The sequence below is a fragment of the Tamandua tetradactyla genome, chromosome Y, assembly GCF_023851605.1.
Source record: "Tamandua tetradactyla isolate mTamTet1 chromosome Y, mTamTet1.pri, whole genome shotgun sequence".
Classification (NCBI taxonomy): Eukaryota; Metazoa; Chordata; class Mammalia; order Pilosa; family Myrmecophagidae; genus Tamandua; species Tamandua tetradactyla.
This window is the reverse complement of record NC_135354.1, coordinates 339,476-411,564: the sequence shown is the minus strand read 5'-3', so window position 1 is coordinate 411,564 and position 72,089 is coordinate 339,476. Positions and strand designations below refer to the sequence as shown.

Sequence of the window (72,089 nt, the reverse complement as noted above, 5' to 3'; positions counted from 1 at the left end):
GGATGGCCAAGAGGCACATGAAGAGATGCTCAATGTCCCTGGCCATTAGAGAAATGCAAATCAAAACCACAATGAGATATCATATCACACCCACCAGAATGGCCATTATTAACAAAACAGAAAATGACAAGTGCTGGAGAGGATGCGGAGAAAGAGGCACACTTATCCACTGTTGGTGGGAATGTCAAACGGTGCAACCACTGTGGAAGGCAGTTTGGCGGTTCCTCAAAAAGCTGAATATAGAATTGCCATACGACCCAGCAATACCATTGCCAGGTATCTACTCAAAGGACTTAAGGGCAAAGACACAAACAGACATTTGCACACCAATGTTTATAGCAGCGTTATTTACAATTGCAAAGAGATGGAAACAGCCAAAATCTCCATCAACAGAAGAGTGGCTAAACAAACTGTGGTATATACATATGATGGAATATTATGCAGCTTTAAGACAAGATAAACTTATGAACCATGTAATAACATGGATGGACCTAGAGAATATTATGCTGAGTGAGTCTAGCCAAAAACTAAAGGACAAATACTGTATGGTCCCACTGATGTGAACGACATTCGAGAATAAACTTGGAATATGTCATTGGTAACAGAGTCAGCAGGAGTTAGAAACAGGGTAAGACAATGGGTAATTGAAGCTGAAGGGATACAGACTGTCCAACAGGACTAGATACAAAAACTCAAAAATGGACAGCACAATAATACCTAATTGTAAAGTAATCATGTTAAAATACTGAATGAAGCTGCATCTGAGCTATAGGGGTTTTTTTTTGTTTTTGTTTGCTTGTTGGTTTGTTTGTTGTTGTTGTTTTTTACTATTACTACTACTTTTATTTCTTTTCTTTATATTAACATTTTATATTTTTTTCTGTTGTCTTGCTAGTTCCTATAAACTGATGCAAATGTACTAAGAAACAATGATCATGCATCTATGTGATGATGTTAAGAATTACTGAGTGCATATGTAGAATGGTATGATTTCTAAATGTTGTGTTAATTTCTTTTTTTTTTTCTTTTCTTTCCATTAATAAAAAAAAAAGTTCACATTCTACATTTTAAAATAATCTTAAATCTTAATTCACAAAATGTTTATAATTTTTCAGATTAATTTTGCAACTATTAAACAAAAACACCTTTGAATATCTTTTAATTTTATATATCAATGATTACTGAAGGAGAATTTTATGGCATCACTAAAAGTGAAAAATTACTGCCAATCCAACAAACTAATCAAAAAACCATACAATATTTAGTAATAGTATATTTAAAGGACAAAAGAGGTGCAAAAGAGCAGACTTCAAATTCTTATACTTAACAGAATTAGAAGATACAGATGTTCTGGGTTTTTTCTTCAAATACAAAGACCTTTTACTTCAACAAAATACACCCATGATCCTTTTTCATTTTTCCTATCACCTCAATTTTTTAAAAAGTAAACATATTCAGATTTCTGTGTAAAATGCACATGAACTGTTTTTACAGTTTTAAATGAGAAATTTTAAATGTTACTATTCTTTTTTCACCTGAATTTTTTAAAAAAATTACTTCAAAGCCAAAATTAAGTCCCAATTTCCAAAGTAATTTAGAATCATTATATATCCAAAGGGGGAAAAGTCCTATGTGCTTTCAAAAGTATTGCTGCCAGCAAGTCATTTTACTGGTGTGATGATTTCTAAAGCTACATTAACAGCATATCTCATGAATCTTTCATTGTAAACTTTTACAGTTGACAGACTTGGAAATATTAACATTCAGTACTTATATCATAGGAAACCTTATTTCAGGATATAAGAAATAATTCAAACATCCAGCTCACTCAGGATAACACAGGGATTTCTCTCCTCTTCTTCCCAGAACTGATTTAAAGTAGATAGTAAAGAAGGAATATTATGTTTAGCTTCATAGTGGCAAAAAACAAATCTAAGGAGGGGAGGAGGAGATTATAAGAAACTTCATTAAAAGTAAGGAGAAGGGGAGCCACTCAGCACAGAAGAAACCCAGGAAGGTCAGGACTCAGAAACGTGAAAAGCATGCAGGAAGAGACTGAGAAACAGAGCCAACACATTTTATAATTCCAAATAACTTCCTATGGCCTCAATACATCTATACCCCATCACTGTGGAAAATGCTCAAACAGACAAACATCTCACCTAGGGAAAATATTCAGAGAACTCCCCACTAAATAAACTGACAAACCCAAATGAATCTGCTTTCTGGGATTTAAAGTCCTTTAGAAAAAAAGTCAGTTCTCAATCCCATCATCTTGAGACTAAGCCACTTTCTCCCATGTATAGCCTCAGAGTCCACTTTTTGCTGACTTTTTTATTGCTAAAGTCTAAGGCCAGAGCTCCACAGAGTAAAGGGAAAATCTTCTCCCTGCTGTGACAGTTTGTGCTCACTACAGTACAGGGTGTAACAGAAAGAGCAAGCACCTAGTAGTAGAAGTGCTGGATTTCATCAAGTTCAAGGTACTGCCAGGCAAGTGTGGCAAATTAAAGAAGGAGCAAAAAAGTTAACAGTATATATGAGCTGATCATGGAATATAAGAATAATGTACTCATTCCTCTTCACTGGATCATTTTCATCATCATATAATCATGCTGTTATTTCCTATCTCTTAGAAGAAGAAAAAAAATTCTTGCTCCACCTCCCCAATATAGCTACTGCCTCATTTCTCTCCTTAAAGAGTTGTTAATACTCACTGTCAAGAATTCCTCTCTTCTGAGCAGAGAATAAACAAATATTTGCATAGTCCCCTTGGGGGGCTGACGAGAAAGGAGGAGATATTCAACTTCCCCATCTGGGGATTTTCTGATATTCTCACAAGCAGTGAGAAATATATCCACAATCTGATCACTTCACCACACCTACTACTATCACTTGGTCCAAGTCATTGTTGTCACTAGTCTCCCCCTGGGCTGGTTATAATCTGTTCTGTACCCCAGAAAAGCCATTTTCTATTAATTCTAATCTTACTGTGTGGGGGCAGACCTACTGTTTGGGTAGAACATTTTGATTCGGTTGTTTCCATGGTGATGGGGTCTACTCAATTGTGGGTGTGACCTTTTGATTAGATTATTTCCATGGAGGTTTGGATACACCTATTTAAGCTGGGTCTTAATTTACTAGAGTACTTAAAAGAGCCGGCACAGGGAAATATTTGAGTAAAAACTCAGACACAAATACTTGGAGATGCATGGAATGTCAACAGAGATGCTTAGAGTGCCAACAGAGATGCTTGGAGAGATGTTAGAAACCACAACCCAGCAAGGTTTGCCCTGCACCTTTCCATGAGATGCTAAGCAAGCCAGAACCTGGATAAAGCTGATACAGAGTAGCTAAGTGAGGGCCCACAGATGCTCAGAGAGGAAGCCACTAGAATCAGAAACAAAGAAACAAACCAGAGCAAGAACCTCAGGTGCCAGCCATAGGCCTTCCCAGCTGACAAGAAATCTCAGATGCCATTTGGCCATTCTTTGGAATCAAAATATCTTTCCTGAGTATTTGCAAAGTCCCCTTCAGGAAATGGTGACAACCAGGGAAAATTCAACCTCCCTAAGGTGAATTCTTGATATTTTCCCAAGCAGTGGGGACAACCAAAGCTATAGGTTGAGCCACCAGTCTTGGGGTTTGTTCATATGAAACTTAACCCCATGATAGGTCAAGCCTACCTAAAATTAGGCCTAACAGTCACCCCCAAGACAACCTCTTCTGCTACTCAGATGTGGCCCCTCTCTCCAGCCAATGCAACAAGAAAACTCACCACCCTCCCCCTGTCTACATGGGACTTGACTCCCAGGGGTGTGGACCTTCCTGGCAATGTGGGACAGAAATCCTAGAATGAGATGAGACTCAGCATCAAGGGATTGAGAAAACCTTCTCCACCAAAAGGGGGAAGAGTGAAATGAGACAGAGTGTCAATGGCTGAGAGATTCCAAACAGAGTCAGATGGTTATCCTGGAGGTTATTCGTATGCATTAAGTAGATAACACCTTGTTATTTCAGATGTAATGGAGAGGTTGGGAACTGCCTGAAAATGTAGAGCTGTGTTCCAGTAGCCATGTTTCTTGATGATGATTGCATAATGATACAGCTTTCACAATGTGACTGTGTGACTGTGAAAACCTTGTCTGATGCTCCTTTATTTACCTTGTCAGTAGATGAGTAGACAATATAGAATAAAAATAAATAATAGGGGGAACAAATGTTAAAATAAATTTAGTTTGAAATGCTAGTGATCAATGAAAGGGGGGAAGGGGTATGGTATATATAATTTTTTTCTGTTTTTGTTTTATTTCTTTTTCTGTTGTCTTTTTAATTTTTCTGAATTGATACAATATGTTCTAAGAAATGATCATGATGATGAATGTGCAACTATGTGATGATATTGTGAATTACTGATTATAAATGTAGAACAGAGTGATCATGAATTAAGAATGTTTCTTTCTTGTCATATATTTTTAATTTAAAAATAATAAAAAAATTTTTTAAATATCTTTCTTGGATGCCTTAGTTGCAACATTTTTATGGTCTTAGAACTTCCAGTTTGCTAGCTTCCAGAATACAATACACCATAAACGAAATGGCTTTTAAAAGGGGGAACTTAATCAGATGCTAGTTTACAGTTCCAAGGCCGAGAAAATGTCCCAATTAAAACAAGTCTATAGAAATGTACAGTCTAAGGCATCCAGGGAAAGATACCTTGGTTCAAGAAGGCTGATGAAATTCACGGTTTCTCTCTCAAGTGAGAAGGTACATGGTGAACACTGTCAGAGTTTCTCTCTTATCTAGAAAGGCACATGTTGAACACGGTGCTCGTTCCTCTCTCATCTGGAAGGGCAAATGGCAAACACGGCATCATCTGCTAGCTTCTTCTCCTGGCTTCTTGTTTCATGAAGACATTTTCTATCTTCATCTCCAAAGGTTGCTGGCTGGTGGACTCTGCTTCTCATGGCTATGTCGTTCTGCTCTGCTCTCTCTGAATCTCCCACTCTCTAAAATGTTTCCTCTTCTGTAGGACTTCAGAAACTAATCAAAACTCACCCAAATGGGTGGAGACATGCCTCTACCTAATCCACTCTAACAACCACTCTTCATTAAATCACATCTCCAGGGAGATGATCTCATTACATTCCAAACACATAATACTGAATAGGGATTAGAAGAAGAGGCTGCCTTTACAAAATAGGATTAGGATTAAAACATGGCTTTTCTAGGGTACATATATTATTTCAAACCAGCACAGAATAAACTTGTGACTTAATTAATCCCCTTTATTAAACCCAATCCATTTCTGGAATATTGCATTCCAGCAGCTTGAACAAACCAAAACAGATTTAAACATATTTTGGTACCAGAGAAGTGGGATGCTGTGATTTGCAAAAACCAAACTTGTTGGAAAGGCTTTTGAAATGGATAAGGGGAAAAATCTAGAAGAGTTCTGAGGAGCTTGACAAAGAAGGCCTAGAATGCTTTTAAGAGACTGTTGATAGAAATATGGACATTAAAGATACTTCAGATGAGGGCTTAGAAATGAGCAATGCATCATTGCAAACTGGAAGAAAGGCAATCCTTGTTTTAAACTTGCAGAGAATTTGGAAAAATTGAGTCCTGGTGCTAGATGGAAGGGAGAATTTGAAAGCAACCAGCTAGGGTATCTAGTTGAGGAAATCTTCAAACTAAATATGGAAATGCAGCTTGGCTTCTTCTTGTAGCTTAGATTAAAATCCAACAGAAAAGAGATAAGTTGAGAACTGAAATCTTGGGTACAAACTAGCCAGAAATTGATGGTCTGAAAAGTTCTGAGTTTTCAGAAACAGGGACCCCAGCAGCAGTAGCAATTGCACACATGAGGATTGAACCAAACATGGAACCAGTTAGCCATGTCAGGACAAACCAGGATTGGAGATGGGAGTTATCCATAAAAGATCTGTGTTAAGTCCTATTGTCTGATGGCTTTAAACCCTGTATAGTGCATTCTAAACCAAGATATTTTTTGTGAGATCTGTATAAATGGAACCACTGCCAATCTGGACTAAAAGAGACAAACTGAAGGAAAAAAAAATGTTCACAGTAAAACCATGGAGCTAAGGTCTGAAGCCAAGAAATCTCGGACCAGGAGAAAGGACCTGCACATCCACATGGAAAGGGTGAGTTTACCCTGGAGGCAGGGGACAGGCAGAAGAGTTTCATCTCCTTGAGCCTCAGAGAAAGTAGAGCACATTCCCAGAGCACTGGGCAGAGCCTCACTGCCACTCCAGTGATCTGAGATGGTTGAGCATGTGCCTCAGAGACAGAAGAGAGTCAGAGTGCTGCACCAATACTTGGGGGGGGGTGCTGAAAAAAGGTGGTCTCCCCAATGTTCCCCTAGATTGCAAGCATCATTCCCCCATGGGAGAGAACAGGGCCACTGCAGAAACCCTTGTAAAGAGTAGGACTGCTCCTCTTCCAAGCCCTGAGGATGATAAAGGGCCCACAGACTGAAATCTAAGGGAGTCTGCCCTGCAGTTTTTTGGAAATGTTTGGCTCCAATGACCTGTTTTCCTTCCAATTTCTCCCTATGGCAATGGGAATGTTCATCCTATGATTGTCCTTCCATTGTGTACTGGAAGCAGACAACTTGTTCTAAGCTTCACAGGTCCACAGCCAGAAGAGAATTTTGCCTTAGGACATATCATGCCTGTGGCTTATTTTGATGAGATTCTGTACTATTTCTGACTTTCTATTATTACTGAAATAGTTGAAGGCTTTTGTGATATTGCGATACAATAAATATATTTTGTATATGAAAAGAACATGCCCTTTGGGGGTTCAGAGGGTGTAATGTGCTGGTTTGAAACTGAGGGTGTAATGTACTGGTTTTCTGTTCTGTTAAAAAAAAAACAGGAAAGTCATGCTCTTTTACTCCTAATCCAATCTTGTGGGGTAGACCTACCTTCAGAGGTAGAACCATGGAGACTAGAGGCTGAAGTCAAAAAGCCTTAGGCCAGGAGATTGGGCCCACCCAAGTACTTGGAAAGGGTGAGTTTGCCCTGCAGGGAAAGGGTGGGCCTTCCACCTCATTGCAGTGGAAGAGCTGTGTCACCTCAGGCCTTGAAGGAGGTGGAACACATTCCTTGGGGATTGGGTAGAGCCTGGCTGCCACCTCACGGAGAGGCTGAGCGTGTGCCCCAGAGATGGCAGAGAGCAGGTACAACCCCAATACTTGGAGAGGGTGGATCCAAGAAAAAAGTGGGTCTCCCCAGTGTCCCCCAAGGAGAGAGGCAGGTGGCTATACAGACCCTTAGAAAGGGTGGGACTGCCTCTTTCTAAAGCCCTGAAGATAAATGACTCTCAGACTTTGAAATCTAATTGACTTTATCCTGCAGGTTTCCAAAACCGCTTGGGTCCAGTTCCTTCCAATTTCTCCCTATGGAAATATTAATAGGTATCCTTTGACTGTCTCTCCTTTGTATGTTGACAGGAACTGACTTATTCTGACTTTTACAGACCTAGAGCTATAAGAGAATGCTGCCTTAGAACAGACCATGCCTGTAGCTGACTTTGATGAGATTTTGCACCATGTCTGACTTTGTGTTGCATTAGTATTCAGTACTGAGATGTTTTAAGGCTTTCTGATATTGTGATGGAATGAATGTATTTTGTATATGGGAAAAACACATCATTTTTAGGGGCCAGAGAATGGAATATGCTGGTTTGAAAGGATTATGTACCCTAGAAAAGCCATGCTTTAATCCTGAAATATCTTGTAGAGGAAGTTATTTCTTTTAATACCTATACAGTACTATAGGTTGGAAACTTGATTAGATTATCTCCCACTGAGATGGGGCACATCCAACTGTGGGTATTAACCTTTGATTAAGGGAGATGTGACTCTACCCATTCCAATTGGGTCTTAATTAATTTACTGGAATCCTTTAAAGAGGAAACATTTTGGGAGATCCATGAGAACCACAAGAGGCCATGGCACCATGTTCACCATGTGCCTTTCCAGTTGAGAGAGAAACCCTGAACTTCATCAGCCTTCTTGAGTGAAGGTACTTTAATTTGGACATTTTTATAGACTTGCTTTAATTGGAATATTTTCACAGCCTTAGAACTGTAAATTTGCAACTTAATAAATGCCCCTTTTTAAAAGCCATTCTGTTTCTGGGATATCACATCCCAGCAGCTAGCAAATTAGAACAAACATATATACAAAAAAAGCAATACATTTCAAAGCAAAGCACAACAATTAATTGAAGAACAGATTTCAGAGTTTCGTATGAGTTACAATTTCACAATTTTATGTTTTACTACTAGCTGTTCCAAGACACTGGAGACTAAAAGAAGTATCAATATAATAACTCAGTAATCATATTCATTTGCTAAACCCTGTCTTCTCTGTGGAATTAACTGCACAATCTCCTTTGATCTTTCTCCCAGTCTTTAGGGTTATTTGGGCTATGCTCATTTCAACTTTCTCATGTTGGAAGTCATGTCAATAATATGGGGTTTAGAGGATGGAACTAATTGATGTTCTGGAGAGGCTGGCCTCTCAGTGTTTCAGGATCTATCTGGCCTAGGAAGCCATCTGAAAGTTGTAGGTTTCTTGAAAGTAACTAGATTCCTAGTGCATGGAATCTTCGTAGAATCTGGTTGAGAACATTTGATTAGATTATTTCTGCAGAGGTTTGGCTCTGTACATTTCAGGTGGGTCTTAATGAACTTAATGAACACCTCATGATAAAAGGAGCTAAGAAAGTTCTCTTGGGGGCAATGGGAACCATTGTTGTCCATTCAGGTTTGTCAATACTACCAACAACTATAGATATCAACACTGAGCCTAATTCTTCTATATCTGCTGCCACTAATAACCTTCTTCCAGCTAAGCCAGTTTCCATAAAACCGGTAGTAACCCATACATTTCTTCAAACCCATGGGCCACCTCCTGCCTCAAGTTAAACAAAATACCATATTAGTAATACCACCAAAGAAAAAGAGCAATCTACCTATCAAGTCTTACTTAAGGAATGCCAAAGGATAATTAATGTGCACTCAATATTATACTCAAGCTGCCCATAATTGGTGCATGTAAATCAAGACTGTGATCATATAGAGTGAATACTAAAAAGCCTTTAGGATTACAGAGATGAAATTATAGCTCTTATTGATTGGTAGGATAACAAACATAAACCCTTCCAATAATACCTGCCTTTACAAATAAAGGTCTCTTTCCCTATCAATTACAATGATGCCCTCCCTTCTCCAATACAAACTTCACTTACTACAGGAGAAAGGAACTGCACCAAATGGTCAATGATACATTGCCATAGATGTTCTCTTTACCTACTATTCTAGTCTGCTAGCTGCCAGAATGTGATATACCAGAAACAGAATGGCTTTTTAAAAAAAGGCAATTTAATAAGTTGCTAGTTGACAGTTCTAACGGTGAGAAAATGTCCCAATTAAAGCAGTCTATAAAAATGTCCACTCTAAGGCATCAGGGAAAGATACCTTGGTTCAAGAAGACCGATGAAGTTCAGGGTTTCTCTCTCAACTGGAAAGGCACATAGCAAACATGGCGACATCTCCTTGCTTTCACTCCAGGCTTATGTCATGAAGCTCTCCTGGGGGCGGATTTCTTCTTTATCTCCAAAGGTCTCTGGTGGTGTGGGCTGTTTGTTTCATGGTTCTCTTGTCATTCTCAAAAAGAGACTCTCTCCAAAATGCTTTCTCTTTTAAAGGATTCCAGTAAACTAATCAAGACCCTCATGGAATGGGTAGAGTCACATCTTCCTCTGTTCAAAAGTTCACACCCACCATTGGGTGAGTCAAACCTCTGTGGAGACAATCTAATCAAGTTTCTGACATACAGTACTGACTAGGGATTAAAAGAAACAGTTTTTCTCACAAGACTGATTAGGATTAAAACACGGCTTTCCTAGGATACATAAATCCTTTCAAACCGGGACACCCACTAAACAATGTTTTCAGGAATTGTCACACATACAACATGATAACACCAGCACTAAAACATGCCGAAAGACTCAGGACCTACAACCAGCTTGGGAATTCTTCCCTGATATGTCAAAAATTTCATTTTTCCCAGTATCAATCACAGACTTCACAAAACACTCAAGAGAAATGGCTCTGAAACAATTAAAATACTGCCAGCCCACAATTAATAATCATAGCTCTTGGATGGTCCAACAAAGGCAATTCTTATGAAATGCAAATTAAAAGGGAAACTTAACTTCACTTTCCATAGATGAATCACCTCCCAATCTGATACCAACATACTTACCATTACAACAAAATCTGCCAAGTTTACCCAGAAGTAAACTAAGTAAGTTTGAAGTTCCCAAGTTCTGGCTAGACCTTAGGAAATATTTGAAGGGGATTGCCCTCCTTCAAGGGTTTCCTTAAAAAACACTTATACACCTTACAGAAGATAGAAGCAATAATGAGAAACCTAATAGCAAAATTAACCTGGGAAGAAATATATTGGTTTTATCATACCGCCCTCTCCCAGGGCCACCCAAAGTCCATCAAGGCTAGATAGTCACCTCAGGAAAAAAATTCCCCAAGAATAAAGATGATGGAATAAATATTGCCTAGGGTAGGTCAAGGGGAAGACTGATTGGGGAAGTCATTTGATTCCCAAACAGGACCACCTTATAGGCCCAATTGGCTCCCAGTGCTCCTTGCATATTCTGTGTTCCTATGAAAGTAAGTTTGTGTGGCATAGTGCAATTCCAGGTGGTGTTAGTTGGGCCATATAATGTTAGAAATCCAAGTTGTCCAGTTCCATTTTGTGTTATTTGTGGTAAGCACTTTTACAAAAGCAACAATGGTTCAAACAACATTCAAAAGATATAAGTACAAATTACAGTCATTTGACAAATAAAGGCGATGTTTTAAATGACTACTAGAATCTCAAAATAAACAGAATAAAACCCTTCCACTAAAAAATGAAATACAAGGCAGTGTGATGGTGGTTCAGTGGCAGAATTCTTGCCTACCATGCCACAGATACAGGTACGATTTCCAGTGCCTGTATTCACACACACACACACACAAAAGGAATAGAGTGTAGAAACTCAGGCAGCAAGTTACTTAGTAGCAGAACTTACTGCTCAGAAAATAGAGTCACACCATTGATGAGACTCTAATAAAGCCAATGTGAAATTACACAGAATAAAATGTTTACACAATATGTAGTAGGAGAAATTGAAAGAGATTCTACAGTACAATACCAGTAAGATGAGTCAACATATTGACATCACTTGATGCTAAAGACCTATGAGTAAAGGAAAAAAACAATAGTTTTTCTGTCTAGACTGATGCATCAACAGACCTCACCAACATTATTCTATAATATTTAAAAATTTTTTAAAATGATGGTAAAGTCAATAAAACTTTTTCTGCTGACCTAAGCAAGCAAAGGACAGGATATTTAATGTATGTTTTCCTATCTGGAAACAAAAAAGGTCTATCTTGTAGGAATCACATTGGCATTTGGTGCTAAGAGTGACCCATGGTTCCATTTGAATGGTGCTCTTGTTTAAAACAAAACAAAACAAACAAACAAACAAAAAAATCTGACTTCACAATGGCCTGTTTTCTTCACAGAAAAGTACCCAAAGCTTGGAGAGATGAAATGAAAAAAAAAAGTTTTGTTTAAAGCTACAAAAAAAAGAAAACAATAAATTTTATTTAACTAAGATCTGGTACACTAAAATTTGTTTAAAGAACTGTGTAAAAACCTGAACAAAGAGCCAAAAAATCTCCTGTGACATAGAGAAAATCAGTGCTTGGCAGAGGAAGAATTCTCTGAGATGAAGGTGAATTTCAGGAGCACTTTCAAAGCAACTGTAGGCCAGATTTCTGCTAAGGACTTTGAAAATGAACAGCTACTGAAACCAGCCAACTTAAAAAATATCTCTCATCACATGAAACAGCTGAACAAGACTCTGCTCTACAAGGCCACAGAGAAAATATTTCAGATTTTAAGTGACAAGATTCTTGGTAAAATATCAAGAAGTCATGTGGTAAAAAGTAATCTTCAAATGTTTCCACTGCTGTTTGAACTTAAGTGAGGAAGGGGCATTGCAAATCTCAAAGACTTGCTGACCAGGAAGAACAAAATTGAACAAAATAGTACAGTATTTTCCCTGTCTTTGCAAACAGGTGCAAAACTGGGTAAGAAAACTTCTCTCTGACTCTTCTACTCAGGCAAAGAAGATGACGTCAAGAAGGAAAAATATACACTCAAGATGAGATTTAACGATCTCCTCCTGAAAAAGTTCTGGATTTCTGTGAAACACTACTGTCCTATGCCAATCATAGGAGAGTAATGGAATTTTGTTGCAGGTTTTTAACTTACCATGTGCACAACCAAGCATCAAGAACTTTTTTTAGGAAGCATCAAGAACCTTGATGCTTCCTAAAACAGCATCAAGAACAAGTTAGAAATCATCTTGTGTCAGCTTAATATGAAATCTATACATAGTTATCTACAAATTCAGCACAGCAAAAACAGGTTAACTGGAGATTATTCTTACACATTTTACAGATATCCCCCTTTTAGTTTTGGTGTATTAGAGAGGCTAGAGGGAAGTGCTTGTGTTCCACTCACGTTTCATGAAGATGATTGTATAACGATATAGCTTTTGCAATGTGACTGTGTAATTGTGAAAATCTTGTGGCTGATGCTCATTTTATATACAGCATGGACAGATGAGTAAAAAATATGGATTAAAAATAAATAATAGGGGGAACAAATGTTAAAATAAATTGGTAGATGGAAATACTAGTGGTCGATGAGAGGAAGGGGTAAGGGGTATGATATGTATAAGTTTTTTTTCTTTTTTCTTTTTATTTCTTTTTCTGGAGTGATGCAAATGTTCTAAGAAATGATCAGTGGGGTGGATGACGGTGGCTTAGCAGGCACAGCTCTGGCCTGCCATGCCAGAGACCAGGTTCGATTCCCATTGCCTGCCCTTGCCAAAAAAAAAAAAAAGATCAATGATGACTACACAACTATGTGATGATGTGATGATATTGTGAGCCACTGATTGTATACCATGTATGGAATGTTTGCATGCTAAGAATGCTTGTGTATGCATGTTGATTATCAATAAAAATAGTAAAAATAAATAAAAAAACAAATAAAAAATAAAAGTAACTATAATTGTTTTCATTTTAGTTTAACTGCTGTCATTTAATTGATGCTACATTTGATGTTTTTATTGAACTTTGTTATTTTTATAATGTCTAGGAAAGTATTTTATATATACATATGTTTAGTATAGACAAACTGAACAATACCATTTCATTGAATCCTCTGGAATTAGATACTGTCCTACTATTGTGTTTTAGTTGAAAAAAGGTCTACCAGTTGTTTTGTTTATGGTAGTCTTAGTCTGTTTGGTGTTTGGATTTTGTTTCGATTTGGTTTGCTTTTGGAAAATAAAGCTCTTATAAATCATCACTTTAAATATTTTAAATTTAAAAAAAAGAACACCTAGGGCATTATATAAGATTTTACAAAGATTCCATGCACTATGGTACCTTTCCAGAACCTACAATCTCCAGATGGGTCCCTGGACCAGATAAGTCCTGAAATGCAGAGGGCCCAGCCTCTCCAGAACATCAACAAGTTCCATCCTCCTATCCCATATTATATACAGCCCCCTATAACATGAAAATGTTAGAATGGGCATAGCCCAAATACCACTAAAGAGTGGGACAGAAGGATCAACGTAGATGGTGAAGTTATACAGAGAAAGTCAGGTTTAACAAACTAGTATGATTGCTGAATCAGTATACTGCTATTTCTTTAAGTTTCTAGTATCTTAGAGCAGTTAAAAGTAAATACGTAAAATTGTGGAATTGTAACCCATACCAAATTCTAAAACCTGCTCTACAAGTAATTGTTGTGGCATATTTTGAAATTTATTGGTTTTTTGTATATATGTTATTTTTCACAAAAAAGTTGATTGTGATGATAAATTTCACGTAACATCTATATGGTGATATGTGAACGACTGTATACTACTGACGATTACATAGTATGTGAATATATAATATATAAAAAAGTAATTAATTAAAAAAAAACAATAAAATCAAGGAAATGAAAACACCTAAATTCAAAACTTAACTGAAAATAACAAAAATGAACTATTTTTCTTACATTTTGTTAACATGTATATAAACACAAAATTTCTCATTTGAACCATTTTCATGTGTACAAGTCAGAGATAATACATTCACATTACTGTTCTACTATTGCCACTATCCATTACCAAAACTTTTTCACCACCCCCAACAGAAATTCTGTACTCATGAAGCAATGACTCCTCTTCTCCCCACAATTGTACAGTACCCTGTAATATACTTTCTGTCTCTATGAACTTACTTTTTTCTAGGTATAGTTGATATTAAAAAAATTATACAACATTAAGGAGAAGAAAGAAGTATTTGCAATATATCCCAGAAAAATGTGGGCAGTGAATAAAAAAGCATTTGCAAAGTCCCTTTGAGAGAATGGGAAGAAAGTTGATAGTCAACTTTCCCACTTGAGGAATTCCTGATATTCTCATAAGCAGTGTAAACTCACTGCCCTTCCCTCTTGGGACCTGATTCACAGGGGTATAAGGTTCTCTGACAATGTGGGACAGAATCCCGGGATGAGCTAGGGCCTGGCATCAAGGAATTGAGAAAGCCTTCTTGACCAAAAGAGGGAAGAGAGAAATGAGACAAAATAAAGTTTCAATGGCTGAGAAATTTCAGAGTTACAAGGTTATCCTGGAGGTTATTCTTATGCATTATATAGACATCCCTTCCTTAAAACTCCAGAGAACAGTTAATGGGTTGCAGTACATAAGCAAGTGATGAATTATAAAATGTAGCTTAAAAAAGGGTAGATCATGGTGTCATTCCTGGCTCTTACCCAGCATGTTGTAGAGCCAGTGGTTGCTCCCAATGTGGGTCTGTGACCCTGTTCCAGAGAGGGCAGAGTAATCCCTATGCATATACTAAGTTGCCTGTGTTTGGTGCCAATACATCAGGTGGCAGTCTGATACACTAAACTAGGAAACTATTCTATGGCTCACAACTCCAAAATGTGCCCTGCAAGCAAAAAAGCAGTTTGCAGACAGCTAAAGTAGCACAAGATCAATTACATCACAGTGGCCTGCAGGAAAGAATTACCTACTTTAAGTCCTATAACAAAGCACCCAGGGAGAAAGTCTATTTCACAAAGAATAGAGGGGGCATTTGATTTCCTGTAAATGGGGGGACACCTAAGGCCAAGAGCAAACATAAGCCCAGAACAAGACATCAGAAAAGACGGAGAGGAACCTGCACTTCACACTCACCTCAAGTTGATCTCACGCGGCACGGGACAGCGGAGGGGCTGCCGAGCCGGCGGGAAAGCGGAGGAGGCGGAGGGGCTCTCACCAGTACGATGGGGCGTTGACAGGAACGGGCCGAGCTGCACCACCCGGCTCGGCGCCTGTGAAGCCGGCAGCTCCTCTCTGGGCGTACGGCGTATCCCTCGCCGCCAGCCGCTGGGGTGTTTTCAAGCAAACTCCGGTGGCGGGCCAGGTGGCGGGCCAGGCGGCGGCGGTGGCGGCACCTGTCCGCATCCCGGACAACGTCTGCACTGCACCGCTCCCACCGCACGCCCAGGCCGCCGGCTTGCGCGCGCCATGAAGTGGGGCGGGGCGCACGCGCGGCTGAGAGGAAGGTTGGGCGGGGCGCACGCGCGGCCGAGAGGGAGGTTGGGCGGGGCGCACGCGCGGCCGAGAGGGAGGTTGGGCGGGGCGCACGCGCGGCCGAGCGGGAGGATGGGCGGGGCGCACGCGCGGCCGAGAGGGAGGTTGGGCGGGGCGCACGCGCGGCCGAGAGGGAGGATGGGCGGGGCGCACGCGCAGCCGAGAGAGAGGGAGGACGCGGTGCTCGCCCAGCCAAGAGGGAGAGAGGATGGAGCTCACGCACTGCTGTGCAGGACTCGCCCAAAGCCGCTAGCGGGGGGAGGCCGTGCTCACCTTGGTCCATGGACGCCGGTGCGGCCGCAGCATAAACAAGCCAGGTCAGTGGGTGTTCGGCTGTTCACGTAAGTCCCTCCCGTACACCCCAGCTAGTGTTCTCGCCTCCTCCTGAGACTGAGCCGGTGCTCACCCCCACCGCCATATTAAGAGGATTCAGCCACAGCGGACTAGCGGTTCTTCTCTCTCCCCACGTGGTTTCAGGGGTCTCCTCAGACCCTGGGGACCATGGTAATGTCTATAGCTTCCCTGACCTCAAGGAGAACCGACCTTACGAGGCTGAAAGGGAAGTGCTGTTACCACAGCTGGGCTCCTAGAAAATACAAGCCCCATGCAGAGTACTCCAGTATACCCCACCTTCTTTATCCTTAGATCCACTATTTTAGCATTTTGCCTTCATCTGTCATCTGTTTTCTGAACATTTGAGAGCAAGTTGTATACATAATACTTCTATGTAATTTCCTATGAACAAGGTTATTAATTTATGTAATCACCTTATGTGCAGTTATCGAATTCAAGAAATTTAACAATTTTTCCTTAGGCTGCGACAGTGTCCTTGAGCCCTTTCTCCTCCGTTCTTAGTTCCCACCCAGTATCTGTATTACATTTGTCATTTTCTCTTTCTTTTTTTAATTGTATAAAGATGTATATAACATAAATCTTCCCATCCCAACCCCTCCCAAGTATACCATTCATTGGAATTAGTCATAGTATTAGGTATCCTCACCACCAGGCTGTTAGAACTTTATCTTCACACCAATCAGAAACCCTATACTCATTTTGCATGAACTCCCCATTACCCCTGCTCCCCACTTCTAGTAACCTGCACTCCTACTTTGTGTCTCTGTGAATTTGTGTATTCTTGAATAATCGTTTTTTGGTTACCATGAGCTTAAATCCTAAATCTGTAACAATCTAGTTTGCTTTGATACCATGTTAAATTCAAGAGTAGCTGGGTGGGCGATGGTGGCGCAGTGGTTCTCGCCTGCCATGCTGGAAACCTGGGTTCATTCCCAGTGCCTGCCCATGTGAAAAAAAAAAAAAAAGGAGTAGACACAAACTGTATACCTATACCCCTTTTTCCCTCCACCTTGATGTAGTTCGTGTCACAAATTACGTTTCCATATAATGAGTCAAACCACTGATATATCATTACGTTTTGTGAATTTGCCTTTTATTAGATCCTATAGCAAGTGAGAAGTGGGCTTACAGACCAAGAATGCAATCATTTGTGTTTAAATTTATATTTATTCATGCTATTATCTTTACCAGAGATCTTTGTTTCCTTGTGTGGCTTCAATCGTCTGTTGGGAGATTTCCCTTCAATTTGGAAAATTCTAATTAGCATTTCTTTCAGGGCAAGCCTAGTAGTGGCAGAGTCTGCAGCTTTTGTTATCTGGTTATGTCTTAATCTCACATTTTTGAAAGGCTTAATTTTGTTGGATATAGAATTCTTGGTTGGCAGTTTCTTTTGCTTTCAGCACTTATCTTTGCACTGCCTTGCCTCTATGGTTTTGGAAGAGAAGTTGGCATTTAATCTTATTCAGGTGCCCTTGTATGTGTTTTATTCCTTCTCTATTGTGGCTTTCGGAAATCTTTATCTTTGCCATTCAACAGTTTGCTTATAACATGGTATGGTACATATCTTTTTGAATTTATCCTGTTTGGAGTTCATTTTATATATTGGATGTGTTAGATTGTTAGTTTTAAATGAATTAACATTTTAAGGATTTCTCAGTTTTAGTTTCTAATACTATAAATATCTATAGATATAACTTACATAAGCAAAAGCTTTTGGAGGTTCACAGTTTGGAAAAGAGTGAAGTTATCCTGGAACCAAAAAGTTTGAGAACTGCTTTGCTAGTCTAGTGGATAGTAGCTTACTGGTTGATATCTCCACTTTTCTGTTATTCTCGCCCCAATTCCTTCCTGGACTAATCTCTGAAAAATGTTAAATCAAGCAGGACACCTTCTATGTGAAACTCTAATGGCTTCCCCACTGCTCTTAGAATAATATTAACATGGACTGAGAGGTTTTGCATGATGATAAGCCTTCTGCCTACCTCTCCATTCCCTGCTGATGCATTCCTTCCTCTTGCTCCCTTGGTTCTTGCCACATTGACTTTTTTGGGGGGTACATGGCCTGGAATCGAACCCAGGTATTCTTCCACATTGCCTTTTTATTTTTATTTTAAATATTTTTACTGAGAAATCTTCACATACATACATTCCATACATGGTATACAATCAAAAGCCACAGTGACTTTTTTAAAAAATATATTTTATTGAGGTGTTTTCACACACATGGATTTCACCCGAAGTATACAATCAGTGGCTCACAATTTCTTCACATAATTGTGTATTCATTACCATGATCATTTTTAGAACGTTTGCATCACTGTAGAAAAAGGAATAAAAGGAAAAAAAGAAGAAATTCATACATCCCATACACCTTAACCCTCCCTCTCATTGACCACTAGTATTTCAATCTCCCCCCTTTTTTTGCCCCTTGTCCTCCCTATTATTTATTTACTTTTTGCTCTTATTTCTTTACTCATCTGTCCATACCCTAGATAAAGGGAGCTTCAGACACAAGGTTTCACAAACACACTGTCACATAGTAAAAGGTGTATAGTTACACAATTATCTTCAAGAAGCAGGGCTACTGGAATACAGTTCAACACTTTCAGGTACTTCCCTCTTCTGTTGTTGTTGTTTTTAAATTGATGAAACTTAACAGATATCTCATACATAGTGTACAGTCAGTGGCTCACAATATCATTACATGGTTGTGTATTCATTACCATGACAACTTTTTTGAACATTTGCATCACTCCAGAAAAAGAAATAAAAAGGAGAAATAGAAAAAGCTCATATATATCATACCCTTTACCCCCCCTCTCATTCACAACTAGTATTTCTGTCTACCCAATTTCTTTTAATAAATAATTTATTTATTGTTTCCCCTATTGTTTGCTTATTTTTTACCCATATTTTTTACTCATCTGTCCATACCCTAGATAAAAAGAGCATCAGACACAAGTTTTTCACAGTCACACAGTTACACTGTAAAAGTTGTATCATTATACAGTCATCTTCAAGAAACAGAGCTATTGAAACACAGCTCTACAGTTTCAGGTACTCCCCTCTAGCCACTTCAATAAACCATAAACTAAAAATGGGTATCTATATAATGCATGAGAATAATCTCCAGGATAACCTTTCAACTCTGTTGGAAATCTCTCAGCCACTGACACTTATTCTCATTTCTCTCTCCCTGTTTTTGGTCAGGAATGTTTTCTCAGTCACTTGATGCTGGGTCCCAGCTCATCCTGGGATTTCTGTCCCACATTGCTAGGGAGATTTATACTCTTGGTAGTCATGTCCCATGACAGGGTGAGAACAGGGAGTTCACTTGCTATGTGGCTTAGAGCAACAAAATAGGTTATCTGGGGGTAACTCTTAGGCCTGATTTTAAGTAGGTTTAGCATATCTTTTGCAGGAATAAGTTTCATAGAGGTGAATCCCAAGATTGAGGGCTCAGCCTGATAATTTGGTCATGCCCAGTCACATTGACTTTTTAGTTCCTTTACCTGTTAGAAATTTTGTCCTGCCTCAGAACTTTTGTACAGTTTGTTCTTGCTACCTGAGCTGCCTCCCGTGCTTTCCATTCCTCCTCATCCTCAAATTCAGTGCAAAGGTCAGTTTCTTATGGAAATTGTCCCTGACTGTCGAGGGTAGTTTGGGATTCCCTATTGCATTTTCTCAGAGATCCTTGTTTTTTTGTCATAACATTCATTAGTTTTAAATTTTATATATTTATATGATTATTTGATTACTGCTTTCTGTAAAGATGGGACTGTAGCTGTTAACTGTTGTGTCACCAGAGCCGAATACTTGGTAATATTTGCTTACAAATGAATCTAGGTAATCATGCATAATAATATGTATTTAACAGTAACTACTTATTGTTGAGTCCTTACTGGGTGCTATTAGGCCTTATGTACATATAATTTCATGGCTCTTGCCATGTCATCTTAAACTGCTCTCCCTTTTGCTCACTCTCCAACCACAACTCTTGACTGCCTCAGGATGTTTGTCTTCTCTCTGCTTATGGTTCTTTTACAACTTTTCTTAGCCATTGATCCTCATATGAAGCACAGAACACAGAAAATGATTTGAATGACTTGCCAGTTTTTCCTCAAGGATGGTACACAACTAACATAAATTTAATTATATAGGAGAACTGAATTTTTTACATACTGTGTGCAGTTTGCTAGTGAATGTTTTTCAACTAGCTTTCCAGGAAGAAAAGCCTTGACTCATAGCGTTTTCTAATTTCCATGGTGTAAATACTCTCACGATGGTAGATTTCAAGCTATCAAAATGAAAATGCCTCACAAAATTCCTGAAAATTTGATAGTCTGAGCTGGTAGGAGCCATTACTTACAGTAGATTATCTTAGGGCAGGGGTTGGGCAAAGTGTGGCAGACCTTCCATTTATTTATGTGCTGATGGCTGCTTTCAGAATAGGCCAGTATGGCACACACAGTAGAAAATATTTTGTCTATCCCTTGTAAAAGGGAAAAATTGCTGACCGCTGTCTTTATGGCATTAGGGCTTTGTGTTCTAGAGCTTGTTAGGCTGTCCCTCAAATTCCTCATTGCAAAGTTTAGCAAGACTTCTAGAACAGTGCTGTCCAATAGAAATATTATGAGTCACATTTGTAATTTAAAAATTTGTTTTTCCCTTCAGACCCTCAAGGGACTTCCCAATATTTTTAAAGTATCAGCTGACTATAGTCTGAGATGTAACCTGTTATTATATTAAGTTATACAAAATTACAAAGTCTCTTTCCTGTTCTGGACTCCTGGAGTTTGGGTTGCTAAAATGAGCTATCTAGACAGATCTCATATACTCTGCCTTGGTCTCATACAGTAAATGGAGGTCTAGAGTGCATACACTATCATCTTTTACCCTGTATTCCAATTTACCTTAGACCCAGCCAGATTGGCTTAGTTTTCCCCATACCCCTCTACTGTTGACTATTTGTCCAGTAACGAACCTTTGAAATAGTTCATGTGAGAACTTATTTATGATTGTAGGTTTAATTGTTGATATACATGGTACTACGATACATCCTCTTTAAATCATATTCACCTTCACTATGACAGTGTTACTTATAAACCCACTAATTAGCTCATCATTTCTATTTGCTTGCATTGAATTCAGCCTCTTTGGGTATCCTTTCCCCATCTCCAGCTTTGGAGTGGCTCTAGGTCTGTGTGATAGTTAGGTTCTGGTATCATCTTGGTCAGGTGATGTGTCCACTTGTCTGGTCCTGAAAGTGCTGGCTTGACTGTTGCTACAAGGCTATTTCATGTCTGGTTGATAAACCAGAAGGCTAGTTTATTAAATCATCAGTCAGTTGATTGCAGCTGTGGCTGATTACATCTACCATCAACTAAAGGACATCTCCCACCAACAGGATAATCTAATCAGATAAACTATTAATCAAGGAGAGAGACATTTTCACTGTTTTTTTTTCAGCCAGTGAACCTCTCCTGTGGAGTTCCTTAAAACCTTTCATTAGACCCAGTCTTGGGGTTTGTTCATATGAAACTCAACCCCACGAAGGCCTTAAAAAAATTTTAAGGCCTACTTAAAATTAGGCCCAAGAGTCACCCCCAGGAGAACCTCTTTTGTTGCTCAGATGTGGCCTCTCTCTCTCAGCCAACATGACAAGCAAACTCACTGCCCTCCCCCTCTGTACGTGGGACATGACTCCCAGGGGTGTGGACCTCCTTGGCAACGTGGGACAGAAATCCTAGAATGAGCTGGGACTCAGCACCAAGGGATTGAGAAAACCTTCTTGACTGAAAGGGGGAAGAGAGAAATGAGACAAAATAAAGTGTCAATGGCTGAGAGATTCCAAATGGAGTTGAGAGGTTATCCTGGAGGTTTTTTTAATGCATTAAATAGTTATCCTCTTGTTAGTCAAGATGTAATGGAAAGGCTGGAGGGAAGTGCCTGAAAATGTAGAGCAGTGTTCCAGTGGCCATGTTTCTTGAAGATGATTATATAACGATATAGCTTTAGCAGTGTGACTGATTGTGAATACCTTGTGTCTGATGCTTCTTTTATCTACAGTATGGATGGATGAATAAAACAAATGGATTAAAAATAAATAAATAATAGGGGGAACAAATGTTTAAATAAATTTAGTAGATTGAAATGCTAGTGATCAGTAAAAGGGAGGGGTAAGGGGTATGGTATGTATGATTTTTTTCTATTTTCTTTTTATTTCTTATTCTGAATTGATGCAGATGTTCTAAGTAATGATCATGATGAATATACAACTATGTGATGAAAAAATGTTCATATTGTATGTTGATTGGTGTGCTGGTTTGAAAGGAAGTATGCCCCCTAAGAAAAGCCATGTTTTGATATAAATCCTATTTCTTAAAGGTAGAATAATCCATATTCAGTACTGTATATTTGAAACTGTAATGAGATCATCTCCCTGGTTGATGTGATTTAGTTAAGAATGGTTGTTAAACTGGATTAGGGGATGACATGTCTCCACCCATTTGAGTGGGTCTTGGTTAGTTTCTGAAGTCCTATAAAAGAGGAAATATTTTGGAGAATGAGAGACTCAGAGAGTGCAGAGAATGCTGCAGCACCACGAAGCAGAGAGTCCACCAGCCAGCGACCTTTGGAGATGAAGAAGGAAAACGCCTCCTGGGGAGCGTCATGAAACAGGAAGCCAGGAGACAAAGCTAGCAGATGACACCATATTTGCCATGTGCCCTTCCAGCCAAGAGAGAAGCCCTGACTGTGTTCGCCGTGTGCCATCTCACTTGAGAGAGAAACCCTGAACTTCATCAGCCTTCTTGAACCAAGGTATCTTTCCCTGGATGCCTTTGATTGGAAATTTCTATAGACTTGTTTTTAATTGGGACATTTTCTCATCCTTAGAACTGTAAACTAGCAACTCATTAAATTCCCCTTTTTAAAAGCCATTCCATTTCTAGTATATTGCATTCCAGCAGCTAGCAAACTAGAACAATTGGTTTTATTAATAAAAATTTAAAAGAAAAAAGTAGCATACAGTAAAGCAAACAAAAAACCTTCACTGGAGCTGCAGCTTGACAGCCTGTCCTACAGATTTTGGACTTCTGTTTCCACAGTCATAAGACCAACCTTTGTAAATCTCATATTTACAGATATTTTCTTTGGTTCTATTTCTTTAAAGAACCCTGACCAATACAGTCTGCTATATTCTATAATGTAACGTGAGACTACTTTTACCGAAGTCATAATACTGAAATCATACAGTATCTGTCATTTTCTGTCTTTCTTAGTTCACTCAGCATTATGTCCTGAAGGTTCATTCACGTTGTCATATGCTTTGAGACCTCATTTGGTCTTAACTGCTGCATAATATTCCATCATAGGTACATACCATATTTTTGTTTATCCACTTGTCTATTGATGGGCACTTGGATTGTTTCTGTAATTTTAATTATTGTAAATAATGCTTCCATGAACATTGGGTGCATGTGTCTGTTCATGTCACTGCTTTCAGCTCTTCTGGGTGTATACTAAGTATTGGTACTGCTGGGTTATGGGTTATCTCAATATTTAGTTTTCCAAGGAATTGCCAGACTGTCTTCCATAGCAGTTGCACCATTATACATTCCCGCCAACAGTGAATAAGTATTCCAATTTCTCCATATCCTCTATTTTTCTGTTTAATTGCAGCCATTGTTATTATTTTTATATAGGGGGTAAGATAGGGGTCTTTTTTCATTCTTTTAGCTATTGATATCCAATTCTACCATGCATGTTTATTGAGAAGACTGTTCAGTCCAAGTTCATTGGATTTCGGGGCCTTACTGAAGATCAGTTGTCCATAGATTTGGTGGTCTATCTTCGCAGTCTTGGTTCGATTCCACTGGGAGGTAACTTCTGTCTTTGTGTTTTCACCACTGTGACTTTATAGTAAGCTTTAAAGGCAGGAAGTGTTAGCTCTTACTTTGCTCTTCTTTTTAAAGATATTTTTAGCTATTTAAGGCCTCTTTCCCTTCTAAATAAATTTGATAACTAGCTTATCCAAGTCTTCAAAGTAGGTTGTTGGAATTTTGATTGATATTGCATTGATCAATTTGGGTAGAATTGACATCAGCCTTCTTAAAATCATGAGTGTGGAATGTCTTTTCATCTTTTCTTTTAGCAATGTTTTGTAATTTTCTGTGTACATTTCTAGATATTTGATTCTTTTGGTCACTATAGTGAATGGGATTTTTTCCTTAATTGTCTCCTCAACTGGGTCATTGTGTATTGAGGTATTCCTGATTTTTGTACACTGATCTTGTTGTATCTTGTCACTTGGCTGAATTTGTTTCTTAACTCCATTAGCTTTGCTGTAGATTACTCTGGGGTGTCTAAGAAAAGGATCATGTCATCTGCAAATAATGAAAATTTTACTTCTTCCTTTCCTGTTTGGATACCTTTTATATTTCTTTCTCCTGACTAATCTCTCCAGCTAAGAATTCTTGTACAACATTGAATAATAATGGTGGCAGTTGGCATCCTTGTCTTGTTACTGATCTTAGGGGGAATGGTTTCAGTCTCTTATCATTAAGTATGATGCTGGCTGTGGGTTTTTCATATTTGCCCTTTATAATAATTGAGAAAGTTTCCTTTCATTCCTATCATTTCAAGTGTTTTTATCAGGAAAGGATGCTGAATTTTGTCAGTTTTTTTATCATCAGTTGATATGATTGTGTGATTTTTCCCTTTCAATTTGTTAATGTGCTGTATTACATTGATTGATTTTCTTCTCTTGAACCACCCTTGCATTCTTGGTGTAAACCCCATTTGGTCATGTGATACAATTCTTATAATGTGTCTTTGGATCTGATTTGCTATTATTTTGTTGAGAATTTTCACATCTATATTCATTAGGGAGATTGGTTTGTAGTTTTCCTTTCTTGTATTGTCTGTATCTGATTTTGGTATTAGAGTGATGTTAGCTTCATAAAATGAATTAGTGTTCTTTTTCTATTATTTTTTAGAAGGGTTTGGGCAGGATTGGTGTTCGTTCTTTCCTGAATGTTTGATAAAATTCCCTTGTGGAGCCATCTGGTCCTGGACTTTTCTTTGTGGGAAGATTTTTTTTTAAAATATTCATCATCATGATCATTTCTTAGAACATCTGCATCAATTCAGGAAAAGCAATAAAAAGAAAACAGAAAAAAATTCATAGATATCATACCCCTTACTGTGGGAAGATTTTTGACAACTAATTGGATCTCTTTACTTGTAAATGGTTTATCGAGCCCTTCTGTTTCTTCTCTAGTCAGTATAGGTAGTTCTTGTATTTTTAGGAATTTTTCCATTTCACCCAAGTTGTCTAGTTCATGGTGTTCTCTTATGATTTTTAAAAATTTCTTCAGGGTCCATGGTAGTGATTTGCTTCTCATTTCTGATTTTATTTGCATCTTCTTTTCTTCTTTGTTAGTCTAGGCATTCATCAATTTTATTGATTTTCTTGAAGAACCAGCTTTTTGATTTTGTTGATTCTTTCTGTTGTTTTATTGTTCCCCAGTTTATTTATTTCTGCTTTAATTTTTGTTATTTCTCTTCTTTTATTTGCTTTGGGAGTAGTTTGCTGTTTTTTTCTCTCAATTCTCCAGGTGAGCATTTAAGCACTCAAGTGTTGATCATTGTTTTTTTTAATATAGGCATTTATTGCAGTAAATTTCCCTTTCAGCACTGTCTTTGCCACATCCCATAAGTTTTGATGTGTTGTAGTCTCATTATCATTCGTTCCAGATATTAACCAATTTCTCTAGCAATTTCTTCTTTGACCCACTGATTATTTAAGAGTGTGTTGTTTAATCCCCATATATTTGTGAAAGCTTTGGTTCTTTGGTGACTATTAATTTCTGCTTTCATTCCATTGTTGTCAGAGAAAGTACCTTGGATAATTTCAATCTTATTAAATTTATAAAGACCCAGTTTGTGTCCCAGCATATGATCTGTCCTGGAGAATGTTCCATGTGTGCTAGAAAAGAGGGTATAGGGCAGACCGTGGTGGCTCAGTAGGCAAGAACGCTTCCCTGCCATGCCAGAGGACCTGGGTTCGATTACCGGTGCCTGCCCATGTATTAAAAAAAAAAAGAAAAGAGCGTATATCCTGGTGTTTTGGGGTGTAATAATATATTTATGTCTATTAGATCTAATTCAGTCTCCCATTTTTTAGGTTCTCTGTTTCTTTGTTGATTCTCTGGTTGTCCTATATATATAGTGTAGAGTGATGTATTGAAGTCTCCTACTGTTATTTTTGAAATGTCTACAGGTCCCTTCAGTTTTGCCAGTGTTTGCCTCCTGTACTTTGGATTTCCTTGATTGGGAGCATAAATATTTATGATTGTTATTTCCTCTTGGTGAATTGTCCCTTTTTAATTAATATGTACTGTCCTTTGTCTCTTATGACATCTTTACGTTTAAGGTCTATTTTATATGATACTACTGTAGCTACTACTGCTTTCTTTTGGTTACAGCTTGCACAGAACATCTTTTTCCATCCTTTCACTGTCAATCTAATTGTGTCCTTGGGTCTAACATGCATCTCTTGTAAACAGCATATGGCAGATCCTCCCCACTCTGCACCCCCCGGGGATGGCTGTTTCTAGCACCTGACCAGAGACTGCTCCCAAAGTCTGGGAGGCACGGCTCTTGTAGTGGACAGCCAAGGCCATCTTTGGGCCCCCCACGGATGCTGCTAGCTGTTGGGCTGTTCAGAGAGGTCTCTTCAGCAGCTAGGGCAGGTTGGAGTGGAAGGATGGTCAGTGCCCTCCAGTATGCACTGCACTCCACCCCCAGTAGGGGGATCATGGTCTGTCTGACCCACCCTGCTTTCCTCATCCTGAACCCCCCTTCTCTGTCTTCCCCCAAACACTGTGGAGACCCTTTTTGATTACTCATGCCCTGGGACCACAGTCCTGGTCTTTCTTTACCCTCCCCCATCCTATCTTGTGAATTCAAGATATGGAGCAGGGGTGAATTCAGTCCACTCCACTCTGCCATCTTTGATGGCTATGTTTTATATTTTTTGCATGGGCAGGCACCGGTAATCAAACCCAGGTCTCTGGCACTGCATGCAAGAACTGCCACTGAGAGGTGGCTACGTTTTTAACATGTGATATAATACCTGGGTATTAGTGGGTCATTTGGAGGATTTTGTGACATAGTATGTGCAAAGTTTATATGCTGTACTTCTATTGGTTTCTTTCCTCCTTTACCTTTTTGTTTGCCAGTGAATTATGTTTTAAGTTTCTGGAGTAGAAGGAAGCATAGCATATGCATAGTGAGACATTTTTAGTTTGTTGATCTTTGTTAGATTTAGATCATAGAAACTCTTTTGGAAAATAGATTTTTATATATAATATGCACTAACATTTGTGGCTATGTGTTCAATTTTATGTTTATAAAAAGATGCCTTCCTCATATACCTGTTCCTCAGTGTAGTTGCTTTTCATACTTGACGTCTTTTGTTAGATTTATGTAATATTTTAAATAAGGTAATCAAATGTCAGGCATTTGGATACCTATTGCATATGGGTAATTTATCTTTCATGAACATGTTTTTATATGACATTAGCAATTTTAAATAAAGAACTGATTGAAAAATAGAACAGATCCTTGAAGGAATTTTGAGTTAAAATAATGGCAAATGTTGAATGTTGTATATTGTTCATATATCTGTTCAAAAAATTCTTGTTGTTTGTGTTTGGTTCTACAGGAAATGAAGTTAATGTTTGTGTTTTATCTCCAGAGCTTAATTAAGGTTTATTCTTTTGATAGATTGCAAGGTTTTTCTATTTAATAAGTTTTTTTATTTAATGAAAGTGTTCTGGTTTGCTAGCTGCCAGAATGCAATATACCATGAACAGAATGGCTTTTTAAAAGGAAAATTTAATAAATTGCTAGTTTACAGTTCTAAAGCTGATAAAATGTCCCAATTAAAAAAAGTCCATAGAAATGTCCAATCAAAGGCATCCAGGGAAAGATACCTTGGTTCAAGAAGGCCAATGAAGTTCAGGGTCTCTGTCTCTCAAGTGAGAAGGCACATGGTGAACACAGGGTTTCTCTCTCATCTGGAAAGGCACATGGTGAACACAGCATCATCTACTAGCTTTCTGTCCTGGCTTCCTGTTTTGTGAAGCTCCCCAGGAGGCATTTTCCTTCATCTCCAGAGGTCACTGGCTGGTGGACTCTCTGTTTTGTGTTGCTGCAGCATACTCTGCTCTCTCTGAATCTCTTATAGGATTGTAGTAAACTAATCAAGACCCACCCAAATGGGTGGAGACATGCCTCCACCTAATTCAATTTAATGACCACTCTTGATTAAATCACATCTCCAGGGAGATGGTCTAATTGCAGTTTCAAGCATACAATACTGAATAGGGATGAGAAGAAATGGCTGCCTTTACAAAATGGAATTTAGATTAAAACATGGCTTTTCTGGGGTACATACATCCTTTCAAACTGGCACAGAAAGAAAGAGGCAGAGACTGTTTATATGCAGGTTTGGATTGTGGGAATGTAAGGGGTGACAATGTTTCTTTAACCATTTTAAAATCAGATTAACTCCATTTTTAAAATGTTTCTAGTTCACAGTTTATGTTAACAATATTTGATCATTACATGTGTGTGAATGCTGTAACTAAGCGTTTTTCACATATTTCTTAATTCTCCCATCAGTTGTACAGGAAAAATGTATCAATTTTACAATTGAGGAAACAAGCTCAGTGGCAAGGTCACAACAGCTAAGTTAAGTGACAGAATCAAGAATTGATTTCAGGTCTGTGTCTCCAAAACATTCTTTTCTAATGTAGTTATACTTTTATTCTCCCCATCTCACACCATTTTTGTGTTTCATTTTCTTCTCCCAAACAGTCAAGAACAGGAAGTAAGCAAAGTGGGCCCTGAACAGCTGATATTGGTATCATAAAAAGTTATTACTTTATTAAATCTTACATGTTTCATTTCAGGACAGAAAATTCTTTCTGTGTTCTATTTTTTTTATCATTTTCTAACTCTTGGTTATTTATTTGCCATTTCTTCCATAGATTAAAAACAGCAAAATTTAAATTTAATTTAGTTTTAAGACAAGAACTGACAGTCTGGTAGAAAAGCAGATATGAATACCTTGAGAGTCTGAAACCTAATCACTAAATTGCAGAATAGCAATTGCTATTCATACCGGTAACTCAGTATTATCAAAAGTAAGTTATAGTCAATAGAATTGAAAACAGTTTTGGTGCTCATAGTGGATAAACTTCAACTAGTTGGAGAACCCACTGATGTGAAATCTGATGTTTAGACAATGTTGAGTAATGGAGGGGCTCCTGATTATTGTTTTCTACATGCTGGATTGATTTCAAATCAGCAGATTCTTTGAGGTGCATGAAAATATTTGATATTGTGGTTGGTGAGAAAGTATCTCAGTTTTCAACTCCTGGCCTGTTGGTTACATCATAGGTTGTGCAAAACCAGAATAGGAACCACATGTATTTGTAGAAATTGTGGATCCTTAGAGATCCATTCTGTCATGTATTTTTCAATTTGAGTTGGTGGCCACATGAAGTTAAGGAAAAAGTTAAGTGTATGTGTGTGTGTGTGTGTGTACATATATATACTTAAATACTAAAGTTGGAAATAATAAAAATTACAAGTTCCTTCCTGGTTTCCATTCTTCTCTAGATATGAGATGAAAACACGTTGTGTCATTTGTTGCAATGAATTTTGTGTGTCTGCAGAGGGATAGTGTCTGGGTTGTCTTTGTTTAAAGCAGGTTTGAGATTTTCCAAGATTGTTAATTAAAAATTTTTTCCACGTAAATACTTAGCTTAAACGATTTTGTGTTGTTGTTTAATAAAAGCCCCGTAGATAAAGATCAGACATGAAAGTAAAGTTCAAATGTTAGATAAAAAAATTCTAGAAATTTTGAAGCCAGTGTAAACAATTTCCTGCTGCTTTTTTTTTTGTTTGAGGGGAGGGGAGCAAAATAGAAGTTTTAAAGACACCTGAAATATGTGCAGAATTTTTACCCCTTCTACAAGTCATTTAGATGAAACAGCAGTGTTTTAAATTGATCATATTTGGATTTTAAAAGATCTATATAGTTTATTTGGAAAATTACATCATATCTATTTGCTATGGTCCAATTAAAATTAAGATGTCTTTGATTTTGTTTCAGATGGAGTGACAGCTGAATTTATAAAGAGTTATTTATCTCCTGTTTTTTTTTTACTGGTTTGGTTTAAGCTTTGGATACTTTATAGAGAACAAATCAGTAACACATTGGTCTTCTACTGGGTAGTTAAAATCCCTGAATTGTTTGGCAGTGCTTGTTTATGATTTCAAATTTAATTTTTATACAAACTGAATGTTTTATAAAGACTGGTGGTCACTATGCAGTTCACTTTTGAACATATAGTACTAGAATTATAGCTGTGCCTTATTACCATTTGTAAAATAATGTTTTCCTGGGAAAATGTTTTCTGATTTTCAGCATGAAGTACCATAAACTAATACTAATTACCTTTGGTAGCATTCAGAACCAAGAGTTCCATGAGTTTGGAAGATTCTAGTATCAATGCCATTAATTGTTAACAGCTCTGTAGTTCTGTAAGAGAAGATGGTTTCTCATGGGTCTGTCGGTACTTTGGTTACCTCAGGTTTTGTGGTGAGAATTGAAAGAGATAGGTGTCAGATGCAGTGTAGCTGCCTAATAAAATAGGGATGTAAAATAGGGATGTAAATGATTTTTTGTATGTGTGCCATAGGATTATACTCTTCCGCATCTAGAACATGTTAGAGAATCCCTTAGTCTCTCCAGAAAGTCCTGATTATCCTTAAAATCCTGACATTTGTAACCATGCTTAAAGAGAAGGATGCTCTAGTTCTTAAATATTACAAAGGGCTCAAGTGAACTGTTGCTGTTCTGTGAACTTCAGAGATTGCTGCTCTTTTGTCTATCAGGTTTTAACTGTCCCCACCAGATAAGATGCTCTTGTCAGACCTGCTTATAGGTGATCATCTCTTATTCTTGGGTGATTACTTCTGTTACTGTTTCTCCTACTCAAAACAAGGGTTTCTTCATCCCAATTCCTTTCAGATGATCTACCAAGACAAGGCATATTTAGCTTTCTAGTGAATCACTTGAATTTGGAATGCTCAGGAAAGTTGGCTACCTGAATTTTGACTTCCTGTTGTTTCTTATGTACAGGACATTCTCAAGTCAACTTTTAAAAGCTGTTTTCATTGAAGTATGGCACAGAAGGATGCACACATCATAAATGTACATCTCCATGTATTAGTACAAAGGTCAAGAGGTAGAACATTGCCCATACCTCAGAAGTCCCTTTGTGATTGTTTACTGTCGCTACCTTTCCCAAAGGTATACACTATTTTCACTTTGACACATGGATTTGGTTCTTTTTTTAAAAAAAGAACACTTTATATAAATGAAATCAAAGATTATGTTCATTTGTTATTGACTTCTTTTGCTATACATTGAGGAATCCATGATGACATGTGGTTGTCAGTTCGATTTCTGTCATTGTACATAACATTCAATAAAATCAATATATCACAATTTAGTCTGCAATTGATGAACATTTGATTGGTTCAAGTTTTTTGCTAATATAAGTAATTTTTGTGAACTTCCTTGAATGTGTCTTTTGGTGCACCTTTGGACACATAATTTGTTAGATGAAACCCCAGGTGTGAATTGTTGGGCCCTAGGGTATGCATATGTTCAGCTTCTCCTGGGAAATATTTTTCCAAAATGCATCGGTTTGTACTTCTATTGCTAGTGAATGTGGGTTCTGATTGATTTACATCAATATTGGCAGTATTTGGGTATTATTAGTTTTTAAATTGGACCATTAAATATATGTATCTCTGATTTTAATTTGAAGTTATCTGATTATTCATTCAGAGAGCACTTTTTCCTGAATTTTATTAGCTATTTTGATGTCATTTTTGTGAAGTTCCTTTTTAAGTTTTTGACCAGTTTTTATTGGACTGTATCTTTTTCTTGTTGATTTGTAGGTGTTTGTTCTAAAATCTGGGTTTGAGTTTCTTATTACTAACATATTTTACTAAAGCTAAAATATGCCTTGTCTTGGTAGATCATCTGAAAGAAATTGGGATGAAGAAACCCTTGTTTTGAGTAGGAGAAACAGTAACAGAAGTGATCACTCAAGAATAAGAGATGATCACCTATAAGCAGGTCTGACAAGACATCTTATCTGGTGGGGACAGTTAAGACCTGATAGACAAAAGAGCAGCAATCTCTGAAGTTCATAGAACAGCAGTTACTCCTGTTGCAATAAATAAAGCAGCACTTTATTTATTTCTGGTTATATTTTTGGAACTGTTTAATAGCATGTAGTCAGAGTACATACTCTATAAGATTTTAGTTTTTTGAATCATGTTGACTTGCTTTATACTTAGCATATGGTCTAATTTTGTAAGTGTATTTCAAAAGAATGCTTATTCTCTTGTTCAGTACAGTATTTACATGTCATTTGAGCTGTTTATTTAATTATGTTTTACAAATCATCTTTTACATTTTTAGTAATTGTTTTATATGCCAGTTTCTATCATTACTTAGAGAAATGTGTTAAATTCTGCTGAATTTATGGATTTGTCTATTCTTTTTTTATTTATGTATTGTAAAGATATCTTACATACATGTACAGTTGAAGTTTTATTTTCCTAGAAATTGAACATTTTATAATGTTGAAATGTCCTAGTCCAGTACTGTTTCAGCATTATAATCTTTGTCAACTAGAATAGCTTCACTGGCTTTCTTTGGTTAGTTAGGTTTTACATGGACTGTTTTTACTTTCAAACTTTCTTTTCCTTTATATTTTAATCATGTCTCAAGTTGGGCTTTTAAAATTCATTCTGAGAATTTTTGTCTTTTACCATAGAGTCTGTTAAATAATCATTGAAATATTTTGTTTAAGTTTACCATTGTATATTTGATTTCTATTTTTCCTGCCTGTTCTGTGCTCTTATTTTCTCTTCTTCTTTTCAGTTGTTTTGTATGGTCCATTTGCTTCCATAGTAGCTTAGTAGATACATGCTGTTTTTACTATTAGTAGTTATCCTAGCAATTAATTATCAAATGCGCCTCAACTTACACAATGTCTAAATAAGTACTTTGACTTATTTCCATATAATGCGAGAACCTTCAGTGATTGAATTCCGTCTACCTGCCCGCCCTGCAGCCTGCACTGGACTTATCTTATTGTAGCTAGCTAGCTTAGCTTACTTTCTTACTTTCTCTCTGATCTATCTACCCCATCTCTCCTCTACATAACTGCTATTATTGTAGCAACCTAGCTATCTTTCTTCTTTTTTCCTTCTCTTTCTTTCTATTAAATGGCATGACATTATTATTTATGTTTCCTTAATCAGTTCTTATTTAGATTTACCCTCAAATACACCCTTTTTGTAGTTTTTTATTCCTTTGCTTGGGTCATTTTTATGTCTGAAGGAGCATTCTTTTTGTGTGTGTGTGTGTTTTACATACTTTATTGTATACATATTGTATCATGATTTTAAAAAAAGTGTTGTCTACCAACCTTAATGTGTGGAGAGGGAGAACAGGAAATTCAAAGCTGTTCACCCAGATATCAATTTATTTATTATTATTTTTTATTTTTAACATTTGTTCCCCCTATTATTTATTTGTATTCCGTATGTTCTACTCGTCTGTTGACAAGGTAGATAAAAGGAGCATCAGACACAAGGTTTTCACAATCACACAGTCACATTGTGAAAGCTATATCATTATGCAGTCATCTTCAAGAAACATGGCTACTGGAACACAGCTCTACATTTTCAGGCAGTTCACTCCAGCCTCTCCATTACATCTTGAATAACAAGGTGATATCTACTTAATGCATAAGAATAACCTCCAGGATAACCTCCCTACTCTGTTTCGAATCTCTCAGCCATCAACACTTAGTCTCATTTCACTCTTTCCCCTTTTGGTCGAGAAGGTTTTCTCAATCTGTGAATGCTGAGTCTCAGCTCATTCTAGGGTTTTTCTCAATCCCTTGATGCTGAGTCTCAGTTCATTCTAGGATTTCTGTCCCACGTTGCCAGGAAGGTCCACACCCCTGGGAATCATGTCCTATGTATGAAGGAGCATTCGTTAATATTTCCTTTAGTGTATGTCTTCTGGGTAACAAGTTCTCTGTTTTGTTTTGTTTTTTTATTTTTCCTTTCTGTAAGTTCTCTGTTTTTTGTATGTCACAAATGTCTACTTCAATTTAATTTGAAGGATACTTTTCACTGGACATAAAATTTAAAATCGCCAGTTATTCCACCTCTTTAATTTCTTAACTTTTTATTATGTGTAATTTTACACATATAAAATAGAGATAATAATAAATTATCTAAGTATCCTTCACTCAGCTTTGACAATTAACAAGCCAGTCTTGTTTCAGCTACACTTTTTGCTATTATCTAAAAAGGATTTCTTTTTAATTTGGGATGAAAATAAGCATCATACATTCAAGTGGTTGATGAATTTCTTGTTTCTTTTTCCTTATTTTCCAACATGTATGTCTTTATTTCCTTTTTCTGCCTTATTGCATTAGTTAGGACTTTCAGTATGGTGTTAAATAGAAGTGGTAAATATGGATATCCTTGCTTTGTTCCTGATTTTAGAAGAAAACGTTTAGCTAAGGATGACATCATATGTAGATCATTTTGTAGATGCCCTTTAACAAGTCTAGGGAGTTCCCTTTCATTCCTCATTTGCCGAGAGTTTTGTCATGAATTAAAACTGTCAAATGCTTTTCTAGTAACATCTGTTGATGACCATAGTGTGGTTTTTCTTCTTTTGTCTATTAAAATAATTTATAGAGATTGATTTTTTCTATGACATTCACATTTTATTATGTAGACAGTAGGAATCCCTATTGATGCTTATTTTAATTCTAAAGACAATATTTTCAGTTAATTTGAAGTTAAAAAATACAAATATAAAATCACAGGGATTAGTTTTTGATTGTTGAATCAACTTCACATTTTTGAGTCATGAAGAGTTATTGGATTTGACTTGCTAATATTTTGTTGAGGATTTCTGCATCTCTGTTTGTGAGAGATGCTGGTTTGTAGTTTTCTTACACTGTCTCTTGGTTTTTGTATCAGGGTAATGTTGGCCACATGAAATGAATTAAGAAGTATTCCCTCTTACGTTTTCAGGAAAGATTGGATAAGTTTTGGTGGTTTACATCTTTTGGGGAATTGGTCCATTTCATCTAAGTTATTGCATATTTATTTGTGTGTGAGCATCCCCTTATTATCCTTTTAATGTCTCAAGTCTGGATTCAGTCCCTTCATTTGTTCCTGATTGTGGTAATTTATGTCTTCTCTTTGTTTTTTCTTGGTCAGTCTAGCTGAAAGTTTATAGATTTTATTGATACTTTAAGTTTTCTCTTGTTGCTCTGATTCAGTTTTGTTGATTTCTGTTCTCATTTTTATTAATTCCTTGTTTGGGTTTAGTTTGCTTTTTCCTAGTTTCTTAAGGTTAAAACTTAAATTATTGATTTGAGACCTTTTATTTTGAAAATGCTTTAAATTTCCCCCTAAGTAATTCTTTAAGTGCATCCTATACATTTTGATAAAATGATTTTTATTTGTGTTCATTTTTAAATGTTTTATAATTTCTCCTTGAAACTTCCTCTTTGGCTTAAGAATTTACTCAAAAGTGTATTGCTTAATTTCTAAGTATGTGGGGATTTACTAGATAACTTTTCTGTTATTGATCTGTAGATAATTTTAATTATTTTAAGTTTGTTATGATTTGTTTCCTGCCGTCTGCTTTTTTCCTCTTAGCACTTTACTTGTTGAAGTCACTTTTTTGGTGTGTTTTGTTGATTTTAGAGTTTGCTTCCTTTTGATGTCATTTAACAGATTCTTTTATTTCCTGCATTTTTTTGTAGGTTTGTAGTTACCTGGAATAGGCCTTTTTATCAGGTTCTTAGAGAGAGAATTAAACTGTAATACCCAAAAACAGTGGTTCTCAAGCTTTAGTGCCTCAGAATCAGCTGGGAGACCTTTTAAACCATAGATTACTGGGGCCCATCCCAGAGTTTCTGATTTACTTATCTGGGGTGGGGCCTGAGAATTTGTGTCTCTAACAAGTTCCCTGTTTATTCTGATGTTGTTCATTTGGGAACCACACTTTGAGAAGTACAGCTGTAGAGCAGGGTTTCTCGACCTCTGCACTATTGACATTTTGAATGGACTAATTCCTTGTTTTGGGGGAGGATATTTAGCAGCATCCCTGGTCTCTACCCACCAAATGCCAGTGGTGCCCCCACCTCCACCCTCAGTATGATAAACAGAAATGTCTCCAGACATTGCCATATGTGCAGGGGTGTGTGTGGAGAGCTCCCCCCTTGAGAACTAGTGCTCTAGGATGATCATCTAGTACAGTATCTTTAGGTTCTTGTCTCTTAGGCTGGTTAGAGTCTCCTTGAAGACACTGTGCGTATTAATCGTACTCCTGGGAGTTAAAGGCCCAGCTGTCAGCATTACTTGGTGGGCGAAAGGGCACAGCATCTGGTTTGTCTGTGTAGTCTTTCTGTTTTTAGCATTGAACTTCTGTAACTGTACTTGGTGTGTTCCTTAGTCCAGGGGCTGTGAGGGGCTCAGTCTTTTGTTGGGTTTGATGAGGGGCAGTTGACCATTTTGAGTATAATGAAGATGTATCTGCTTCTTAGACTTAACAATAATCCTTTTTATTTTAGCCCTGAGCACCCTTCTCCATCCTCCCATCCTCATTCACATTAAGGCTCTGGTGGGATCAATGTAGAGCCTTACAGGGATTCTGCAGAGTAAGTTGAGTTGATAGTTTTCTGCATTGCCATCTTAGGGATTCATTGCTTGGGTCTACTAAATTCATTGAGCTTATGTCCATCTGAGTTCCACTTCAAAATTTTGTTCCAGTTGACAACTTTTCCATTCTTCTATCCTTCTGAGTTTCTGCTTTAAAAAAATTTTTTTAAGTCAGACACAAAGGGACTGATTTTGGATGATTCCACTTATGTGAAATAACTAGAACATACAAATTCATAGAGACAGAAAGAGTTTAGGTTATGTGGAAAGGAGAGAGACTGAAGAGTTAATGCATAATGCGTGCAGTGTTTTTGAATGGGGTGATGGGAAAGTTCAGTAATGGAAGGTGGGTAAGGTTGCACAACCTTGTGAGTGTGATTAATCCCACTGAATTGTATGTTTGGGAGTGATTGAGATGGGGTGTTCATGTTGTATATATGTTTACATGATTTAAAATATGTATATATATATAGAGAGAGAGAGTAGAGAGATAACAACTAAAGGCAATACATGATCTTGGACTGTACCTAATAATGGAGGAGAAAATGCCCAAAATAACATTATTTGGACATATGAAAAAATTGGATTACAGACTGTTAAGTGTTACCTCAAGGTTAAATTTCTTCACATGATACTTGTACTTAAGGTGGGTGGTTACATAAGTGAATATCCTTGTTCTTTCTTTTTTTTTATTTAAACAAATTAACAAAAACATACTTAACATATGATAATTCCATTCTACATGTATAATCAGTAATTCACAATATCATCACATAGGTGTATATTCATCATGATCATTTCTTAGAACATTTGTATCAATTTAGAAAAAGACAACAGAAAAAGAAATAAAACAACAGGAAAAAAAAAGATTTTGCATGCCATACCCCTTACCCCTCCCTTTCATTGATCACTAGCATTTCAAACTAAATTTATTTTAACATTTGTTCCCCCTATTATTTATTTTTATTCTGTATGTCCTACTCATCTGTTGACAAGGTAGATAAAAGGATCATCAGACACAAGGTTTTCACAACCACACAGTCACATTGTGAAAGCTGTATCATTATTCAGTCATCATCAAGAAACATGGCTACTGGAACACAGCTCTACATTTTCAGGCAGTTCTCTCCATCCTCTCCATTACATTGTGAGTAACAAGGTGATATTTACTTAATGCATAAGAATAACCTCCAGGATAACCTCTCGACTCTGTTTTGAATCTCTCAGCCATTGACACTTTGTCTCATTTCACTCTTAACCCTTTTGGTCGAAGTTTTCTCAATCCCTTGATGCTGAGTCTCAGCTCATTCTAGGATTTCTGTCCCATGTTGCCAGGAAGGTCCAAACCACTGGGGAGTCATGTCCCACATAGACAGGGGGAGGGTGATGAGTTTGCTTGTATGTTGGCTGGAGAGAGAGGCCACAAGTGAGCAACAAAAGAGGCTCTCTTGGGGGTGACTCTTAGGCCTAAATTTTAAGTAGATTTGACCTATCCTTTGTGGGGTTACGTTTCATATGAACAAACGCCAAGACTGGAGGCTCAGCCTATAACTTTGGTTGTCCACACTGTTTGTGAGAATATCAAGAATTCAACTTAGGGGGGCGGGCCGCGGTGGCTCAGCGGGCAAAGTGCTTGCCTGCCATGCCGGAGGACCTCGGTTCGATTCCCGGCCCCAGCCCATGTAAAAAACAAACAAACAAACAAAATACAATAAAACAAGAAAATGTTTAAAGATGTTTCCCTTTCTTCCTTCCTTCCTTCCTTCTCTCTGTCTTTCCTTCCCTTCCTCCCTCTTTAAAAAAAAAAAAAAAAAAGAATTCAACTTAGGGAAGTTGAATTTTTCCCCGTTCTCACCATTCCCCAAAGGAGACTTTGCAAATACTTTTCCACTCACTGATCAAATCCCTCTGGGATTCATTGGGGCATCACTCTGGACAAACCAACAAAATCTCATCTCCTAACCATGGTTCCATGAACTTATGGTGCTCAACCAAGCTATCTACATAAGTTATATTAGGAAATGCACTAGTCAAAATATAAATTTTGTACCAAATAAACACTTTTTGCTTTAGTCTCACACATAAGGTAAAATTTTAAAATATTAATTACCATCTATTTTCAATACCTTGCAGTAATGACATTCCTTTGTTCTATGTCATGCAAATACTTTTTAAAAATTTGTACATTTAGTCAGTATCATTATATACTCTAGGCATTCCTAAATTATATCATCTCAATCTTTATCGTATATCTTTCCTTGTCATTTCATTTGTACCCCCAGCCCTTCTCTCTCTATCATTCTCAAATTCAGCTTCATTCAGTATTTTAACATAATTGAATTACAATTAGGTAATATTGTGCTGTCCATTTCTTAGTTTTTATGTTCAGTCCTGTTGCACAATCTGTATCCCTTCAGCTCCAGTTACCCAATATCTTACACTATTTCTATCTCCTGCTGGTCTCTGTTACCAATGAAATATTCCAAGTTTATTCACTAATGTCAGTTCATATCAGTGAGACCATACAGTATTTGTCCTTTTGTTTCTAGCTAATCTCACTCAGCATAATGTCCTTAAGGTCCATCCATGTTGTTACATACTTCATAATTTTATTCTGTCTTGCAGCTGCATAATATTCCATCATATGTATATACCACAGTTTGTTTAGCCACTCGTCTGTTGATGGACATTTTGGCTGTTTCCATCTCTTTGCAATTGTAAATAATGGTGCTATAAACATTGGTGTGCAATTGTTTGTTTGTGTCCTTGCCCTCATGTCCTTTGAGTAGATACCTAGCAATGGTATTGCTGGGTCATATGGCAAGGCTATATTCAGCTTTTTGAGGAACCACCAAACTGCCTTCCACAGTGGTTGCACCAATTGACATTCTCACTAACAGCGGATAAGTGTGCCTCTTTATCCACATCTCTCCAGCACTTGTCATTTTCTGTTTTCTTGATAATGGCCATTCTGGTGGGTGTGAGATGATATCTCATTGTGGTTTTGATTTGCATTTCTCTAATGGCCAGGGAAGTTGAGCATCTCTTCATGTGCCTTTTGGCAATTTGTATTTCCTCTTCTGAGAAGTGTCTGTTCAAGTCTTTTGCCCTATTTGTAATTGGGTTGGCTGTCTTTTTGTTGTTGAGTTGAACAATCTCTTTATAAATTCTGGATACTAGACCTTTATCTGATATGTCATTTCCAAATATTGTCTCCCATTGTGTAGGCTGTCTTTTTACTTTCTTTGATGTGCAAAAGTGTTTAATTTTGAGGAGTTCCCATTTATTTATTTATTCAGTGCTCTTGCTTTGGGTGTAAGGTCTAGAAAACCACCTCCTCTTGTAAGATTTATAAGATATTTCCCTACATTTTCTTCTAACAGTTTTATGGTCTTAGATCTAATGTTTAGATCTTTGATCCATTTTGAGTTAACTTTTGTATAGGGTGTGAGATGTGGGTCCTCTTTCATTCTTTTGCATATGGATATCCAGTTCTCTAGGCACCATTTATTGAAGACACTGTTGTGTCCCAGGTGAGTTGGCTTGACTGCCTTATCAAAGATAGTTCTCCATAGATAATAGGGTCTGTATCTGAACACTCTATTCGATTCCATTGGTCAATATAGCTATCTTTATGTCAGTACCATGCTGTTTTGACCACTGTGGCTTCATAATATGCCTTAAAGGCAGGCAGTATGAGACCTCCAGCTTCATTTTTTTCCTCAAGATACTTTTAGCAATTCGGGCACCCTGCCCTTCCAGATAAATTTGCTTATTGGTTTTTCTGTTTCTGAAAAGTAAGTTGTTGGGATTTTGATTGGTATTGCGTTGAATCTGTAAATCAATTTAGGTAGAATTGACATCTTAACTATATTTAGTATTCCAATCCATGAACATGGTATTACCTTCCATCTATTTAGGTCTTCTGTGATTTCTTTTAACAATTCCTTGTAGTTTTCCTTGTATAGGTCTTTTGTCTCTTTAGTTAAATTTATTCCTGAATATTTTATTCTTTTGGTTGCAGTTGTAAATGGAATTCATTTCTTGATTTCCCCATCATATTGTTCATTACTAATGTATAGAAACACTACATATTTTCCAGTGTTGATCTTGTAACCTGCCACTTTGCTGTACTCAATTATTAGCTGTAGTAGTTTTGCTGTGGATTTTTTTAGGGTTTTCGACATATAGTATCATATCATCTGCAAACAGTAAGAGTTTTACTTCTTCCTTTCCAATTTTGATGCCTTGTATTTCTTTTTCTTGTCTAATTGCTCTGGCTAGAACTTCCAACACAATGTTGAATAAAAGTGGTGATAGTGGACATCCTCGTCTTGTTCATGATCTTAGGGGGAAATTTTTCAGTTTTTCCCCATTGAGGTAGATATTAACTGTGGGGTTTTCATATATTCCCTTTATCATTTCTATTCCTATCCTTTAAAGTGTTTTCAACAGGAAAGGATGTTGAATTTTGTCAAATGCCTTTTCTGCATCAATTGAGATAATCATGTGGTTTTTCTGCTTTGATTTGTTGATATGGTGTATCACATGAATTGATTTTCTTATGTTGAACCATTCTTGCATACCTGGGATGAATCCTACTTGGTCATGATGTATAATTCTTTTAATGTGTTGCTGGATTTGATTTGCTAGAATTTTGTTGAGGATTTTTACATCTATCTTTATTAGAGAGATTGGTCTGTGGTTTTCTTTTTTTGTAATATCTTTGGCTTTGGTATGAGGGTGATGTTGGCTTCATAGAATCAGTTAGGTAGCTTTCACGCTCCTTCCATTTTTTTGAAGAGTTTGAGCAGGATTGGTACTAGTTCTTTCTGGAATATTTGGTAGAATTCACATGTGAAGCCATCTGGTCCTGAACTTTTCTTTTGGGGGAGCTTCTTAATGACTGATTCAGTAGCTTTACTTGTGATTGATTTGTTGAGCTTGTCTATTTCTTCTCAAGACAAAGTTGGTTGTTCATGTCTTTCTAGAAAGTTGTGCATTTCATTTACATTGTTGTATTTATTAGCATAAAGTTGTTCATAGTATCCTGTCATTACTTCCTTTATTTCTGTGGGGTCAGTGGTTATGTGTCCTTTTCAATTTCTGATCATATTTATTTGCATCGTTTCTCTTCTTTTTGTCAGTCTTGCTAAGGGTCCATCGATGTTATTGATTTTCTCATAAAACCAGCTTCTGGTTTTGTTGATTTTCACAATTGTTTCCATGTTCTCAATTTCATTTATTTCTGCTTTAATCTTTGTTATTTCTTTCCTTTTGCTTGCTTTGGGGTTAGTTTGCTGTTCTTTCTCTACTTCTCCCAAGTGGACAGTTAATTCCTTAATTTTTGCCCTTTCTTCTTTTTTGATATAGGCATTTAGGGCAATAAATTTCCCTCTTAGCCCTGACTTTGCTGCATCCCATAAGTTTTGGCATGTGTTTTCATTTTCATTTGCCTCGAGATATTTACTGATTTTCTTGTAATTTCTTCCTTGACCCACTGGTTGTTTAAGAGTGTGTTGTTGAGCCTCCACATATTTGTGAATTTTCTGCCACTCTGCCTATTACTGATTTCCAACTTCATTCTTTTATGATCTGAGAAAGTGTTTTGTATGATTTCCATCTTTTAAAATTTATTGAGACTTGCTTAGTGACCCAGAATATGGTCTATCCTTCAGAATGATCCATGAGCACTTGAGAAAAATGTGTATCCTGCTGTTGTGGGGTGTAATGTCCTATAAATGTCATTTATTATATTATTCAATTTCTCTGTTTCTTTATTGATCCTCTGTCTAGATGTTCTGTCCATTGATGAGAGTGGTGAATTGAATTCTCCAGCTATTATGGTAGATGTGTCTGTTTCTTTTTTCAGTGTTTTCAGTGTTTGCTGCATGTATTTTGGAGCATTCTGGTTTGGTGCATATTTATGATTGTTATGTCTTCATGTGAATTGTTCCTTTAATTAATACATAACATCATTCTTTGTCTCTTTTAACTGTTTTACATTTGAAGTCTAATTTGTTGGATATTAGTATAGCTACTCCTGCTCTTTTCTGATTGTTATTTGCATGAAATATCTTTTCCCAACCTTTCACTTTCAACCTTTGTTTATCCCTGGGTCTAAGATGTGATTCCTGTAGACAGCATATAGATGGGTTCTGTTTTAATCCATTCTTCCAGTCTGTGTCTTTTGATTGTGTAGTTTAATCCATTAACATTTAGTGTTAATACTGTATGGGTAGTACTTTCTTCTATCATTTTGCCTTTTGGATTTTATATGTCATATTTAATTTTCCTTCTTTTTACCTTTACTCATAGTCTTCCTTTCTACACTCTTCTCCACACCTCTCTCTTCTTTCTTTTCATATCTGTCTCTAGTGCTCCCTTTAGTATTTCTTGCAGAGCTGGTCTCTCAGTCACAAATTCTCTCAGTGATTTTTTGTCAGAAAATGTTTTAATTTCTTCCTCATTTTTGAAGGACAGTTTTGCTGGATATAGAATTCTTGGTTGGCAGTTTTTCTTTTAGTAATTTAAATGTATCATCCCACTGTCTTCTCACCTCCATGGTTTCTGCTGAAAAATCTATGCATAGCCTTATTGGGCTTCCCTTGTATGTGATGGATTGCTTTTCTCTGGCTGCTTTCAAGATTCTCTCTTTCTCTTTGACCTCTGACATTCTGATTAGTAAGTGTTTTGGAGTACGTCTGTTTCAATCTATTCTCTTTGGGTTATGCTGCACTTCTTTGTTCTGTAATTTTAAGTCTTTCATAAGAGTTGGGAAATTTTCAGTGATAATTTCCTCCATTAGTTTTTCTCCTCCTTTTCCCCTCTGGGACTCCCACAACATGTATATTCGTACACTTCATATTGTCATTCATTTCCCTGAGTCCCTGCTCATATTTTTGCTTTTTTTCCCTATGTTTTCTTTTTCTTGTTGGATTTCAGATGTTCCATTTTCCAGTTCACTAATCCTGTCTTCTGCCTCTCTAAATCTACCATTGTAGGTTTCCATTGTTTTTTTCATCTCTTCTACTGTGTCTTTCATTCCCATAAGTTCTGTGATTTGTTTTTTCAGACTTTTGATTTCTTCTTTTTCTTCATTCCTTACTTCTTTATAAATTCCCTCAATTCATTGATTTGATTTTTGATGAGGTTTACCATGTTTATTCATATATTCTGAATTAATTGCTTCAACTCTTGTATCTCATTGGAGTTGTTGGTTTGTTCCTTTGACTGGGCCATATGTTCAATTTTCCTAGTGTGATTTGTTATTTTTTGCTTGTGTCTAAGCATTTAATTACCTTAATTAGTTTATTCTGGAGATTGCTTTCACTTCTTTTACCTAGTGTTTTCTTGCTGGATGAATTTGTCTGTCTGTTTTTTGACATTTAGTTCAGCTTTTTCTGGACCTCTAGCTTAGGTTTTGTTTAACAGAGCAGAATTTTTCAGTTCTTGTTTTCTTGTTTCTTGCCCTGCCTGTATGGTGCCTTTCCCCCACCCCACCCTTAGAAGGGTCTCCTTAGATATTATAGACCCCAGCCGGATTTTTCTTGACCAAACTGGCCTCTTTTCAGGATGAAAGTGTCACCTGTGTTGATTTTCCCTGAGGGTGAGACCCAGCAGGTTGAAAGACTTTCCTGTGAAGTCTCTAGACTCTGTTTTTCTCATCCAGCCCAGTATGTGGTGCTTGTCTGCCTGCAGGTCCCACCAGCATAAGATGATGTGGTACCTTTAACTTCAGAAGACTTTCCCTTCTGGGTGCATGATGGAGACAGAGGAGAGGTTGTAGGTTGATTTTAATGGCTTCAAATTACCAAGCCCTGGTGTCTGAGTTTCTTAAGGGAGGGATTCCATCTGAGTTGGGCCTCATCCCTCCCCTGGGGAAGGCACAGGCTCCAGACAAGCCCTCAAATGAGCTTGTTTCTGCCTATGCCTGGGGCAGTTGCATCTTGAGAAGTCCTGCAGCTGTATCCAAAGGTAGTCAGGCCTTTGTAGAAACACAGCCACAAAAACCTGTGTTTCTTTTTCTTTTTTCTTTTTCTGTCAACCCTGCCCCCTTGGCACCAGGATAACAATGAGCGACCTCCACTTTGACCAGGTACACCTGAGCTGGGGGCCTATTTCTAGTTGTCAGAATTTGTTAATTAATTCCACAATTGTAATTTAGTTGTGCTCAATCCCTGCTGCTGGTAAAGTCCCTTTCCTTTCCCCTATGGGAAGCAGCCTGTAGGGGAGGGGTGCTGTCCTCAGCAGCTTGGGCAACTCACAGTTCTGGGGGGTCTCACCGCTGGTCCCACTGGTACAGACTGAGGTATGTTGTGTGTCCAGTCACTGATGTGGCCCCAGGAGCTGTTCTGTACTGTTTCTGGTTATTTAGTAGCTGTTCTGGAGATCAAACTAAATTGCACACATTGCTAAGCCACCATCTCCACCCAGAACTGTATGTTTGAAACTTTAATTCCATATCCTTGTTCTTAAGAAAAGTATTGAATGTTCAATTCAATATATTGTATATATTGAATATATACAGCATATTCTCAGATGTTTAGAAAAAAGAGAAATGGTATGGCAAATGTAGTATTTGTTTTACAGCTGCTAAAACAAGTACCATTCAGTGGTTTGACTTAAGCAATGGGAATTTATTGGCTTAGAGTTCTGAGGGTAGAAGTCTAAAATCAAGGCATCGTTAAGGCATTGTTTTCTCCCCCAAAACTGGTGTTTTGAGTCTTACTACCAGCAATCCTTGGTCATGACTCTTTTGTCACATGAGAAGTGTACATGGTGATCTTCTTTCTCTTCTCTTCTGGGTTTATTTGACTTCTGGTTTCATACTCTTCCCATGGATTCTGTTTCCTTTGCTTATAAGAACTTCAGTCCTACCACCACTTGGGAACACCTTAACTAGTAATAGCTTCAAAGGCCCCTTTTACAAATAATTGGCACCCACAGGATCAGCGGTTGACACCTCAGTGTGCTTTTTGTGGGGGGCATGATTCAACCCTCAACATGTGGCAAAATGTTAAAGGTTGGTGGATTTGGGTATCTATGAGTAGGGTGTTTTGGAATTGAAACTAGTTTTGCTTCTGCACTGTAGACTTGAAATTATTTCAATATAAAATAAAAAATTACCTTCTGTAAATCATGTTTTACAGGGATTTTTATCTAGAATATATAAAGAACTCTTACAACTAAATAATGAAAAAGACTACCCCATTTAAAAAATCAGTAAAGGATCTGACATTTCTCCAAAGAAGATATACAAAGGCCAGTGATCTTGAAAAGATGTTCAAAATCATTAGTCATCAGGATACCAATCAAAACCACAGTGAGATGCCATTTCATACCCACTAGGATTGTGTGCTGATTTGAAAGTGTTGTGTATCCCAGAAAAGCCACTTCCTTAAATCCTGATTCAGTATTGCAGGGTGGAATCCCTTTTGATTAGATTATCCCACAGAGATGTGGCACTCCCAGTTGTGGGTGTGATCTTTGATGAGACTATCTCCGTGAGGGTATGGCGTGCCCAGTTGTGGGTGCAGCCTTTTGGTTAGATGGAGATGTGACTCTGCCCATTTCTGGTGAATCTTGATTAGTTTACAGGAGTCTTTTAAAAGGGGAAACATTTTGGAGAAGCCTCAGAAAGGACAGAGATGCTTGGGGATGCAGATTTTTGGAGAACAGTGCTCATACAGTCACAGATCTTTGTAGAAGGAGAAAGAAAATGCCCCAGGGAAGCTGTTTGAATGAGAAGCCAAAGACCCCAGCAGATGCCAGCCACTTGCCTTCCCAGCTGATAGAGGTGTTTCAGATGACATCAGCCTTTGTTGAGTGAGGGTCACCTCTTTTTGGTGCCTTAATTTGACATTCTCACTCCCTTAGAGCTGTAAACTTGCAACTTATTAAATCCCTCTTTTAAAAGCCATTTTGTTTCTGGTATTTTACATTCTGGCAGCTTAACAAACTAATACAGATGGGTATAATAAAAAAGTCAGATACAAGTGTTGGTGAAGATGTAGATGAATTACAACCCTCATGCACTGCTTATGGAATTATAAAGGATGCCACCACTTTGGAAACCATTCTGGTAGCTCCTCAAAAGGTTAAACATAGAGTTACCATGTAATACAGAAATTATGCTCCTTGGAACTGAAAACATGTCTGCACAAATCTTTTTACAACACACTTTCATAGCAGCATTCTTCATAATACACCCTAAAATCTCTCAGCTGATGAATGGCTAACCATCATACAGCATATTCATACAATGGAATATTATTTTGCAATTAAAGGAATGAAGTACTGATATGCAACTATATGTATGATCCTTGAAAACATTATGCTAAGTCAAAGAAGTCAATCACTAAAGACCAAGTTTTATTTTTCCATTTATATGACATCTCCAGGATGGAGAAATCTACAGAGATAGAAAGTAGATTAAGTGGTTCTTAAAGCTGAGAGAATGAGAAGATTGGGGGCAGGGTGGGAGGGTTGTGATAGCTAAAAAGGTATGTGATTATGTTCTAAAATTGACTGGTGATTGTATATACATATCTGAGAATATGCTAAAAGATTTTGAATTGTACCCTTTATATAGGTGAATTTTATGGTATGTAAATTATATCTCAAAGCTGTTTAAAAAAATCCTTTAATGTGTTAGTGGGGATTTGAAAGAATGTAAGAGTAGGTGTGTCTTCATTGTAACATATTACAAAGTAAAATACAGTATAATCAGTCACATGTTAGATACTTAAATCATTTATTTCAGAATGACACATGAGGAGATACCATGGGATTTTTTAATTTAAAATAAGAAACACAAGTCTAGATTAACCCTCTGATTATACATATGAAAGAGTATGGCTGATCTGGGTAGATTGATCTTTAAAGGCAGATCTAGTTTTGAATCCCAACCCAGCAGTTTATTAGCTGTACCTAATACCCTTAATAGGGAGTTTGGGATATATTTAACCTTTCTTTGTTTCTGTATCTGAAATGGGATTAAAACCATATGCCTCACAGAGTTGTTGAGGGGTAACAGTGTTAGCTTCACTTAGTGACCACCTGTGTGCCTGGTGTGTTTGGTGCTTGCATTTTATATACATTTTCCAGTAATCCTCACAAGAACGTATGTTCTGACATTCATTACCTTATTTCAAGTAGATTACAGAGGAAATAAAGTGACAATAATGGGAAGATGGTTATATTAGGGTCTGTCTCCATAATTGATGTTATGCAAATTTTTACAAGAATTAAAAAATTACTTGGACATTGTTAATCTTAGATAAAAAAAGGACTGTATCAGATGATCTCAAACATAGGGAAAGAAAACAGAAGGAAATACTCAAATATTTATGGCAGTATAGTTATTTTATTAATTTTATACCTTATTACATTTTTCACAATTGAAACAACATTCATATGCTTTCATAAAGGTAGAAACCCATTGTCTATGTTGAGTGTGGTAACTTGATTATGGAAAACTGCACTCATATGCAAAAGTAGAATTTAATGAATTTTCATGTACCTATCTCAGTAATGGACATATCCCTCTATTCCTCTACACCTCCCCTCCCTTGCCTTTGCTGGAATTTTGGAATTTCAAACATTATGTCATTTACTGTGTCTCTGCTTATTGTGACACCAAAAATGTCTCCATATATTTCAAAAAGACCCCTTTGGGAAGAGTGCCATCAACTGTTGAGAACTACTGCTGGAAGGAAAGGGGTAAAGTGGTTTGAAGAAGAGGTGATTTTTTAAACTGAATTTGGACTTAAGATGCCCTACGACACTGTTTTAATGTTGGTTCTGTGGCCCCACCTTGAGGTTTCTGATTCTGAAAGTCAAGGGAAGCATGTACAAGTGGTTTTGGTAAAGGTTCCTCTATATGGTATGATGTTCTTTTTCTCCTGTTTGCTTTTGCATGTTATTCTCCTCCCTGGAAAGCTGTTCTTCAGGTTTTCCAACTTCCTTCCTAATCTTTCTTCAATTTTCACTTCTGGGAAACCTTCTCTAACTCTTTGATTACACTTTGTGGTTTACATGATTTACTCATTGGACTGTTCTCCTTCAGAGATAGATTTTGCTTTTTATCTTTATATCTCCAAAGTAGTACTTGTTAATAAATGTTTGATGAAAAGAAGTGGGTAGCATAGGCAGTATAATAGGCTGAGAATATGAGGTTGGCTATACATATATTTTATCTTGAAAGGAGCAGGGCTGGGGATGAAAGTCTGAGGAATAGACTTGGGAAGAAGTAGTTGTGTCTTGACCTCTATTTGACACCGTCGGCATAAAATGAATAAAAATATAGTGAAGAAATGAATTGGTAGGCCTTAGTGTAATGAAGATCAACAATCTTGAAATTGAATTGTAATATCTGTAGTAGGGGCCTATTTGAGGCACTTTTAGAAGCTAGATTGGATGGTGCTATGCAAACACCTATAGTTTTATTTTTATCTTATTTAGTTCAAGGAACAAATCTCTGTTTCAAATCGCATACTGACCAACTTATGTTAATATTTGCTGGAAAAATTTTAAAAGATCAAGATACTTTGAGTCAGCATGGAATTCATGATGGACTTACTGTTCACCTTGTCATCAAAACACAAAACAGGTATGATTTTAGAACACATACAGCTTTAAACCATGAAATAGTATTCATATGTTTCCTTTAATTAAATAATTTTTCTGTCATTAATTTTAATTCATCTCTGCTGCTGATAGCGATGTTTTCAAAAACAAATGTGATTTGATGTTAATTCTTACATGTTTGTCAGACAACCATTTAATATTTTAGAAGGTTTGTTAGTATTTAGTCATTATATCTTAATTACTTGAATGATAAGAACAGGTAATTAATGCATTTTAGTTATTTTGTTGTTGTTGTTTTAGCAAGAGTTTTGGACAAAGATTAGGCATAACTCATTTTAGAAACCAGAAATCACTAATTGTATTACATTAAATCTAAGGTACCATCAATTTCTTATTAACTTCTTATTTTGAAATAATTTTAAACTTACCATGCATTTGCAAAAATAATACAGAATGTCATAAAAAGAACTCTGGCATACCTGCATTCTCAGATACTCAGATCCACCAAATTTAACATTTTGCCACCTTTGTATGTTTCTATATTTTCTGAACATTTGAGAGCAGGTGGCACTCATCATTTTCCTTGAACACATAATACTTCCATGTACATTTCCTACAAACAAGGATGTTCACTTATGTAAATCACCTAAAGTGCAGTTATCAAGTTCAGGAAATTTAGCATTGATACCATAAAGCTTAACTGCTACATTCCAGTTTTTTCTCATGTCCCAGTCGTGTCCTTATGAGCCATTTCTCCTCCATTCTTAGATCCCACCCGGTATCATGTGCTGCATATAATTGTCATTTGCTCTTTCTTTGTTTTTTATACTTTGGAAACATGTATACAACACAAATCTTCCCATCTTAACCCCTCCTAGGTGTACCATTCAATGGGATTAGTCACAGTCACAGTGTTACAGTACCCTTACTACTATCTTCTACTAAAACTTTCTCTTCACCCCAGTCAGAAACCCTGTACTCATTTTGCATGAGTACCCATTGTTCCTGATTCCCAGCCCTGGGAAGAGTAATCTGTCCTCTACTTTCTATGAGTTTGCATATTCTCTGATATTCTCTCTTTTTGTCTAGGCTCCTGGGGTGAGTGGGGGCTATTAATTTTTTTTTTAATTTAAGAAAACAAACAATACTCTTAGAAACACCAATAAGGGAAATTTTAGTTAGTTTAACCATAGGCATATTTATGATTATATGATTATATGAATAATCATTGTAAACCCTGAGTTTGCACAGTAAGTTTCATAAACCAATTTAAAATTAAAGCAAGGGAGGAAAAAATCTGTAAATTAAACAGTCACATGAATTCTAAATATTAGATAGTATCTTAAATACCATTTGATTAACTATCAAAACTGTGTGCATTCTCAAAATATCAAGTAAAAATTTATCACAAATACCAACTTTGCTATAGTAGTGAGCTATGTTACTAAATATTTTCAAATTTTGGTTTCAGGAATTTATTTTATCTAATATTACTATAACTGCATATAGCTTTTTTTAAAACTATTTTTTAGTTGTAGAATATATACATGTACACACACACACAAAGAAAAGAGAAAAAGCAGTAATTTTCAAAGCACACTTCAACCAGCAGTTACAGAACAGTTCCCAGAGTGTGTCATGGGCTTCCATGGCATGTCTGTACCCTGGGACCAGGATCTGCTGGGTGCAGGCCTGTCTAACACCTCAAGCTCCTAGAGATCTCCTTTTGACTATCTCAGAATGGGGCTCAGCTGCCCAGTTCCATGCCTGGAATTGCTGGAGTCTGGGCCCCAGGAAGCTTTGCCATGTATATTCCCTCTGCTGGGCTTTCCTCAGGACACCCTCTGCTTCCCTGGGGCTCCTCCCCAGAGCCATTGTAGCTCAATTCTCAGGTCTCAAGCACACAATTCTCCAGGAAGTGAAAAAGCCATAGGGAAAGACTGGGGTGACTTCTGACCCTCATCTCAATTTCCCTCTTCCTAGAACACCTTGAGTATATTTGTAGGTCCTTGTTTTCATCTATCTTTTCTAGCTGGCTCCCAGCACCTGGGATGGATAAAAACTGTTCCATCTCAGCCTTCCACCTGCGCCATCCCATATCCCTGATCCCTCTTCTCAGAGCTCGGCAACTTGTTCTGAAGGAGGTCAGGGCTGGGCCAGACCCTGGCATTGCCAGTGAGGGGTCATACCAGTTGGAGTCGCCACTATCCTGGCACAGCTCCCTGCAGCCTTGCCATCCATAGGTCCTCTGGGTCTTGCAGGGGATGTTCTCTGACATCTGCTTATATGAAATGCCCCCATTTTTCTTGTCTTTAAAGCTATGAGGTTGCCTTTGCCTCCCCAATACATAGAAATCAACTTCTAACATCCCACCACTCATTTCTTTGCCATGGAATCAGCAAATTAAATGAACTTTTTGTTTTTTTAGCCCCTCAGATACATTTTACATTCAACCTACCATACAGAAGAAGTCCATTTTGTTATTTAGCCCACTGTGAGTGCTTTGGGAATAGCTCATGTGTTATAACCAACTCTGGCAACAATCCTGTGTTTTCTACACAAATAAAATCTCTGCAGGTCCATTTTTTATAAGGCAAAACAACAACAAAAAAAAAATGGCATTCAAGTTTTTCCTTCTAGCTGCTCTGAAACACTGGTGGCTTAATCAGAGTCATAATAGTGGAATCATACAGTATCTGTCCTTTTGTGTCTGATTTATTTCACTCATCAGTATGTGGTCAAGGATCATTCACATCAGTCATATGTTTTGGGACATTAGTTTATCTAAATGCTGCAGAATATTCCATTGTATGTATAGATCACATTTTATTTATCCCCTTGTCTGTTGATGGGCACCTGGATTGTTTCCATGTCTTGGCAATTGTGAATAGTGCCGCTATGAACATTGGCATGCAAATGTCTGTTTATATCACTGTCTCAACTCTCTGGGTATATATTAAGTATTTGTATCACTAGGTCATAGGGCAACTCAATATTTAGATTTCTGAGGAGTGGCCAAACTGATTTCCATAGCAGCTGAACAATTTTACCTTCCTACCAACAGTGAATAAGTATTCCAATTTTTCCACATCCTCTCCAACATTTGTTGTTTCCTGTTTGTTTAATAGCAGCCATTCTTATAGGTGTGAGGTGATAGCTCATTGTCATCTTAATTTGCATTTCCTTTGTAGCAATGATGATGAGCAGTTTTTCATGTGCTTTTTAGCTATCTGTATTTGCTCTTCAGAAAAGTACCTATTCATTTCCTCTGCCCATTTTAAAATTGGGTTGTTTGTTCTTTTGTTGGTGAGCTGTAGAATTTCTTTATGTACACAGGATATCAGGCCTTTTTCTGATGTGTGGTTTCCAAATATTTTCTCCCTTTGAGTTTGGCTGCCTCATCACCTTTAGCAAAGTCCTTTGAGGCACAGAAACTCTTGATCTTAAGGAGTTCCCATTTGTCAGTTTTTTCTTTCACAACTTGTGCTTTAGGTGTAAAGTTTAAGAAGCTACCTCCTATTACTAGATCTTGAAGATATTTCTCTACATATATTTCTAAACATTTTATGGTACTGGCTCTTACATTTAGGTCTTTGATCCTTTTTGAATTAATTTTTGTATAGGGTATAAGGTAGGGGTCCTCTTTCATTCTTTTGGCTATTGAAATCCAGTTCTCCCAGGCCCATTTACTGAAAAGACTATTCTGTCCCAATTCAGTGGATTAGGGGGCCTTATTGAAGATCAAATGTCCATAAATTTGGTGGTCAATCTCTGCATGCTTGATTCTGTTCCGCTGGTCAGCCCTTCTGTCTCTGTGCTAGTACCATGCTGTTTTGATCACTGTGGCTTTATAGTAAGCTTTGAAGTCAGGAAGTAGTAGACCTCCCAATTTGCTCTTCTTTTTGAGGGTATCTTTAGCTATTCAAGGTCTCTTTTCCTTCCATGTAAACTTGACAGCCAGGTTTTCCAAGTCCTCAAAGTAGGATTTTTAGTGGTATTGTATTGAATCTGTAGATCTCTTTGGGTAGGATTGGCATCTTGACGATAATAAACTTCCTATCCACAAGCATGGAATATCTTTCCATCTATTTAGGTCATTTTTTATTTCTTTTAACAATTTTTTATAATTTTATGTGTATAAGTCCTTGACACCCCTGTTTAGATTTATTTCTAGATACCTAATTCTTCTGGTTGCTATTCTGAATGGAATTTTTTCCTTAGTTATTACCTCAGATAGGTCATTGCTTTTGTATAGAAACATTACTGATTTTTGTACATTAATCTTGTATCCTGCCACTTTGCTGAATTTGTTTTATTAGCTCAAGTAATTTTACTGTAGATTTTCTGCAGTTTTCTAAGTATAGGATCATATCATCTGCAAATAATGAAAGTTTTACTTCTTCCCTTCCTATTTGGATGCCTTTTATTTCTTTCTCCTGTCTCATTGCTCCAGCTAGTACTTCTAATACAGTGTTGAATAATAGTGGTGACAGTGGGCATCCTTGTCTCATCACTGATCTCAAGGGGAATGTTTTCAATTTCTCACCATTAAGTGTGATACTGGATATGGTTTTTTCATAAATGCCTTTTATGATATTGAGAAAGTTTCTTTCAATGCCTAACTTTTGAAATGTTTTTATCAGGAAAGGATACTGGATTTTGTTGAATGTTTTTCCAGCATCAGTTGATATGAGCATGTGATTTTCCCCCTTTCTATTTGTTAATGTGCTGTATTATGTTGATTTATTTTCTTATGTTGAACCACCATTACATTCCTAGTATGAATCCCACTTGATCATGATGTATAATTCTTTTAATGTGGCATTGGACATGATGTGCTAGTATTTTTGTTAAGAATTTTCACATCTATGTTTATTAGGGAGATTGGGCTGTAGTCTTCTTTCTTATATTGTCTTTATCTGATTTTGGTATTAGAGTGATGTTAGTTCATAAAATGAGTTAGGTAGCGTTCCTTTTTCTTCAATTTTTTTGGAAGTGTTTGAGCAGGATTAGTGTCAGTTCTTTTTGAAAAGTTTGGTAAAATTCTCCTGTGAAGCCATCAGGTTCTGAGCTTTTTTTTTTGGTGGGAAGATTTTTGATGACTGAACTGGATTTCTATACTTGTAACTGGTTGTTGAGATCTGATATTCTCTTTGTGGTCATCACTGAGATCCTAAATCTATAACAATCTAGTTTGATTTGATATCAACTGATATTAATTCAATAATAGACCCAAACTATGTTCCTGTACCCTCCCCATCCACCTTTATGTAGGTCTTATCACAGATTAAATGTTTATACATTGAGTCCAAACCACTAATGTATCATTACATTTTGTGCATTTGCCTTTTAGATCCTATAGGAAATTAAAGTGTTGCTACAAATAAAAAATACAATAGTACTGGTAAATACAGTAGTACTGTTATTTATATTTACCCTTATCATTATCTTTACCAGAGAGCATTGTTTCTTTGTGTGGCTTCAGTAATTTGGCTAGTGGCCTTTCCTTTCAACCTGCAGAACTCCCTTTAGCATTTCTTTGAGGGCCTGTCTAATGGTGATGAAGTCCCTCAGTTGTTTTTTTTTTAAATCTGGGAATGGCTTAATCTCTTTTGTATTTTTGAAAGACAGTTTTGCCAGACATAGCACTTAAAATATGTCTTCCCACTGCCTTCTTGTCTCTGTGGTTTCTGATGAGAGATTAACATTTAATCTTATTGAGGCTGCCTTGTATATGATAGATTGCTTATCTCTTGCCTTTTCCAGAATTCTCTTCATCTTTGGCATTCAACAGTTTGGTTATTACCTGGCATGGCGTTGGTCTCTGGGTTTCTCCTGTTTGGAGTTTGTTTAGCATCTTGAATGTGTCTGTCCAGTCATTGTTTCTTTGAGTATTCTTGCTACTCCTTTCTCTTCCTTCTCTCTCTGAGATTCCCACACTGCATACATTGATACATTTGCTGATATGTCTCAGGTTTCTCAGACTCGGTTCACTTTCATTAATTCCTTCTGTTCCTCAGATGGGATGATTTTTGTTGTCTTATTTTCAGATGTTCATGGATTCTCCCCTCTGCTAGCTCCAATATGCTGTTGAACTCCTTTAGGAAATTTTAAATTTCTGTTACTTTCATCTTCAGCTCTATTTGGTTCCTTTTTATAATTTCTATCTCTCTATTGATATTTTCTTTGTTCATGTTTTCCTTTGGCTTTTTGAGCATATTTAGGACCATTTGGTAGAATTCTTGCCTGCCTTGCAGGAGACCGGGTTTCAATTCCCAGGCCAAGTATTTTGTCTGGAATGTTCCAGGTCTGATCCTCCTTATTGATGGTTTCTGATGCTTTTTATCTTTTTCATTGCCTGGACCATGACTTCTTATTTCTTTGTATGCTCTGTAATCTTTTGTTGAAACCTGGACATTTTGTTATTTTAATGTGTTATCCCTGAAATTTAGACTCTAAGACATCTGTTCCTTAAGCTTGTATCCAGCTAGTGTTATCACAGAGCTTTCCTTCAATGCTAGGAGCTAACAGAAAAAGAAAGAGAAAGAGGAAACAGCTTTCCCAGTCTTTGCAGACTGACCTGTGTGAGTGCACCCTTTCAGGGCTTACCCTCCAGCTAATCTAGAAAATACCTCCAGGCCAAAGTTTAGAGGCCTCCTAATCCTTTCTTTGCATGCATTTTGTCTTATGCATATACATGTGGCCCTAGAAATTCTGCTGTCCTTATTTACACAAATATAAATGTCCCTTCTTCCCTAGGAAACAGGTGCTGGGCACTACACTGTTATGACCTAAAGCCATCAATCTTTTGCCTCAGGCAGCTACTGGACTACTGCCCCACTCTGTTCTGTAGGTGATTTCTCTGAGGCTCCTCTTCTAAAGACAGGGTAAATTCTGGGATGGTGAGTTCCTCAGGCACCCAGCAGACAGATTGGGCCAGACACATACACTCCCAGCATGTGCACAAGAGTTACTCTGCTCCCTCCAGAACCAGAACGAAGGGAAATGCTCATCTCTGCACTAAGTTGGTGAGGGATGAGTGAGGGTCCAGCCAGGGCATCCAGTGATTCTACTAGTTTTAAGTAATCTCTTTCTTGATTTAGTGCTTTCCCCATTACTGCAGTCCTTTAACTGTTTTCTGGAGCTTTGAGAAAGATGTTTCTGCCAGTTCTTCTTGCTAGTTCAAATTTCTAAGGGGGTGATGGAGCCTTGAAGCTTTTTGCTTTGCCATCTTGATGGGCACAGCCACTACCTGGCACCATCAGTTTTTAAGAGGCACCTTTATTTTAGCTATTACTATGGAAGAATACTGCCAGTTAAACTGTCATGTTTTCTTAAGACATAAAAATTTTGTATTATACTTACAGATCTTTTAGACTTCAGGATATGGATTTTTATTGTATTTTTCTGTATATGTGGAAAAGAAAAGAAAATACAAGTGAATTAAATTCGGTGAATCCTTCCTAAGACAACTTTACATTCATAGTGATTGTTCTAAATCTGTTTTTTACTCAGTCACTGAGTATATTTTTCTATATCAAACTCTATACTATCAAAGCTATTGGTGATGAAGCATTTTTTAAGAGTGCTACACTATTTTGTCCAGGATTTTCTTCCATGCCATTGACTCCTATTCTGCAAGTTTTTATGCTGGTATTTCCCTAACAGCAAATCTTTACTTCACTGAAATGCAATTTATTCCCCCTTGTTCTTGTTGCTTTGGTTTTCTTTTTACAATGTAATGTTCTTTTATTGGAGACACTTTATGTGGTAATTAAGCTCAACAAGTATGTACAACAGTGCCTCGGGCACTCAGTCATAAAGCTAAGATAGATCACCTTTCTGCATATATCTCAAGTGATTGTGTGTAATTGTGAGACATCTGCTTTCACAGATGTTAAAATGAAAAAAAAGGTACATTTTAGGACCGGTGAGAGAACCAGGAGATTTAGAACTCTTAACTGAGATAAGATGAAAATATTTTCTAATCTATTTTGTTATTAAAGATGATATTAAGTAATAATCAGTTACTGCTTATATTGATTTTTCAACTTTCTGTTGGTGGTTCTTTTTTGTTTTTAACAGTTCCAAAGGTCTTAGTAAAATTGTCCCCTACCCCTCCTAGAAGAGGAGGATAGACTAAAAGCTTATATAGTTAAGTGCTTTAGTTTGCTAGGCATGCTGAAAACACATGCCATAAAATGGGTTGTCTTTAACAATGGAAATTTATTAGCTTACAAGCTTACAGTTTTGAGGCCATGAAACTGTTCAGATCCAAGGCAGCATCATCAGGGCATTGCTTTCCTCTTGAAGATTGATTACTGATGATTCTTGACTCCTGCAACATGGCAAGGCACCTCCTGTTCTCTCACTTCTCTGGGTTTCATAGATTTCAGCTTCTTGTTTTAGTGGCTTTTTCTCCCTCTCTGAATTTTGTTCTCTTATAAAGGATTCCAGTAAGAGGATTAAGACCTATTCTGAATGAAGTGGGTCCCACCTTAACTGAAGTAGCCTCATCACAAGATCCTACTTACAGTGGATTCACACCCACAGAAATGGATTAATTTTAAAAACATGCTTTTCTGGGGTACATATAGTTTCAAACTACCACACCAAGCTTTGTGGGTGTGACTGGATCATTGATTCTCTTTGAGGTGAGCCAGCTCCTTTTACATAATCAGTATGATTAACAGTAATGAAATATTTATGTTCTTTATACTAAAGGAGTAGGAGTAATCATGTATTTTAGATTTTTTTTAGGTTTTTTAGGTTTATGTTTTGCTATGTTTCTTTGTATTTGTATTCCTAATGCTAAGTTATCACAGGATATTTACTTACTGGTAATTTGAGTTGGTCTGAAAGCTTACACTTTATTTCTGGGTGTGGGAACTTCAGAGATTCTTTTTAAAATAATTAGCTCCACTGTTTATGCTGTGACTTCATTTCATTTTTCCTAGGCCTCAGGTTCATTCAGCTCAGCAAGCACACACCACTGGAAGCAATGTTACCACATCATCTGCTCCTAATAGTAGCTCCACATCTGGTTCTGCCCCTAGTAACCCTTTCGGTTTAGGTAAGTGTCTTAGTGATTTTTATGGGAATGAAAAAATTCCCCACACCCAAGGTAGTTCTGATGATAAATGACAAGAACAAAATGTTGCTTTAATATAAAAGAAACAAAGATGCACACAACCACAGAACTTGTAATTACTTCTGTAGTTTACTCCTCTAATTGTAGGTGTTAAGGAAATGGTTGAGGATCCAGATGTGCTGGGTTAGGTTACATTTACTTAAATAAGTGACTTTTTTTAATGAAAGGTTGGTATTATACATATCCCTGATCTGAACTCGATAATTGAATCTAAGGAAGAGTAGCTATTACTGAATAGTTACTCGCTCTCTGAATATAATCTTCTTGTATATGTTAACCACCTTGGAGTTCACACTCCGTGGTGATTTCGCTCCTGACCTGCTCCCCGGCTTTCCAGTTCTTGTCACAGCACCGGAACCTCAGCTGCACCATGCAGCAGCTCCTGGAGGTCGCCAACTACGTGGACCACGTTGGGGGTGGCAGGAACAGAGCGGTAAGGGACTGTGGCACGGGCGGGCGGATCCTGTGTGTGGGGGGGAGTGGCAGGTGTGGGAAGAGGAGAGGGCAAGAACCTGGAGGAGGGGATGAGCAAAAGCCCTAGGGGACTGGGGGTGGGGGAGTGGGGGTGGGGGTGGCGCTGTGTCCCTGGCTTCAGCCCCGCCCCTCCTCAGTTCCTCAGGAGTCTGGACATTCAGGTGGCACTGACCAGGCTGGAAGTGTGGACGGAGCCGTCTCACGCGGGACGCGAACCCGACACTCTGGGCCTTCCTGCACAGGCGCCGGGGGCTGTGGGCCCAGCGGACACATGACTAGGCGCAGCTGCTCACATGGGTCCCTCACGGGGGTCTTGGGCAGGCTGGGGGTGGGTCCTGCCTCCTGGCCCCCGCCCCGTCACAGTCACGCTCTGCCCTTAGGGACCGCACCTTCCAGGGCGCCACCGTGGGCCTGGCACCGTCGAGGGCATGTGCAGCGCTGAGAGCTCGGGTGGCATGAGCTCCGTGAGGCGACAAGGAGGGGGGAGGGGGCGAGTCAGACTGCGGTGACCGCTCCCTCCCCCTCCCAGGACCACTCGGAGCTCCCCACTGGCGCCGCAGCCACCATGGCCCAAGAGATAGGCCACAGCCTCGGCCTCAGCCACGACCCCAACGGCTGCTGCGCGGAGGACACTGCGGAGCAGGGCGGCTGTGTTATGGCGGCGTCTATGGGGTGCGCGCGCAGGCGGCGGGGGGCGGTTAGAGTTGCGGGGAAGGGTTTGCGCGACTTGGGAAGGAAGGGGTCATTCCTTGGCTGCGTTTCTTAGGGTGAAAGGGTTATCCCTCATTTTTCTCTTTTGTAAAATGGGCTAGTATTATTACCTGCCCTTAGGGTTGTTTGTGAGACTTAAATGGAGGAAACGTAAGCAAAGTGGACTCTCAAAATACTACCTAGTGTTCTCATTCCAACCCTGGGACGCAGCTGCAGCACCGGGTTGGGACTCGCATCCCTCGCTCCCCTCTCGGGCTCCCTGTGCATCTTTGCACGGGTCACGTCCGCTCTCTGGGCCTTGCCTCGTGGAGGATCCCAGCCGCCCTGTGCTCAGGCGCTAACGGCACCTCCCGCGGCTTAGTGGCCTGCCTCAGGGTGGGGGGCGCGTCCCAGCGGGTGGTGGTGGTTCCCGCACACACGACGCCCCCGCGCCGCCCGCAGGCACCCGTTCCCGCGCGTGTTCAGCGCCTGCAGCCGCCGCCAGCTCTTCGCCTTCTTCCGTAAGTGGGGCGGCGCGTGCCTCTCCAATGCACCCCAGCCTGAGCTCTTGGTGCCGCGGACGCACTGCGGGAACGGCTTCGTGGAGGCGGGCCAGGAGTGCGACTGCGGCGCCAGCCAGGTCAGAACTCCAGGCCTCGTTCCGGGGGCCCAAGGCCGACCCCAGCCTCGCCCCCATCCTCGAGGCCTGGGGCTCTGTGCCCTGACCTGGTCACCCCTCTCCTTTCTAGCCCAAGGAGTGCCTGGACTCCTGCTGCCTCGCCCACAACTGCTTGCTGCTCGCGGGGGCCCAGTGCGTATACGGGGACTGCTGCGCGCGCTGCCTGGTGAGCCTTGGAAAGCACCGGGGTGTGGGCTGTGGATGGGGCTGACACACCTGCTGCTGTCTCACCTTTGGCGCTTGGGAGTCGCCTGCCGGCCTTCGCTTACTGGCACTCTTTCGTCTCCCCTGAGGGTGGCTGGTTCTTTTCCGTGTGTGGGTCGATGGGATTTCCCGCAGCAACTGGGTCTGTGGCTTCTCAGCCCGATATACCTTTCTCCCCAGCCCCAGCCCCAACCCCGCCTTTGAGCCGCGCTGTGGGACTGGATCTCTCACTGCCTCAGTTCTCTTGGTGTCCTGGTCTCCCTCTCGCCGCCTTTCCTGCCCAGGTCACCCGTGCAGCTGAAGCCGGCAGGCGTGCTGTGCCTCCAGGCGGCAGGCGACTGTGATCTCCCCGAGTTCTGCACAGGCGCCTCCCCCTTCTGTTCCTCCGATGTTTACCTATTGGACTGCATGCTCTGCGCCAGGGGTCATGGTTACTGCCGGGATGGAGCGTGTACTACGCTCGAGCAGCAATGCCAGCAGCTCTGGGGGCCTGGTGAGATGACGCGTGTGCTCTCGCAGCCCTTTTCTCCCTTCTTCTCAGGCCAGGGGAACTGAGGCCCTGGAAGCGTTGGCCCTCCCTGGGCTGACCCTGGTGCAACCTGCATTTCCCCAGGTGCCGGCCCAGCCCCAGAGACCTGTTTCTGGGTCATGAACTCTGCGGGAGACACCCAAGAGAACCGTGGCCAGGTCAGCGAAGGTCACTCTGTGCCTTACCTCCACAGGTAGCCCATGGAGCAAAGGTGGCTGGAGCGGTGGGGGGGGTGTTGGAGGAAAGGGGACACCACATATCCTTTCACTTCCCTTCACTCGGTCCCCAGAGATGCGCAATGTGGAAAGCTTCAGTTCCAGGACGGGGAGCAGAGCCCCCCGCGCAGCCCGTGCAGTGCGCGTGGACTCCATGGTCCATCTCGGCGGCAGAGAGCTCACCTGCAAAGGAGCCCTGGTACCCCCTGGTGCCCAGCTGGACCTACTTGACTTGGGCCAAGTTGAGCTGGGCACCCAGTGTGGACCTAGAATGGTGAGCCCTGCTTGCCAGAACCCGCCCTGCCACCTGTGTCCACATCTCTCATGCCCAGTTCACACACTGCCCACAGGTGTGCCAGGACAGGCGCTGCCAGAACGCCACCTTCCAGGAGCTGGAGCCTTGCCTGCCTGCGTGCCATTCCCACGGGGTGAGTAGCCCACAGGGTAGTGGACTGACTTTGGGGTCCCTGACCCCTCACGATCCCCCTGCCCTCCTCTTTCCATCTGCGGGTTTGCAGTGGTAACCACAATTGCCACTGCAACCCAGGCTGGGCGCCACCCTCCTGCAAGAAACCAGGGCCGGGTGGCAGCATGGACAGCGGCCTGGTGCAACCTGAAAGTGCATGAATGGGGGCAGGGGTGCAGGTGGTGGCCCCCCAGGCAGTGCACCTGCTCAAAATTCAGTCTCACCCTGTGATCTGCAGATGGTGGCACCTTCCTGCTGGTGGTGCTTCTCAGCTTTCTACTGCCTCTGCTCCCCGGAGCCGGCCTGGCGTGGTGCTATTACCAGCAATCAAGGTCCTGCCTTCAACGGGGCTGCCCGAGGGGCCCCGTATGCTGTGGGTAGGCTCTGAATGCCCAGCCCCTGAGGCTGCAGCTCCCTGCATCCTTGCCTACTCTGTGGTTCTACTGCTGAGAGTCTGCTGGGTGGCATGGAGTCCAGGGAGCTGGAGATGAGATCCTAGGCCATGCCCTCAGGTGCTTCCACCTGCAAGCCTGGCTGGAGAGGCCTTGGAAAGAAGTCTTATAGAGGAGACCATAAAGGCCTCCCATCAAGTCCAGGGGGTGGATCTTGCCCCTTCCCCCATACCATCACCTCAGGGCAGGGCTTCTGCACCCCATTCCCGTGCCCCAGCTTCCTGTTTCCACCACCAGGTGGCCGCCTCCTCACCCTTGGTTTTGGCCTCCATCAGCTAATCCTAAAGTTTGGGCTCCACTGGGCCCTTCCAGGCCTCTCCAGCCTTTCTTGGTTTCATGAGTGCCATGGCTTACTGCCGCTTCCTTGCCTAATTTTCTTCTGTTACCTGTTTGAAGTTCCTAAATGCTGGGCACAGCACATGTTTTCATTCCATGCCATGGTCAGCTGTGGCACTGGCTGCCCCTGTGCCAGGGGCCCAGTGCTGATCCAGTCCCAGGGGACCTGGAAAGAGGGTCACATGATACCAGGCATGGTGGACCACAGGCATCCTTCACTGGGTCCTGGCCAACGCGGGCGCTGTAAAGCCATGTCTGACACAGCCTGACCATGCAGGTGTTCCCGGCAAGCTGGGGGAGAGGGCAAGAATGGGGCCAGGGGGCACCCCAGACAGGAGCAGGGCTCCCACTGAGTGTCAGGTACCAGCTGGGAGGCCTTTGATGTGCTGAGTAGTGGTTGTGGGTCTGTAGGCTGAGGAGCAAGCTGGGTAGCACTTAGCTTGGCAGCAGGAGGGGTTGAGGACAAAGGCGACTGTACCACCTCACCAGGGCAGAGTCTTGAGGGCAGTGGAGACTGTGGCAAAGAGATATCCAAAGAAACAGCAAGGTCCTGAGAGACAGGGCAAGAACATCCAAAGATGGCTTGGAGTCTTCTAAGATAGCATGACCCCCAGTGGCAAGATGGCCCTTGGGGGAGGACATCCTACCCTCTTAGGGGCCTGAGTGATGTCAGTGTCTGGAGGGTGCCAGATAGTGGGGTGGTGCTGCAGCTTGGGAGGAGTGTCAGGCTGTGGAGGGCATGAATTTCTCTCAGGGGCTCAGGAAGGGAGCCCAAAAGGGTGCTTTTTGCAGAAACATGGAGACTCAAGTCAAAGGGCCAATGCCTTGCTGTCGGCTGCAGGGAAGCAGCTCCAGATGCTCTGCTCAGGATCACTGTCCCAGCCTCCTGGCCTCCTAGCCCACTGTTCAGGCTCAAAGCTGGCCCATGTCGGGACCACCCCTCGGGCAGTGCTCACCCTGCCAAGCTGGGTTCTACAGCCACTGGAGTGCCCTGGCCCCTGGGTGAGTGAGGCACCAGCAGGAGATGGGGAGGGAGGCAAGAGATGGGCCTTCCTTTTAGATGGGACCCTCCTGCCCTACTTTGCACCAGCTACCTCAAGTCCCCTGTGCCCCACCTGACCCCAGGGTCTCCTACTCACTGGTGCTCACAGTACCAGCCCTCCACCCATTGCTCCCCAGACCTTGAGAATTCTGCCACAACCTAGCAGCCACTCTGAGAAGCCTGCACCCCGCAGCCTTGCCTGCACCCCAAGGTGGGTGGACACACTCTTTGTCTCATTACTCATCCACCTACCTCTTTTGCCCCCATCTCACTGGCCATACTCTGAGGTTTCTGGCTTTGGAAATGGGATGATCTCTTGGAGAAGCTCTTGTCATGGAGACTAGGATGTTGGAAGCCCCTGGAGTGAGGGAGGGATAAGTAGCTCCTCCTGGGTCATTGGAGCTCACTGAAGGAGGATGGGTTGGGGGTGGGTCCCTGCACTCTGGAGTCTTTGCTCTCCAAGGATAACTGATCACCTTCTACCCCCTCCTTAGCAGGTAAGTTCAGAAGCCAAGATCCTGTCTCCGGTGAGAGGTAGCACCTATGAAGAGAAGACTTGAAGACTCGGGGCCACCAACACCCACTCCATGGACCTGGACCCCCAAGGGCAGAGCCAGAGGGTCAGCTGACCCCCTGCACTTTTGGCAGCTTGAGTGTTTCCTTTTCCAGTTGAGCTCCATCCCACTCACTCCCAAGAACCCAGAGCCTCATCAGGAGTTGTTTCTCTGCCCCTACACACTGCCCCTCCGCACTAGTGGGTCATGTCAGGGTTTCCCTGCCCCTTCACACTGGTGGGTCATGTCAGGGTTTCCCTGCCCCTCTACACTGGTGGGTCATGTCAGGGTACACCCTCCAGCCCAGTAACCCGTCAATCCAAGGAGCGAAGGTCACATGGTCTCTGACCTCCCTCACCAGGCAAAACTGGGTCTTGCTGGGCATCCAGAAAGCCTCTTTCCTGGTAGCCTGGGTGTGTGTGCTATACATGCTTTACCCACACCAGCTCTGCAGGGGACAGTGCCTCCTGGGCCAGACACTGGGACTCCAGGGACCCTGCATTTTAGACTTTAGTGGGAACCTGGCTCCCCAAAAAACAAAACTTTGGGACCTACCTTCCGGCCTTCTCCTGCCCTGTTTTATCCTCTAGATGTTTCCTTACCCCCACCCCCATTCCTCTACTTGAGCTTTTTGGGTATGTGGGATCTGCTGCAGTCACCTTATTTTGGACATTACTCTCTGGGAGGGTACAGAGGGAGCCATTGTTGAAAGGACACCAGAGTCAAAGTCAGAAGAAAGCTATGTTACTCTTGGGCCTCTGTGAGTCTTTTCTGTCTCCATTCAACCCCAGTGGGGCACCCTGAGTGAGGGTCACAAGGAGTGGTAGCTTGTGGGTGGGACTTCAGATAGCACCCAGGGCCCCAGGCATCTATCTGGGCATCAGATGATGCTGCTTGGCTTGAATAACCTCTCTGACTGCCCTCCTCCCCCACCTTGGACAGTCTCAGATGCCGTTCACTTCTTGGGCTTCATGTAAGAGTTCCTTGCTGAGTCACCTTTTGTATCAGTCAACTATTGCCGCATAACAAAACCACCCCAAAATTTAGTGATTTAATAGAACGACCAACTCTGAGAGTTGACAGATGTGGTTGAGCTCTGCTGGGTAGTTCATCTGGTCTCAGTTAGGCTCACTTACCTGTTTGCAGTCAACTGCTGGTCAGCTGGGTGGTTCCTCTGGGGTTGGTTAGCTATTGGTTAGGTTGAGAGGACAGACTAGGGTGAGGTGAGTGAGGCCATAGGTACAAAACTAAGGGGGCACAAAAAGAGCAATCAAGATAAATGATACATGTTTTTAAAGTTTCTATTCTAACATATATACAACATAAAATAATAACAAATAACATTTAACGCACTGTCAAAAATCAAAATCAATGGAAAAATCCATGACGAACAGATTTCAAAAATTTTTACTAAAGTCAGGATCAGTAATAGCGCCATGCTAATTCATGGAACCTGAGGCAAAGAAAAAATCAGAAATAGCAGTTCTGAGGCATGTGCCTCACCTGCTCATGCATCTCATCTTGGTCCCCGCTCTGCAAGAAAGTACGTGGAAACTTGCAAGGCCTTGAAAGAGGCACCATCCTCACTTCCAGCACTTTCTATTGGCCCTGGCAAGTCACAAGCCTGGTACAGATGCTGGGAAGGGGTAGCAAAATACGTCTTAGAGGGTGTGAAGATTTGGGGAGTTTTTGCAGTCTTTGACTCTTTCCAATGGCAGGCAGAGAAGAGGCCGCCCCAGGCTTAAGCTTGCCTTTACTCTTCCAGCACAAGGGCCGGGGTAAGAGTCCTTTCTAAGGCCCTCACCCTCCAGGAAGGGGTGTCTGGACCTTTAGGGCCTCCAACTACAAAGGACCCTGGAGGACACAAAATTTTCCATCTTGTCCATTGCCTAAGACTTTGCAGATCCCTTCTTCCCCAACCCAGTGGAGAGCCCTGGGAAGGGCTGGATGGGAAGAAAAGAGGGCAGAGGAGGAGAAATCCAACAAGTGAGACACATTTGGGGCCTGGGATCACCTGGTTCACAGTGAAGAACTTGGGAGAAGAGAGTCAGGAGGACAGAGCGGGGGTCGGGTCACGAGCAGATGCATTAGGTGTGGAGAAGGTATGAATGGAGGTGGGAAGGGAAGGGTGGCTACATCCCCCTAGGGCTGAGCAAGGGGGTGCTAGGAGGCAGAATGAACATCAAGTGGTGGTGGTGGGGCATGGTGAATGAGCCCACCTGGGTTAGGACCCCTCTCTTTGTCCACCAAGTTCAGCTGCCCTGGGGTGCCTCTGGGGCAGGCAGTCCTTTCTCTGACATTGGTGTGCAGGTTCCCTATCACCTCTGCCCCTCCTCTGCAACCACGCCTTCCATGGCGTGACACCCACAGAGACAGGTGGGGCACAGAACTGCCCTGTGCAGTCAGAGGTTGGGCTTACATTTCCCTCCCTCACCCACTGTCTCCTCCCATATGTCAGTTTACAAGTGGATTTTTGTGGAATTAAATGCACATGGCATGCTAGTTTGCATTTTCTTCAGTGGCCATGGTTCATAGTAGCAGAGGGCCTATACTGACCTCCCAATTCATAAAACAAATTAGGAAATAAGCCATGCAAACCACATAGAGAAGGTTCATCATATCCTGGGGTGGCCAGGCAGACAGTGGCTCTTAAAATATATGTTGAGTGCCTCGGGTTTTAAAGCTCAGTCGTGACAACAAAAATCAGTAAGGGAAAGAACCTGGATTTCAGGAAACTCACTACTGCTTGGGGGTGTGGGCTGTCTTCTGATTTCAAGTGACAGAAATCCCACTCCAGTAAGCATTAATATAAAAAGAGGTTTGTGGGATGGGGAGTTATTTCTTAGTGGATGCAGAGTTTCTTTTTGGGGGTGATGTAAAACTTTTGGTGATGGATGATGGTGATAGTTGTACAACATTGTAAGTAAACAATGCCATTGAATAATACACTTAAAAAGGTTAAAATAAATTTTAGGTAATATATATTACCACAATTAAAAAAAGTTATATGAAAACAAAACAAGTTTATGGGCTCACATAACTGGGATATCATTAGGTTTTGCATTCTCTAATTCAGCCTATTGGCTTTGCTTTTCTTTGGAATGATTCAGGCAGGTTTCCCAAAAGGTGCCTCCGACAGGTGCAAGTTTACCTTCCTCCAGCAGAGTCAGCCCAAAGCAAAGAATGTATCTTTTTTAGTCACAGTAAAATGTCCAGAATTAAGTCTGATTAGTCACGTTGGGTTACATGTCCACCCATGAGCCAATCGCTAGAGCCTGAGCGATGCTGAATTTTCATTGGCCAGGGCCGGGTCATGTACCCTCCCCTGCAGCTCTGAGTGGGACCAACTGAGCAGAGCCAACTGTGGTTTCCCCAAAGGTAAAGAAAGATTTTATTCAAGGCAAAAGACTCAAATTGACATTTCTCCAAAGAAGATATACCAATGGTCAATAGCACATGAAAAGATGTTCAACCCAATTGGTCATCAGGGAAATGCAAATCAAAACCACTGTGAGATATGACTTCACACCCCACCAGAATGGTTATTATTAAAAAAAAAAAAAAAAAGGAAAACAATAAGCATTCATGAGGATGCAGAGAAATAGGAACTCTCTTGCATTGTTGATGGGGATATAAAATGGTTAGGCTGCTATGGAATAGTCTGGTGGCTCCTCAAAAATTAAATACAGCATTACCAAATGACCCAGCAATTCCACTTCTAGGAATATACCCAAAGAATATGAAAACATATGTCCATGCAGAAATGTGTACACAAATGTATATAGCAAGATTATTCACAAGAGCCAAAGGATGGAAACAACCCAACTGTCCATCAAGGATTGAACAGATAAACAAGTTGTGGGATATACTTAAAGTGGAACATTATTCAGCCATAAAAAGAAACGAAGTTCTGAAGCATTCTACAATTCAGTGAACTTCGAAAACATTATGTTAAGTGAAAGAAACCAGATACAAAGTTCACATATTATATGAGTCCTTTTATAAAAAATACCCAGAATAGGATATTCCATGGAGAATAGAAGGCAGATTAGTGGTTGCTCTGATATGGAGTAAGGGGGAATCGGGAGTGATTAGAGGGTGTGGATGTTCTCCTGGGGTGGTGAAAAAGATTTGAAACAAGAGCTAGGTTCTGGTTGCATAACATTGTGAGTGCTCTAAATGTCATTGAATCGTATGGTTTAAAATTATTGAACTGTATGTTCTTCAAGTAAAAAAAGGTAAACAAATAGATCAATAGGAGATAATGGAGGGCCCAGGAAGGACGATGACATGCGTGGCTTTTGTTTGGTAAGCAGATGGCAACCCCACAGGTGTCTGGACTCTGCTACTAAAGAAATGGGGAGACTGGATATTGGGCAGGCAATAAGGAGTTTCCTATCATATGATTTTATGTCAATAAATCTGAAATTTAGTAGAAAAATACGACATCAAGAATGTCTATGGAAGAAATTGAAAATATGGCCAGACCTTAAACTGTTAAAGAAATAAAATTGAGAGTTAGAAATCTATTCCCAAAAATGAACTTTAAACCCAGAAGATTCTACTGAGCTCCACTGAATGCTTGAGGTACAGCTAATTCTAATCTTATTTATTATAGTCTTGCAGAGAAAAGAATAAGAGGGAACATGCCCAACTCATTTTATGGGGATGGTATAACCGTAATACCAAAACCCGATGAAGGAATAATGAGAAAGGAAAACTACAGCCCATTTTCTCTTATGAGTACAAATGCAAAATTCCTAGACAAATTATCAGCAAATAAAATCTAACAAGCTAAGTGCATGAAAAATTCATTATTACCAAATGGGTTTATCCTAACAATGCAAGGATGATTCAACATTAGAAAGCCTAAAAGATCCCTCTCACACAGTGATTCTCCTCCTGGGCTGCACATCAGAATCACCTGGGGGTGCTTTAAAAAAATACCAGTGCCTGGGTCCCTCCCCAGAGATTCTGAATTAGTTTGTCCAGGTTGGGTTGGGCACCAATGCTCTGAGATTTAGATGACAGATAAACAATCATTTAAAGTGTGAACCCATGTGTACCAGGAGGAATGTACAGGAATGCTCATGGTAGCATTTTTTACAAAAGTTAAAAATTAGAAAAAAGACAAATGCCATCTGTAGGAGAATAAAGTATCATAGGTTCATGCCGCGGAATATATATATATATATATATATATATATATAGCAGAGAAAAGTGTATGAATTTGTCTACAAATCCCAACATGAAAACATTTCAAATAATGTTGGGCAAAAGAAAAAAGCAAGCTTCTGAATGATCGGTATAGTAAACTATTTATATAAAATCTACACATATGCATAGAGAAAGACAAACAAAAGTAGCAGCTGGGAAGAAGTGCAGAGAAGGGGATTGGAAGTAGACACAGGAATTGGCAGGGGACTCAGGGCTTTGACTGTATTTGCAGTAGTTGATTTCTTACTTTGGTTAATAAGTACTTGAGTGTTCATTGAATTACTCTTTATACCTTTTCATATATTTGAAATATTAAAATTTCATATTTTGAAAGTGATGGCATTAGTATATATCCATATAAAGCTAGGTTTAACTTTTTATCTCAACTTTTTTTTAAGTTTTAAAATGAGTTTATTAAAGAATATTCTGAGGAAAGCAACAACTTTTGATTTGCTGTTAAAAAAAGTTATGTTTCTTCATGCTGTATAATGCAGGTAATTAAGAGGCTCCTTTCTACTTGAATTCTCTGATAGTAGAGCACAGTGTAGTCATTTCTGCATTGCAAGAAAAAATAAAATAATCTCTTCTTGGCTTCTCTTCAAAAAGCAATGAACAATAACAGAAGACGGCATAAAAAAGCCATTTTTCCCTATTCATTCTGTAGTATTGAAGCCAGCATTTTTACCATGATAAGCTACAATTTTCACTTTATCCACTTTAATAAGCTCTGTCACCTCCCTGAATTCAACATCATTCAATACAACAGTCCATGCATCAGGGTGAGCCACAGTGGCTCAGCAGGCAGAGTTCCCGCCTGCCATGCCAGAGACCCGGGTTTGAGCCCCGGTGCCTGCCCATGCAAAAAAAAAAAATCCATGCATCATCATAGAATCTGTACATTATTTAGAGTGTCCCATAGTAGCTCATCTAGGTTCTCATGAAGACTGTTCCTTAAAGTGGCATTTCTGTAGAGCTGATATGCTATGGCTTTGGAGGAGAAACTGTTTTTCTTATTCAGTCTGGCATTGATGTCTCAAGGAGAAGGCGCCTCCTTACCCCACCACATCTCAGCAGCTGTAGAGACCCTTACCATTTATTTTATTTTATTTTATTTTATTTTTGTTCTTTTGCATGGGCAGGCACCGGAAATTGAACCCGTGTCCCTGGCATGGTAGGCAACAGCTCTGCCTGCTGAGCCACCGTGGCCTGCCCCAAGTAACTTTTTGGATTGTCAGATAATACTATTACACATTATGATCAGGAGAAAACATCAGACAAATCCCAGAGGGATATTGTACAAAATAACCAACCAGCATTCTTCAGAAGTGTCAAGCTTCTTGAAGCTTGAGGAACTTCTACAGATTAAGGGAGTCTCAGGAGACACCAAACGTAATCCAGGGTCCTGGACATTAGTGGAAAAACGTGAAATTCAAAAGGTCTTAGTTAATAGCATTGTACCAATGCTACTTTTCTAGTTTCTGGCTTTATCTAAGGAGTAACATTAGGGGAAGCTGGGAGAAAGGCATAAAGGCAACTGTCACATTTTTGCAGTTTTCCTGCAAGTCTAAAATTAGCTCATGATAAAAAGTTAAAAATAAAATGATGAAAAAAGGAAAAAAAACAATGCTTTTTTGTTCTTAAAGCCAATAGTTCATAACTTAGTATGAGAAAGACAGGTTTTTTGGCTTGTGGCTGACAGCTGCTGTATGCTGGTGGTGGTGGTGGTGGTGGTGTCTGAGCACGTGTTGGGTCCTCGGCAGCCCATCCGGGTGCTGGAAAGCCAGATTAATCTGGAGGGAGCAGGGGGAGTGGGCACGGGGAGGAGTGGGGTCACTCCCTCTGCAAAGGCTCCGCCAGTAGGACTGCACTTGACAGCGGACACCTGCTATTCCACCACTCTGGGGAAGGGGTACCTGCTGCTCTGCCTTGGGGGCAGCCCTAGGATGAGCCAGCTGGAGGGAGCAGCCACCGGGGCTCACGGGTGACATGGCCTGCCACCTGGGGTCTGCACTGCTGCTGCTGCTGCTGCTGGGTGAGCGTCCATGACCACCTCCACCCCTGGGGGCAGGATGCAGAGGCAAGAGGGTAATTGCGGGAAAAGCAGCAATGCAGGAAGAGGTGCTGGCGTGGGGCAGGTGTGTCTGCGGGGTGCCGGGTGTGGGGACTGCATGCTGCCGCAGTCCTCCCACCATGGGATCTGCAGCAGCTCCCCCCACCCCTCCCCAGTCCCGTCCTGGCATCTCTGTCCCAAGAACTTTCTTTTCCTAATGCCTCCCCTCTCCCTGATCGTTGGCCCTTCTCTCAGTCCTCCAACTTCAGTGATTCCATGTCCCACATCTGTTATTCCACCTGCTCCTACTGCCCCTTCCCCATCTGGGGCATCACCCAGGGAGGGGCCACTTTATGGTGTGTGGTGGATAGAATGGAATCTGGCAAAGGTTCAAGTCAGAAGAGTTCTTTGGGCTGAGATGAACCCTTCTGAGGGTGGAGGCCCAAT

The 72,089-nt window shown here is 39.8% G+C and overlaps 1 protein-coding gene, 1 long non-coding RNA gene and 1 pseudogene across 4 annotated transcripts in view; all 3 read left to right on the top strand.

Annotated features, from left to right (window-relative positions):
* The first annotated feature begins 15,911 nt into the window (after window positions 1–15,911).
* LOC143672623 (uncharacterized) lies at window positions 15,912–58,766 on the top strand. Of its 2 annotated transcripts, none has more exons than XR_013169921.1 (4): window positions 15,912–16,090; window positions 46,145–46,317; window positions 49,533–49,605; window positions 58,541–58,766. It is a non-coding gene; the product is annotated as an uncharacterized LOC143672623 (long non-coding RNA). The 2 variants fall into 2 exon arrangements; XR_013169922.1 differs by lacking the exon at window positions 58,541–58,766 and adding an exon at window positions 57,190–57,207.
* An 82-nt stretch (window positions 58,767–58,848) lies between these two features.
* LOC143672475 (disintegrin and metalloproteinase domain-containing protein 33-like) lies at window positions 58,849–65,103 on the top strand (annotated as a pseudogene). Its single transcript, XR_013169873.1, has 16 exons — window positions 58,849–58,857; window positions 59,072–59,143; window positions 59,346–59,505; window positions 59,572–59,672; window positions 59,738–59,880; window positions 60,361–60,538; window positions 60,654–60,743; window positions 61,079–61,274; window positions 61,395–61,503; window positions 61,600–61,799; window positions 61,876–61,951; window positions 62,034–62,144; window positions 62,230–62,368; window positions 63,690–63,781; window positions 63,905–64,032; window positions 64,316–65,103. The product of XR_013169873.1 is annotated as a disintegrin and metalloproteinase domain-containing protein 33-like (transcript).
* A 6,475-nt stretch (window positions 65,104–71,578) lies between these two features.
* The window catches only part of LOC143672474 (GDNF family receptor alpha-4-like), a 4,388-nt gene continuing 3,877 nt past the window's right edge, over window positions 71,579–72,089 (top strand). The window contains exon 1 of the mRNA XM_077147122.1: window positions 71,579–71,624. Coding sequence (XP_077003237.1) covers window positions 71,579–71,624 — 46 coding nt within the window. The remainder of the gene's footprint in view (window positions 71,625–72,089) is intronic.